At 36.5% G+C, this 72,089-nt stretch overlaps 1 protein-coding gene across 1 annotated transcript; it reads left to right on the top strand.

Moving 5' to 3' along the window:
- Positions 1-21,182: 21,182 nt before the first annotated feature.
- On the top strand, positions 21,183-69,039 carry LOC139709215 (uncharacterized). Its single transcript, XM_071621164.1, has 26 exons — positions 21,183-21,231; positions 24,222-24,394; positions 28,453-28,548; positions 33,703-33,840; positions 35,029-35,203; positions 36,821-36,861; positions 40,562-40,744; positions 41,339-41,404; positions 42,783-42,954; positions 44,532-44,699; positions 44,961-45,051; positions 49,421-49,541; positions 50,135-50,208; positions 50,671-50,788; positions 51,263-51,366; positions 52,231-52,339; positions 52,683-52,784; positions 53,646-53,764; positions 55,646-55,712; positions 56,356-56,441; positions 56,830-56,998; positions 57,448-57,531; positions 59,729-59,777; positions 60,697-60,755; positions 64,818-64,931; positions 68,500-69,039. The coding sequence occupies exons 2-26, from the start codon at positions 24,254-24,256 to the stop codon at positions 68,596-68,598; spliced, it is 2,745 nt and encodes a 914-aa protein (XP_071477265.1). The 5' UTR covers positions 21,183-21,231; positions 24,222-24,253; the 3' UTR covers positions 68,599-69,039.
- Positions 69,040-72,089: the final 3,050 nt, after the last annotated feature.

The following is a 72,089-nucleotide window of genomic DNA, read 5'->3' as shown; positions in this document are numbered from 1 at the left end:
GTTGCATATAATAACTATCAAAACAAAAAGGAAGAAAATGAATAAACCAAGATATGGTGTGACTTATAAAGTTCCAATGAATTATTGCTTCATACTTTCTCGTTTACCTACTCTATATACGAAAAGTTATTGGGAAAAGTGTACTGTCATTTCAAAGTGTTTAAGCGTTCAAATAATACTGGAAGATCCACCATTTCTTCCAAACTAACAAGCAAAGGTATTTCTATCAGGATAAAGGGATCATTTCATTCTTATTCAAGCTGTTTTTGTCTGTGAGAAAGGCAAAATTTGCCTCTTTATGTTTACAGACTCTTTAAGGTATTGTTTGTTTTATGGTCACAGGGAACCTTTCTTATTTGGTTCCATAATAGCTAAAATAAGATAATAAATGTCCGATTAACCGATGAATTAATTAGGTTAGGGTCCTGAAACTTTCGGAAAATCAATAATTAATTTGGGGTGATTTATCAGCAATTTTTAATCATTGGTCCTTCGATTACAAAAAAAAAATGGTAATTCATAATATCTGGTTTCTTTTGATGAAGTCAACAATGGGAGGAAATCAGTGTGTAGACGTATTGTGAGCCAATATTATTAGTATTATTTTTTAAGTACCCAATTAAACCGCCGCATGTTCACATCTTTTTTTTTCCTTCAGAATTTTCTTGAAAGTTTGCAATTTGTAGGACGAAGAAACGAGGATCTTCTACGTAAGAGGTTTATGCTTTTCGGATAAAGTATGCTGCTCTTCAGGGGGTTTTACCTCATAGGTTTTCTTGGAATTGACGGTATAATTTCCTGGAGGTCAAACATGGCTCATTTTCTAACAGGATATTGGAAGAGAAAGAGATGAGCTTTCGGGTTAGTCGTGCATTTGTTTTTGTATTTTGTTTTGTTTTCTTCCCCAATTGAATTGGAAGGGTTATTGTCCAGTGGGACTGGAAATGCGCACTCTTTGGTTAATTGGATTGAGTCAGGAATAGGTTGATGGCGCATCTGGGCAACGATGAATTATTGTCCATGCTCAGCTGATATAAAGACATGGGCCAGAAATAATGTTATTATGAACGTTGAAGAGAGCACCCCAGTTTGAACTTGGAAGACGCCTGAGTTGTTCATATCTGGTAGAAACCTTTAGTTTTGGTTTAATCTTAGCGAAGGCTGTAGGTCAAAGCCTAACTGAACCAGTAGTAACAATGTATGGTAGCAGTGATATTTGTTGTCTACCCGAATAGCTCCAAAAACTTTTTTTTTTCAATGTAATAACAATTATGCAAATGTTTAAAGGGATAGTACAGTATTGGTGGGGATGAGAATTGGGCTTTTAACTTTTTGCGAGATACTAAGAAAACCCTTGAAATAGTACAGAGCATACTGTTTTAAGAGGAATTCAAAGTTTATTTGATGAAAATCGGGTTTGGAATGACTGAAACATCCAAAAACAAAGTAAAACAAGGAGATCGTAATAAAATGTGGGTCCCACACTTACTAGAATCGCTCTGTTTTGGATATCTCAGCCATTTCAAAACCAATTTTCATCAAATAAACATTGAATTCCTCATGGAATTGCATGCTCTTTCATATTTCGTTACAGGTTTCTCATCATCTTACCAAAAAATGTTAGAAACCTGAAATTAGGTCTCAACTAAAACCATACGACTCCTTTAACTTAGCCTAATGATCGATCAACTAACTCAACCACCGGCAGTGCTTGTGTTTAGAGTATTAGGTACTACGTGAAAAACACATAACTTCTGAGTGGGTAATGTAGATGGATGAAATAGTTTATTCGTATCCTACATTCCACTCAAAGCAGTGCACCACCTTCCTCTTTCTTCCTTAGTTTCTCCTCTTCTTCTCTCTAAACACATCATGTAGTTCCTGTAACCATGATCTGAAGTACTAGTATCTGATTTCAAAACGAGTTAACTCCCTCAGTATTAAATAATTTTTGATATTTGCGGTTATATGACTACTTGAAAAATACAAGAAAATATGAGATACTATTATCATGTCTTTAAACATATTCTTTATTATGCAGCAAGTGAACTATCATTGGAAAGCTTTGTTTTGCTTGCTGATTGACTTACTTTAAAATGTTTAAAATGGCGCTTACCATACAATAAAACTCTTCATATATTTTGTTACAAAAGGCTGCAACAACAAGATGTTTTTCTGAAAATGTAGATTTATTATTTTTGTTAAAGCCACTGCTCACCTTTGGAAGTAGTGCTTAGAAAAAAAAATGTTTGAATTACCACATATAAGGCATAATTGTATATATATATATATATATATATGTATATATATATATATATATATATATATATATAATTCTAAACTGTAGACTGTTAATTCTAGAAACTATGTTAATAAAACTATTGTTCACATTTGTTTTATTATTAATTAACGATTAAAGGGACTCTACAGTACTTGTTTGGGTGGGGATTCAGGTCTATAACATTCATAAGTGAGAAAATAAAAAACCTCCTATGAAATATGAAAGAGCGTATATTTTTAAGAAAGATTCAACATTTATTTGATGAAAATTGGTTTTCAAAATGGCTGAGATATCCAAAAAGTGAAAATAATGAAAGGCGACAGGCCACGCCTTTTATTGGGATCTCTTTGTTCCACCTTGTTTTTTAATATCACAGCCATTTCAAAACCGATTTTGATCAAATAAAGTTTTGATACCCCTTAGAATTGCATGCTCTTTGACATCCCATGTAGAGTGGTTTCTGAATACCTCGCAAAATGTTAAAAGATAAATCCTCACCTCAACCAGAACTGTACACACTATCTAACATTGATTATACTGTTTAATGATTTTGCGCTGGTTGTTTTTATCCCTAACTCACATTTTAAAACTATTTTGAAGCACTGGAGCTGTAGATAGTGGCTTTATAGCGTATCGCTAGTAATGATCTCGCACTATGAATTATTGCATGGCATATTTCTCCTTAATAACGTGTATGGCAATGAATGGCAAGAAACTGCTGAATGAAATGAAAGCAAATCAAATTCAAAGTGGTGTTGCAGTTGGTGCTACACATGCACCCCCCCCCCCCGGGAGAAATTAAGCCTTAAGAGACATTCTTACTGGTAACTAATCAGAATGGCAAAATTTTGATACGGTGACATCATTGCCAATTGCCACTCCTGCAATTTGAGAATTCGAGATTGTTTTATTTCTTTTTTAACGCTCAATTTGGTTCAGTGTCTATAAATGTTTTGCACAAATGTTATTCTGTATTGCTACAGTCTATTTGGGCAAAAATTGGAAATTCATTGTAAAAATATTATGTACAGAAAATGGGGAGGGGGGGGCGTGATTGGTTTACGTCAGATGTCTGCTTTAAAGGGATAGTTAGTTGTGTTTGAGATGGGGATTCCACTTTTAACGTTTTCGCGGGATTATTAGGAACTATACTTGTATGAAATATTAAGGAGCATGCAATTCTATGATGAACATCATTTATAATTGCAATTACTTGATGAAAATCGTTTTTTTAAGTGGCTGAGATACCTAAAAACAAAGTAAAAGAAAGTGGTCCCAATAGAAAGTGGGCCCACCTCTTAAAAAGACCTCTTTGTTTTTGGATGTCTCCGCCTTTCTCCGCCTTACCTTATAATTGTACGCTCTTTAAATCCCCCCCCAAAAAAAGAAGAACAGCTTCTAATTATCCCACAAAAAGTTAAAATCTGAATCACTATCTCGAAGTAATTTTTTAGTACTATGCCTTTAAGTTTGTTGTCTCATGTTCGAATCTTTTTTTTTCTTTTTTGTAAGGGATGACAGGTTTTTCCATTAACATTAGAACAAAACAATAAGGCAGGCAATTAACCGCACGTCAGAGAAGTGACAAGGCCCGTGTGATGACGCGATATTATCAAAATTAATGCATCTTATTCATACTCTGAAATCGAAATATTACCTTAAAAAGAACGTACGCGAACATCAACATAATGAGATAACGTTGATACACATCACCACCCACGTACATATTGGGACGAACGACGATGCGCAGTGTGCACAACTGGATATTTAATGGCTTATGTAGGAATACCAGTCGAAAGTTGTCATTATTTCAATTCTCATTCATTCAAACATAGTATGGTTTATGTGAAAATGTCCGAATTTCACATAATTCAGATTCTATTTCTCTCTCTCTCTCCTGTTCTTTCTCACATCTTTCATTATCGCTACCCCCTTCTTCTTTGTTTTTCTTTCTTTAATAGCATCACCTGTGTACATAACCGTGTATGTTTTGTTGTGTGAAATAGTTTGTTTTTGTTGTAGTTAAGTAAGCCGATAGTCGGTTAAAACTGTTTATTCATTTCCTTGTGCATGAGGCCCCAATATTAAGCCCGGCTTAATGGGGATCCTCCTGTACGGTACCTTGACTTTTTTTATTATCATTATGTCTCAGTTCTTTATCACAATGATTTGCTTACCTGTTATGTGCAAAATCAGCCATGAATTATTATGAACCATGTGTTTATTTCTGAAAGTGATCATAGTGATCATATGTTTTGTCGAAAAATGAAATAAACTTTGAATTGAATTGATTTGAATATAGTTGATTACAGACACCACTAACGACACCTCAAGACTTTAGATTTGGTTTGTAGCTTGCAAACAAGGTTTAATGGAGATAATTTCGAATGCCGTTATAGACAGTACAACACGTCATTAGTTCACATATACATTGTACCATCACCATAGCCATATCAATGCAACAAATCAGGTAACATATACCATAGCAATAAACAAATCAGTACCACCCATTGTAAGGTTACATATACCATAGTCATAGACATATCACTGCAACACACTACCAGGTTGCATAATACCATAGTAATAGACATATCAGCAAACACATCATATTACAAATACCACGGCAATACTCTTGTCATTGGTAGAATTATTTCAAAATTGGATATGTGTTTTGATCACAACTCATGTCATGATGGTACTGTACACGTACTACCTTAGCATCACTTCTGGAAGGACCCGGGATTTTCGTGTCACATTCATTCTTTCTCATCGTATACATGCATCCATCCGCACTGAGCATGGCCATCCATGCCAACTCACCGATGCTTTCTGCATAAGGGCCACCTACAGACAAGCACCCTCCGAATCCCCCCTTGCCTGCTAAGGGTGTATATGAAGACCCCGCTGCATAGAACAGGCGAGCCCCCAACGACACCCCCCAAGCTAAGGAAGGGATCCCAATAAGCCCCCCTGCATCCAATGACGCGCGGCGCCATTCACAGGCGGGACGCGTACGTGACCCTTCCCGCTATACATAATGATTCACAATAGTGTAAGATGCAAAATCTGGCCAATATTTCATTTCAAATTTATTCAAACAAGTTCCAAACATGAAACCTTCCCATGAGCTGCGCTAAAGCAGTACATTAAATCACAAATTGTTAACGGGGTACATAGGCACAGCGGCTCCTACAATGATCAATTGCCGCCATTCTTTCTCGTCGTATACATGCATCCATCCGCACTGAGCATGGCCATCCATGCCAACTCACCGATGCTTTCTGCATAAGGGCCACCTACAGACAAGCACCCTCCGAATCCCCCCTTGCCTGCTAAGGGTGTATATGAAGACCCCGCTGCATAGAACAGGCGAGCCCCCAACGACACCCCCCAAGCTAAGGAAGGGATCCCAATAAGCCCCCCTGCATCCAATGACGCGCGGCGCCATTCACAGGCGGGACGCGTACGTGACCCTTCCCGCTATACATAATGATTTACAATAGTGCAAGATGCAAAATCTGGCCAATATTTCACTTCAAATTTATTCAAACAAGTTCCAAATATGACTTCCCCAGCATAAATTTGATCCCCAGGAATGGGTGAAAAACTGCCCCAAAAACCGTTCCGTGACGGAAAACGGGCAGAAAAGCCCCAAACTACCAAGCTATGCTTCGGCAACAAGTTACACTTGTCTGGGGACCAGATCAACTTCCATGTTTATAGGCACTAACTACCTCAATTAGCCCCACGTGTGTAGCTCTGACATAGACCTTCTCACATGTCTGCATAGTACCTACAATAACGGCTATAAAAACAATCCGTCTTAGCTGACCACTCTCGTGCTAAATATGTGATCCAATGATTACTTAAATCGCTATATCACCCCTTGATACTTCGATCCACATATATATTATACAATTAAACGCATCGAATCATAACGTCAAAAGTAAATTATTGGGAGGGAAGAAAATAGGGGTGGGGAATGAAATTATGCAGAACCAAGAGCTACAATGAACCGATCGCCATTAAAACCAAGTGCATAATGAAGGGGGTATGCATTTCCCTTCCCAACCGCTACGCTTAACTCGAGTGCGCGCCACCCCGAATCTATTTTTGATCATAACCGCAAAGCGGTCTGTTTGAAATTAACAACATTATAATACATTGTATGTGCGCGCTCCCACGCCTCACCAAGGTTGGCCACCTGCCGGCGGCTCCTGGGAAGTAAAAGGTTAGCTGCCGTCTGTAAACCAATTTTAACAACTATGGCTGTTAAAGGGAATTACAGACACCACTAACGACACCTCAAGACTTTAGATTTGGTTTGTAGCTTGCAAACAAGGTTTAATGGAGATAATTTCGAATGCCGTTATAGACAGTACAACACGTCATTAGTTCACATATACATTGTACCATCACCATAGCCATATCAATGCAACAAATCAGGTAACATATACCATAGCAATAAACAAATCAGTACCACCCATTGTAAGGTTACATATACCATAGTCATAGACATATCACTGCAACACACTACCAGGTTGCATAATTACATTGTACCATAGTAATAGACATATCAGCAAACACATGATATACAAATACCACGGCAATACTCTTGTCATTGGTAGAATTATTTCAAAATTGGATATGTGTTTTGATCACAACTCATGTCATGATGGTACTGTACACGTACTACCTTAGCATCACTTCTGGAAGGACCCGGGATTTTCGTGTCACATTCATTCTTTCTCATCGTATACATGCATCCATCCGCACTGAGCATGGCCATCCATGCCAACTCACCGATGCTTTCTGCATAAGGGCCACCTACAGACAAGCACCCTCCGAATCCCCCCTTGCCTGCTAAGGGTGTATATGAAGACCCCGCTGCATAGAACAGGCGAGCCCTTAACGACACCCCCCAAGCGAAGGAAGGGATCCCAATAAGCCCCCTGCATCCAATGACGCGCGGCGCCATTCACAGGCGGGACGCGTACGTGACCCTTCCCGCTATACATAATGATTCACAATAGTGTAAGATGCAAAATCTGGCCAATATTTCATTTCAAATTTATTCAAACAAGTTCCAAACATGAAACCTTCCCATGAGCTCCGCTAAAGCAGTACATTAAATCACAAATTGTTAACGGGGTACACAGGCACAGCGGCTCCTACAATTATCAATTGCCGCCACACGGGCACCGCCGCCGCCACTGTGCAGGTGGACCACGCGCGTAACGTGGAACGAAAATTTCCTCATGATCCGTCTTTGGGATAGCTGGGTTCGGTGTAAAAATGGCAGAGGTAAAAATGGCAGGGGTAAAAATGGCAGAGGTAAAAATGGCAGAGGTAAAAATGGCAGGGGTAAAAATGGCAGGGGTAAAAATGGCAGAGGTAAAAATGGCAGGGTAAAAATGGCAGAGGTAAAAATGGCAGAGTAAAAATGGCAGAGGTAAAAATGGCAGAGGTAAAAATGGCAGGGGTAAAAAATGGCAGGGGTAAAAATGGCAGAGGTAAATAATTATGTCAGTGGTAAAAATGTCAGAGTTAAAGTTGTCAGTGGTCTAAATGTCAGTGGTCAAAATGCTAGAGATAAAATTACCATTGATAAAAATTTAGTTGTTTAGGACGAGGTAAAAGTGACATTTTTTTTTTTTCTTCATGTTTCTGACACCTTTCTCGCAATATACGCGCTTTTCGTGCCTTCTGTAATAAAGCACGGGGGGAGACCGGGGAGAAATGGGACACGGGGGAGAAATATGGGGCACTCAAGTAACTTGAAAAATGCTTGCATATCAGTAAAAAGATGAGCCTCGGTACACCTGAAAATGGATATATATAACCACTATACAGCTCTACAGGTATAGTCAGTAAAATATCAAACTTACTATAGATCTGGTAGGTCCTATACTATGTTAATAGGCATTTTAATAAGTGTGCAAACTTTTGAAAATAAAATTGCTTGATAACAGACACGCAGGTATGAAAAATTGGCAGGGATCTTTTACTGTTTCTGTTACCACTGGGAGCCATTTAATAGGGCAGTGTTACATTTCTCCCCGCGACATGTAAATCCTACTTTGGTCATGATGGTTATCCAATTTCTCTCTAGGTTGTCTCATTTCTCCCCGCTTGATGTCCCAATCCCCCAAAATTAGGGGTTAAACAAATCATTAATTACACGAAAATGTTTTATATATAAAGGGGTATCACTAGATACTCTTAGTGGGGCAGCTAAGGAAACCTATCGTGCATTTTGTGATACAAGCACCAAATTTGGCACAAATGTACATTAACATATTGCAAACATTTTCCGATGTTGGGCCACTTGGAATTCTCTCTTTATGTCCGCCATATTGGATTTCAAAATGGTCGCCATTTGAAATCTACAATTGCGAATATCTCTGGGTCTCATGGTGCTATTGACCTGATTCTGATGTGTTCCTGGATTTACGCCCATGCTTTGGGGCCACAGCTAAGTTTGAAAGGCATCAAACATTTACATTTACAGATTCGTTCAACAATGATTGAAAGAAATCCCATGGCAAACTATCGGTTTTTACTCTCACAGAACAGTCTATTGCTAAAGTTCGTCTCCAGTCTTAATAGGCATAAGTTTGTAAAGTGACCACAAAGTGTTCATTAAACTTCGAGATATTTGTTTTTGCGCCATGTGATACTTGAACAATGTAATAAAATATTTCGCAAGAGCTTACTTATGTCTGCCGATACATCTGCTGTAGTTTTTTTTTTTTGCGTTTTGTAATGTTACTTCTACATTATGTCGTGATCAGGCCTTGTGAGATAAATAGGCTCCTAGGAAACCTGAATGTTTTCGTAGGAAAACCCGTTGACTGTAACGTAAGCCAGATATAAGTAATTTTTAAGTCCAGAATTATTTAGCATGTAACAAACCTAGCGGATTTTATACAATTCTGATATTCACCATGCATTATGATGATGGCATGTAACCATCACGAGGTAAACTATAATCATCAAGAAGGCGAGAGAACCTCTTTGATATAACAGGCAAACTCCACAACACCATGCTGAAGGGCATAATGCTTATGAATATATCGTAGTGCAAAATGAACTTATATTTATTACTCATGAAACTTTATGATACCACAGTTTCCGGGTTTCACCCCGAGAACAACATGATAACAACATGGTATACAATCCGATAAAGTAACACTAGCTGCCCTAGATTTTCAATCCTTCATTGTGTGATGATAATTAAAGATGTTCATTAATAGCATGATTAAAGGAGAAATATCTATATTTCCAAAGAAACATAATAGTACGTTATCCGTTAAGACAGATTGAAATATGTCGTGCCCCACACTGCGCATCATTATTTTTTTAATTAAAGATGTTCAATGTAAATGCAATTTTACTAATAGCTGGGCTCAAAAGTTATATCATCTCTGATTACATATTTGCTAAACCAGGTACTTCACGTATTGCTTTCCAATATGTGATCTTCAACCATACAGACAAGAAAAAGTCCACGCCCCGCATTAAAAAAGAGAAGAAAAATGCATGTCTTTCCAACAGTATGGTTTTACGGGACGTAATTTGCCAGTGGTATCATATTCACTTTTCCCCATTTTCTGTGTATCAATAAGAATGATCTGTATTCCCTCCTGCGTTCACATTGCTGAGCAACCATTAAAAACTGTTCACTATCAGAAGTCATAAGACAATTCACTGTGTACCTGCTTCTGATGTATCATCAGAATGTCATGCTGTATCAAACTCAGAATAATGATAGTGCTCTAATCTTTTTAAAACATAATTCAATAAACATTCTTCAAATCTGCAGTTTGGATTTGATAATTCGATGAATACAGTTTGCTCTGGCTAAGTTATCATTCAAAACCTCTTCATACGTTTATCTCCGACGAAATTGCTCTCATTACTTCTAACATTTTACCTCTGACATTTTCACCTCTGCCATTTTTACCTCTGCCATTTTTATCCCTGCCATTTCTGCCTCTGCCAATTTTACCTCTGCCATTTTTACCTCTGCCATTTTTACCTCTGCCATTTTTAACTCTGCCATTTTTACCTCTGCCATTTTTACCTCTGCCATTTTTACCTCTGCCATTTTTACCTCTGCCATTTTTACCCCTGCCATTTTTACCTCTGCCATTTTTACCTCTGCCATTTTTACCTGGCACCGATAGGGTATAGTACTACTAGTATTCGAAATCAATTTCCATATGCATATGGCATATCCTTCTTATACTAAATGTAAGCTATAGGTACTGTACACATTGTTCCCAACAAGTACTATATTCTGCTCGATGGTCATAAAGTTCAAACCTGCGTAACTCTTGCAGAGAAAGCGTTACGACATATCAATCATAATTGAATACAAATAAGGTATATGTACTTTACATTTATTTCTCATTATACCAAACTGATAACTACAAGCGCCATGTTATCTTCAATAGTCGCAAAGTTCATACATGCATATCCCTCTTCACAGGTAACTTTATACCACCATTCATACCCCGACAAACATTCAAATAATGAAGCCGTTCGCGAGGAGATCCTCCATACGTACTAAAATCTGCCAATGACCAAACTAATTATAACCAACTCAAACGAGCCACATTACCAAGTACTTCAAGCAATACTATGCATGTACACAACAACAAACCATGCCCATAACCTGCCAAAATTATCCCATTCATGTCACACTGTGCAGCTTAGGCCACCGAACAATGGGCTATTAACTGCTACGAACCAGGTACTTTACATTATACCAAACTAACAACTACTATATTATACTCATTGGCCTATTGAAATATTCCATTCATGTTACCTGTGGACGTTGCTTTATAATGCGTTAAAATCAAGGGTTAACACCCAAACTGATAGTTCCTCTAAAACAATGTGAGTGTGACATCAGATGACTGCAAATGATATACATATCCACAGCATTATAAACACAAATGATATTAAATCGAAGGTGATGCTCCGGTGCTCTACTGAGAGCCTACTCAATAACCCGCTAGAAATGGACAGACCCCACTTCCCCCCGAATACAAGACTACCCTACGAGGCTTGCTTGAGGCTGCGCAGGAATACTTCAATACCTATTGCCGAAAAGTGTAGGCCTGCCCCATTGACTCTAGAAAGATGTTTCTTCTCGTACTACATTATGGAGTGAAGTACTATAAAATCTCCGGTGCGGTCGCACACCGCCTGCGCCCATTTGTTCATGGTATTAAAGCCGCCCTCGTTCTAGCTTTGGCTGTTCTTTGGTCATAAAGCCCCAATGCTCCCTCCTTGGTAATATTTCTAACCACATTAACTGGGTGTGGGGAGGATAATGCATGAATCTGTTGAAAAATGTCCTCTACTAGCTTGCGCAACTCAAGCTGGGTGAAGGGTCTTGTCTCTTCGGAGGAGACCATGAACTACGTCCGGCACGTAACGCAGGTTGAGCCCTCTACAGCCTTCCCAGGCCACGCTGGCTCCAAGGCCCATGTCCGGCTCCCCTCCGATGCTGCCTGTCTTCGGCCCAAAACACCATGGAGTCACCAACGATCAACACAGCTGGTACCGCCCGATCTAAAGTGAAAAGCAAAAACAAAACTTCCGGCAGCACATATATTCTTACAAATTTAGAAATAATGCCCCTCATTACTGTTTTTGTGTTTTAAAACCTAAATTCCCCATTAAGTCCAACGACTCTAGCTGAAATTCGTCCATAAATGGCTCGGGGGAGGCGTTGGGTACATATCTGAATCCGTTGCAATTTGCCAGAAACAAGAAAGAGCCTCAACGATCTTATTTTTTGCACGCCTAGAAAATAACACGCCCTAGATTGTATGTTATAACAAAAACAAATGACTACACCAGCTCCCTCAACAATTGCATATTTAAACGAAGGCCAGGGACATTTGGATGCCTGTGAATAATATCACTGCAACCATGGTCTGATTATCCGACGAAACACACTCACTTATTAGCCAAGTGAGATACCCATAAAAATGTATTCCAACAACAATGGGGGAAATTTTAAAAGGGGCGATGGAATATCTCAGAATGCCGACACCTTCCAGCCATCTGCCCTGCGACCACAAGCCGTAGACATAGGCACCAAATCCAATGCCCCAAAATGTGTCTAGGCCAATAGGAAAATGGAATACTTTGCGCTCCAGATGCGATCCTGCACCACAAAACGAACAAAAAAAAAAAAGGGGGGGGGGGGGGGGCAGACACGAATCTTTAGTTAAGGACAGATTCTAAAAAACAGACTCTAAGCTCTAAAATGATGTATAATTCAATTCACTTGGACGCCCCTAACCCTCCAAAATATTAAAAAGAAAGCCACGCTCTTGAAAAATGTGAACTGAAAAAAAGAGGCTGTGAAGTCCACGGTCTATTCCAGCGTTTAATCTTTTCGAGCCATGCTAGCTGTGCCATGAAAAAGGCAAAACACAGGTACATAAACCACCAGAGCAACAACAATGAAAGGATTCTCAGATTAAGTTGAAATTAACCATGTTCTATTAACGCATTCTGACCATGATTACTGCTGACTTTCAAAGCAGAGGCGTCATCCTTCCAAAAGTTATTAGACTTGAAAGTGAAGAGTGTACAAAAGATTTCAGGACATAAAAACCGGCCTCTAAAACCTACCTAATCATAATACCCGTCCCCCAAAAAGGGGTTTTAGAAAAACTACCAAAAATACACTTTCACATTCATATTAAGATACCAAACTGAAAAATAATATAAAAGGATAGGTCTTTCAAAAAAAATATACAAAACTTAAGATTGACTTGATTGAACCATTTCACTTAAAATGACTCCGATCAGTTCTAATAAAAAGGACCCCTTAATCTTGAGGCACTCTCACCTGACCTATTACAAAATCTATCTCAAAGCCTATTGAATAAATTGATAGTTGTTACCAACCCTTCCATCTTCACCTGAGAAATAGATAGCTAGATCTAGGGAGACTTCCAAGGCGTTCGCACGTGGACTGAAAAATATACATTAGGTGCCCATATTCAACGGCAGACGTCCCCACGAAAAAGACGCCGTCCAGTCAATGCAACACGTCCCTGAACCTGCGGCCTCCTTCAGTTCAAGAAACGTGTTGAACTTTCCAAAGGTTAAACAAACGATCGAACAGCCCATGGGCATGTACCTGTCATAATAAAACTTGCTAACAATGCACATTCCTAACAATTCAAAATCCCCAAAATGGACTAGCAACAGACGAAAGACTGATTTCACCTCAACACTTAACATACATACACCAATGACTATCCAATGACTAAATCATGAATCATTCGATACTCGCCCGGGGTCTTCTTTGGGACCAACCCCACAGCCTGAACACCAAAATTATGAAATGGCGGAGTTTTGAAAGGCCCTACGCTGGGGAACAATGCAATTTCTTTTACAGTTCATTATACCATACACTTTATACAACCATACCCCGATTTCAAGTTCCTCGACATAAGTATAACTCTTTGTCCTTTTTTTTAAGGGGCCTAGGCCTAGCCTAGACCTATACCCATTTAAAAGCTTTACTAACAACCTTCCCATAATGACTGAGCATCCTGCGCGTTTGAATAACGAGTAAGAAGTCTCCATCCTGGGTTCGTGTTGATGGAGGCGGCGGCATCAGTTCGGGAAACCCACTCACAAGGGGGGCCCCTCCTTATAAGTAACCCGTCCCCCTTATAAGTAACCCCGTCCCCCTTATAAGTAACCCCCGGGGCACCCCTTATAAGGAGTCTCCACGCTTTTTTGCAATGCAACGCGAAAATGAAAGGACTGCGGCAATTCGCTTTATTATGTCCATAAAGCTTCACAAGTTTCCTAGTTACTCACGAAATTTGAGCAAAATCGGTTTGAGGCATCAAATCTAAAATCATGGATTTAAATGCGATGTCAAACGACCCATGCGAATGCTGAAATGCGAGCGATTACTGGCGTGAGTGTCGCCAGGCGCGGCGGCGCGGCAATGCTTGAGTGCAGACGTGGCGACTGAGTACGAAAGTCTCCGTATTTTTGATCATAACCGCAAAGCGGTCTGTTTGAAATTAACAACATTATAATACATTGTATGTGCGCGCTCCCACGCCTCACCAAGGTTGGCCACCTGCCGGCGGCTCCTGGGAAGTAAAAGGTTAGCTGCCGTCTGTAAACCCATTTTAACAACTATGGCTGTTAAAGGGAATTATACCATACAGAAACAATAAAATGAAATGAAATATGAAATTCAGACATTTTCACATAAACCACACCGTGTAAACCTGAGTTTGTTCCGTATCACGGTAATCCTTAACCATTTCTATTCCATAAAGTAAAATGATAATAATAGTAATAATAATAATGATAATAATTATTGCATTTATAAGGCGCTTAATACTGGTGTTTCTAAGCGCACGGAAATGTGCACAAATTTTACAAACATCCCTGTATGGGCCAAAAAAAAAAAAATGGCGTGACATGCACAAAATTTATCAACTGAATTCCTGTGTGGAATCGTGCTAGCTATGTTGTTCAATGAATAGTTTATATATTCACATATATTATAGATATATATATATATATATATATATATATATATATATATATGGGTCAGAATTTTGAACGATGTACAATTGAGCCAAAACAGGCAAAATTTAAAAAGTAGGAAATTCTCCAAATTATTCATCTTACCTGAAAGAGTATAACTCAAGCTTTAATATGAACCCAATTATACTAGGATTTTCCCAGAGGAACAAGTTTTTATTCACCGCTAAAGTTTACCATGTCCAGAGCAGCGAACGTCCGTGAGGAATAGTACAGCACATACACTTGAATACCATTTAACATAGTTTGCAAAGATCTGATTCAGTTCAAAATCCTGACAAAATATCTTAAGGGACATGTTTACGTGCTAGCCAAATATTAAGCTTGTACTCTTAACCTGTACGTAATGGTAGACAACTGATGATTTAACTGAATTCGTCGTTTCTGTTGAAATATTGCTCTTCCGCTAAACACTTTCTCCACTTTACGCGCATTTTACAGAAACTCAATATTTTGACCTCTTATTTCACTATCCCATACTTCAATCCCCACTCCCAAATAATAACATACTTTTTTAAGATGTATCTGATCTAGGCAGTCTCTATAACCCAACGAACATAACATAGTTTTCAACACGGAGGTTCGCATGTAGCTCACGGACGTTCGGAACAAACAAGATGCAGCTCTCTTGAGTTGGAAACGCGTTCTACTCAAAACAAACAGCAATTTCATGTCGAGAACAAACTCCTCTACAAAATCCTGAACAGATATTACCAATTCTCAATCATATAAGCTTGTTTATCTTCTCATACTGAGGAATCAAAGGAAACAATTTTTCCATCTCTCGTAAATGAACGTACAAACGTACGTGTAATCTCAGTGACGTAGTCCATCCTTGAGAACGAATATATTTATCAAAATTTCGTTATCATGAAGTAAAGATTCAGGTCCTAAATTTGTTATCTAAAGTCTACAATGCAAAATTTGCTTATAACGAACATGGTCACATCTAAAATTATGACAAAGAATTAACATAGAAAGACAACAGAAATGTGCTCCGTTATAGAAATACGAAGTTTAGCTGGAGAGAGCAAACGAATACGTTGAGAAGAAACCCCTCTATGTTTGCTCCTTATGTTACACACAGTTACCGAGGAGAATTTGTATTATTATATTAGTCAGAAATTATAATAGGTTCGATACTGCGAAGTTTCGTCATAACAAGACACAATAAGTCCATATTACTTGGATGGATGTTTGTGACTTCGATATTATACAATATGGTTTGTTATAACAAACATTTTGTAGCGCGTCATTTCGGAGGCTCGTTATCCATGCAGTTCGTCAATACGAAAATTGATAGAGTTCGTATAATTATGAAGCCTTTTTTTTTCGGTAAATGATAGGAATCTCCGAAGGTTAATCGAAAGGTTTATTAATTGGAACATGAAAAATCATGTTCGCTTATCCAAATGTGGAGAAACAAGTTAACAACTAAAATCCTCCAAATTTCAAAAACCTTATAATAACCGTTTTCACCTAAACGAATATCAGGCCTTTTCCACTTTTAGAAGAACGGACCTAAAATAATGATCCTTAATATTTATCTTTCGGACTAACAAACTTTCGGAATAAGAAAATTTTTAATAACAAACCGCCTAAACTTTTTGTTTTCATTTTCGGAATAACAAACCTTTGGACATCGGAGTAACGAATCTTAGGAAGAGCGAACGTATCAAAGTGCAACCTTAAACCTATTCTTAATCATTACTTCTTTAACATGTGTTTTCAAAGTAAGCACAAAAGCACAAACAAATTGACGATCTCTCTGTCTCTTAAATGTAAAATGAAAACAAAAAATCCTGGAAAGAATTGCAAATGAACATTGCTTTTCATTGATGAGTATAAAACAACACCATGTGATGATAAGCGGAGGATTTGTTTGTTTTCATCAGACAATAATTGTATACTGCATTATTTTTGTTCGCCTGTGACGGCATTTCGATGAATAAAAAAAACATAAACAAACAAACAAAAACTTCCCCAGAGGTGGTACAACGGGAGTGCACTGCCAATTCTTTTTTCTATGTGTTGGAGCTCGATCCCTTCTCTGTTTCTCAGTCATTTTTATTCAACTGCTTCCACGTCCTTTTTAAACTTTTCCATTTTTTATTCAACACATGCCCAATACAGACTTCTTCCGTCATTATCCTGCATGTGATTACGTAGCACTTTTCGGATTTGTTTTGGTTTGTTTTGCTTTGTTTCTGTTTTCTGTTTGGTCGCAACATGTCCAGGCTATTGAGGGAATGAGAGAAAAATCGTCATGAAGAGAAAAATAAGAATGAATTAAGGCATTTAATATCATGACAATTACAGCGAACGTCCGTTATGGAGGCCCAAACTGGATGTGTTCTGTTTGAGACGGCAGCTACCATACTCAAAAGATAAACACTTGGCGCACCTGTCACTAAAAAGTGGCACTGATCCTCTTTCTCCTACTATGTAATCCATTGACTTATTCTACAAACGAACATCCGTGACCAAAACGTTTTCCTTTTGTTATTACAAGTAAATTCAGTGCTGAACATTATTCACTTTTGGTTATGAGCGGCTCGGTGATTTGGTAATATTTTCAACTAACATTAACTTTATGTGCAGTGATATATTTGTAATTATCAGCAATTTCCTTTCTCGGACAGAACGTCCGTGAGAGAAACTTTCAGAACCTGTAGCAGTACAAATTGTCTCCAGATCCTCATTAGAAAGAAATTTAAATGCACAGAAATTACAGATTACGCAAAATTCCATTTTCCTATAACTTTGTTTTCAGTGTTTAGCTGTTTTTGAATAATTAGATGGAAAACAAGCGTAAAATTATGAGTAAATTTTCAGCTGTTTCTTCATCATGATCACATAACGCCTTAAAAATTCTGAAACTACTGCCCTAAACTCATTATTTACTTTGTAAAACTTTATTTGTGGCTATTAAAGCTACAAGTTTTAAAGAATACAGGACACTTTCGGGACAAGTTATCCCTATCGAAGGGATTGCATACGTCACGGACGTTCGCTGGAATTGTCACGGACGTTCGTTCTACAGATAGGGTCATGTTCCCGGACGGATAACTAATCGGCAGAGAGTACCTAGCTTTCCTAACTCTTTCAAAAATTTGAAAAGGTATTGTCAATGCAAATTATAAGAAATTTGACATCCTTACAACATATGTATTGCTCAGAGGGGGATCACGAGGTGAATTTTCAGAGAAAATATTAATTATTTGCTTGGTTTTCGGTGAATTGCAAGGTCCAAAAACTGCGGAAAAGCCTCAGTCCGCTCCAAAAATAACATACAGCTCCTCGGCTAGAGAGCCAAAGGTAAAATACACCTTCGTCATCAAAGCAAGATGGTGTCCCACTCGAAAACGTTTTCATCATCACGGACGTTCTTTTTTTCTCGGAGGTTCGTCTAAAAATATAATTTCGGTTCCTATTTGACAAAGGATGGACAGAAACTCAAAACAAACATATTATCGTGTGGCTAGATCTTAGTTGATTACGACTCAGAACAATATCACCAATAGCGTTTAATGGGATACGATCTTTATTAGAAAATAGCAAAAGCACGTCCGTGACGAAAACTGAGTATAATTTTGCATAAAAGAATATTACATCCCATGTACAGCCAGCAGACGTACAATTTTTGCAGGATATGTTCATTAGGTGGAACACCAAATTTTCGTATACATTACAGTAGGGACAACAAAGTAGAATTTACAGCAGCGATAGAAATAAAAACACCACGGACGTTCGTCTGTTTAGGAATTTGATATTTCAATTGTTCTCTGTGATTTTATACGTGCTCATAAAGTTCTTATAATTTTGTGGTTCATACCCATGATATGTCAGATCCAGAACATAGTCAGATATTAGATGCCACGTACGCTTAAAAATGCACATCATTAGTTTGAAAAACAAAAATTATTGTGAAAATAGCGTTTTTACCGTATTTTTACGCTTTAAGTCCTTGTCAAATGAAAAATATCAGGCAAAAGTCAACCAAACCATATATTTCCTGAAAGGAAATTTACCAATCTTTGAGATGACATGAAAAAATCTGGTTTCTTAGATCATCCTGGCGTGTTCTAAGGGAAAGAATGTCATAAGGTGCGAAAATTGGCAATTGTACATCGTTCAAAATTCTCACCCATATATATATATATATATAATGTGAGAAATAGTTCCCTGGGTCCCGAACGTACGAGGTGCCGCATTGTTGGATGCATATAGTTGAAAGAAATCCAACCTCAGTTCAATTTCTTTCAACTATATATATATATATATATATATATATATATATATATATATATGTATTTATATATAGGCTTATTTCATTAACACACATCCCGAAGTCTAAAATTTGACATAACTTTTTATGTGTCTGCACTGTCTCAACGATCCAGACTACAGACTATGGATGTTTGAGTTCACCACTGACTGTAATTTTGATATATATATATATATATATATATATACAAATAATTTTTTTTTTTAATTAATTAATTTATTTATTTATTTATTTTTTTTTTGGTTAAAGGGGATGGCTAGTAACTGATCAGTGGGAATCAGTGGGAATGCTTGGGGATTATTGTTCCAGTCCTTGTGGGATTCATTTAAGAGTACATTATATATCTGTTGTTGTGTGAAAATTATTTGCTTCAGAATGGTCTCATATTCAAGTAATGTGCAGTTTAATGTTTCCAGGTTAGCATGCCTGTACAGTGACGAGGCCTCAAACTGCACATTACTTGAATATGAGACTATTCTGAAGCAAATAAATTTCACACACCAATAGATATATACTGTACTCTTAAAGGAATCCCACAAGGATTGGAACAATCATCCCCCAGCATTCCCACTGATTCCCACTGATCAGTTACTAGCCATGCCCTTTGATATTATGATATGAGTGCAAAATATAGTTACATGTAAACTGACAATTGTTGTAAGTAATTAGTGAAATGGTAGGTTTTATAATCATGCGTGAAACAATACACTTTATTCATAATTATGTCTCGCTTTGGTTTTTCGTCTCTGAGCTTCAAAAAGGGAATAAGGAAAGAGAAAGATTGAAAATGAGAGAGAGAGAGCAATAGAGAGAGAGAGAGAGAGAGAGAGGGAGAGAGCCAGACAGACAAACAAACAAACAGAGAAAAGGTAGATCAAGCAGTATCATTCGATCTGTTCGATCATTTTGCAGTTTCTAGCAGTGATAGATTTCTGATAAGGATAATCCTATGTATAAGTGTGTATCTTTGATTTTATCGAGGTTAAATATTTGGTGTAATTATGTCTCCTGTCACTTCGTCTTCACCAGCAGTCAATTGTCAATTTCCTACTTTCACTGCTCTTAAGTAATCAGTCTGATGGAAAGGGTAACCAAATCAAATGCAAGGCCTCTCTGATTAGGCCAACTGCTTTCGTAATGTGCATTTAGCAGAGTCATTACCTTATTTGTAAACACAATTGGCAAACTCACACAACCAACCATCCATTCCCCCGCAAACAAAAAGCAAAAGAAACAGAAATGCACACACACACACACACACACACACACACACACAAACAAACAGACAAATAAACAAATCCCACGAGGTCACTCAAAGAAATCATTTGTTTCACTTTTGATTATATTACTAATTAGCGAAACCAAAGCTGACGAATACATGTATCGTTGTTGCAAAGGTGTCGAGGAGCATTATTATGCAGACACGCCACAAACACAAGCACGCACGCATGTGACACTAAAACACAGACACACACATAATGATATGCATTTATCTGGAGTAATTTTAGTGACACTGAAAAAGAGAGAAGAAAAAAAAAACAAACATGCTCACTACTTTGATTGTTTTATGTCATTTCTAAACTTGTATGGCGTAGCTTTCAGACCTAGAATAGAACATCCATACACAAATATAGTTTTGGCATGTGGTAAGTATCTTCATCTTGAGTAGCCTTGTAATCGAGCTACATAAAAGAAACACAAATACTCCACATCCTTAGCAGCAATTGGCACAACACTGGTGCATCGTGTTGATATGCATTGCACTCATATCAAAATTATACAACGCTTTATTATAATCCAGCAAAAAATATGCCTGATGTTTGATAATAATCATACGATCAAGTTTTTAATACTCAATGAATTGACGTAAAGTAATCTAACCTAAATTATCAACGGGAATAAATGTACGAAGGAGACTCTTTTTTTTTACAGAGACCACTGACGACTATTCATGATATTCATACGTTTTTTTTTTTTTTTTTATGGCATTTGCAGGTCGTGCTGCTTCTCATTTGCGGATTCAGCTTGAAGACTGCACTGGCACAGTCGTGTAAGTACCACGCATTTCCACACATATGAATATCGTAATTTATTCTATAAATGAGTATTATATATTGGGTTTTTTTTCGGTCAATTCAATTTTCACTATCAGCCAAAGTACGTGGCCATTGGAGTGAAAGTCGGTCAAACAGATTTTATACAATAGTTTAGTATACATCTACGACTTGGGCATGTGCAGATCTGAGGATAAGCCTGTAGTAATAGTCATGCAACTAATTACGCAAATGACTTTTTCAAAGCATTGGAGCAGAACTATTGAAAACAAGCTGCGGAACTGGCGATCCATTAGCGGCTGTTCAGCAAATTAAGTTGTATCTGTCTAAGTGATTTCTCTCACTTTCGTGCACTTTCTTTGCCTTTGGGTGATTTAAAATATTTACTCGAAAACGGATGTTGTCCGGGCAGTCTCCCAAAAGGGGAAAAAAATCAATATATCCCATTTTGGACTGATAAAGGGCATTATAGCAGTCCCTTTGACAAAGCAGTTTGCAAGCATTATATGAAAAAATGTCACACAAAAATTGTGTGTTTGTTAATGCGAGTGTGTTTGTGCCTGTTATGCAAGACCAATGCTAGCAGATTTTACCAATCATCCAAATGAAATAATAAAGCAACGGTCTGTGAGATGTCACGTTTTTAAATTTCATTCTGAAATCGGTATACTCTAGCCATTCAAAAAGCACCTAGGCGTATCCCGTCGAGGGGCGGGGGTGGTGAGGAGTGGGTGGGGGAGGGAGCAATCTCATGGTAGGTTATTTCCCCCCCTTTTTTTGTACCCTGTTTGTCTTGAATGATTGAAAAAAGGGGAAAAAAACACCGCTAAGGCCACTACACCGGTAGAATGTTGCATCTAAATAATCTCAGGGCTTACGCGGCAACCATTAAAAATTTTTGACGAAACCCTACGGAGAGAAGTATAAGTTCACGTATGATAAGACCCGCCCCCCCCCCCCCCCAAAAAAAAATAGATCCATAAAGGCTCTAGTCTTGCCTGAATGAGACATGAGAATCTAAAATGTCAATCTAAATATCGCAGTTCCACTTTGCGCATGAGCAGAAGAAAGGTCATTCATTTGTACCAACATGCTTTTGAAATTCACTGGGGTAAATATCTGTGACGGGCCGTAAACGATCGCCCCGTCACTGTACAGGCATACTAACCTGGAAACATTAAACTGCACATTACTTGAATATGAGACCATTCTGAAGCAAATAATTTTCACACAACAATAGATACATATAATGTACTCTTAAATGAATCCCACTAGGATTGGAACAATCATCCCCCAGCATTCTCACTGATTCCCAATGATCAGTTACAAGCCATCCCCTTTAAATACAATTGGAGAGGCCTGAAGAAAAGACTAGAATTATTCCGATGCTCTCGCGTGTGCTCGCAATTTCATTGTTATTTGCAAGTCGCCGAGAAGATTCTGTGATCTACAATGGCTGTAGATAAAGGTTGCCGTGGCGCTTAATTCACCCACCGTATCGTCTGACACACAAGACTGCTGCCATTCTAACCGTTAATTATACAGAGGACCGATTGTGTTTGCCACGCGCTTGATAACACAAGGTCATATAGATGATGCAACTGAATGGCTTTCTCATTAAGTTTGCTTCGCAAATGGCGCCCTTTTTCCCTCAACCTTAGCAAGGATATCACCAACGTTAAATATTCAGTGATATGGGTCTCCAAGAGGTACGGTGGTAAGGGGTTGGCCTTGTCATGTATGTAAGCGAAACAGAAAATATGATAGTCTTGTTGTTTTGCCCTTACGAGAATCTATTTTTTTTTAATCTCCTCTTAAGAACAATCAGACCTAAAGGTAGCTCATTATAGTATAGTATTCACTTGTTCCTTGAGCTTAGAGAAGAGATAACAAGCAAAATACACATCATGATTATTTATGTAAAACGAATATAATTATATGCATGATCTATTTTTTTTTACATTAAACATAACTTCAGTAGTTTAGGTCATATCTGAAAAAAGACCACCGAAATTATTAAATATCATTGTGTCTATCACGCCAACAATACAATGTCATACCGTTATGTTTGCCTGTTATGCCGTTACGCTGATAAAGTGATGTTTTTTTTTTGTTTTTTTTTTATTAAGAAGACTGGCCGACAAATAGTGAAATTCGTAATAATGGTTAAAGGGAACTCAAACCCAAAGAACAATGTGGAATGAGTGAAAGCAATAACATTAGTAGAACACATCAGTGAAAGTTTGAGGAAAAGTTTGGGCAATTGATGCAAAAGTTATGAATTTTTTTAAATTTTGGTGGTGGAACCACTGGATGAGGAGATGATGCTCTTTGGGTTTATGTTCACTTTAACATTACTACTTAGAATACTCCCTTTGATGGTATTTAAGATTTTGTTCTTTCACGGGGCTTAGATTTGAACTTTAGAAGGACTATACAGTATTTGTTGAGGTAAAGATTCTGATTGTAACGTTTTGCGAGATATTCAGAAACCATTCAATGAAATATTAAATTAAAGAGCATACAATTCTAAAGGGAATCAAAACTTTATTAAATTGATCAAAAATCTGTTTTGAAAGGACCGAGATAATAATGATCCAAAACAAGGTAGTTAAAGAGAACCTACATGTAATAAAAGTTATGGCTTGTCAAATTCAATGGGATCGTGTTTTTTTTCTTAATATCGTAGCTATCTCAAGGTCAATTTTTATCTTTGATGAACACTTAATCATTTGTTAAGTTACAAGCTCTTAAGAGCTTTCTCATTATCTCACAAAAAAAATTTTATAAGCCTGAATCCTCATGTCAACCAGCACTTTCCAGTCCCTTTAATAGGTAAGTCCAAATCCAGAGCCATGTCTTTCGACTGTCACGCCGTTACGGTGGCTTTCATTTGCATGTAAATGATTTTATAAATGGGTAGAATCTGATTGATACATCTACAACTAGACATAAACAAGGTAATTACAATCCATTTATGTGACAGGTGCGGTGGAGAGCAGTGATTGTAAGTGTACGATGCCTAAACTCTATGACTGCCCAACCGTGGACCTAACCCTTGTCCCCGACCCCGACGGATGTCATCTCCTGAAGAGGGAGCTGAGCACCAGGGAATTCTCAAACATTACCTGCGGGAACGACACGTCCTTGTCCAATGGGGTAAGATACTTGTTGTCCCATAGGTTTATATATATATATATATATATATATATATATATATATATATATATATATATAAATTATGTGTGTGTGTGTTCGCGTGTATGCATGTGATGTATTATTTGGCTTTTAACTAGGTACATATTATATGAATGTTACTCGCCTTAAATTTCCTGTCTACCTTTGGGAATAGTAATTTTAAATAAATTTCAAGATATGACATTCAATGCATATGTTTAGGTCTTTTGTATCACAAAACATCCTATCATATGAGATTATCGAGATAAAGCGTAAAATATAAGGAGATATCTGGGTTTTTTTCTCAATAAACGTTAACTGTAGATGGTTTAGTATGGAAACATTTGTATTGCAACTATTGTTCACATTGTTCACGTCGATTTTGCCAATCTAAATATTTACAGTGGTTGTTTCTGCCCCTACCTCACAATTTAGAACAATTTTAAAGCACTAATAGTGGGTTTTTGTTCCATCTGCGAATGGTCAGTTATGCCTTCAACCATTTCAGTATTTTCTTTAGCAGTACGAAACTTTTGGGAGGGGGAGGGCTATTTGATTGACAATATCTGCCACATAAGTTGATGATCCATTAATAGGAAAGTCAAGTCTGATAAAAAAAGAGCAAAACGGTAAGATTTAGATCGATATCTGATGGAAAATAGGGAGGTTATGACATTTTGAAGTTTCGCTATTTTTTTTTTTTTTTTGAGGAAACAATTCGTGAACAGTCTATGTTTATTTGACCATGCATCACAAAACAAGCAAAAAGTCGCATCCCTTGACTTTACGTGAGAACTTTAAAAAAATGTAAAACAGGTCAACAAGGTTTTCTTTTTTTTTTCATTTTTTTTTCTTTGGGGCCATAAAATAAATGGGAAAGTGTGTTTCTAGCAGTCATTCTACAGCCACTCTTTATGGAGTAGTGTGATCAAGTATGTCTTCCAGACCCCTTTTCATTGCTTGAAAAAAGCCTTTGCATACTCTTCACTTTCAACTCTAATTACTATTAAAATGATCACTCTACTCCTTTGAAAGATGGCACTAACTACAGGCAGAATGCGTTCATAGAGCTCGCTCAATTTCAGCCCAATTTATGATAATGCCTTTATTGCCATTGGTTACAACATGCTTTTGTCCCATTCAACTCACGGCTAGCACGTCTTGGTAAAGATTAAGCGCTTGAATAGACCTCGTACTCCAGAGCCTCTTTTCTCTGTTCACACTTTCCAGGGTCTGTGATTTCTTTCCAATGTCTAGATTCAGGATAGGAAAGTCCATTTGAGTCCATGACCAAAATCCATGTCTGGCGACTTTTTTGTTGGTTTTGTGATGCAGGGTCACATATGAATATTCAAATAGCAAAGTCACCATGTCATCCACACACAACTTGACATAGAAATGTAATAGTCCGTACAAAAAAGAAGAAGGAAATTTCAAGTTTGTTCAGTCCAACGCAATTATGCTAAAGACTCAAATCCTGACATATCTAACTGATCAGTATTCTGAAGTTCTTCAACCAGGACATATGATCAGTGGAAAATTATGAGGTTGTGATATGGTGAACTCATTCATTTGCATATTGATATCCACTGTACAAGAACTGTTTTGCAGAAATTAGCAACACTTCAGAATTTCATAACTTCCTTATATTTCATCCGATTTCAGTCATTTTTTTTTTTAACCGTTGAACTCGTAAGATTGTTTTCTTTTTCATCACACTAAATCATCTTTTGGATTGGATTTCCCCTTTAAACTGTATCCCGTGGAATTGTCTAGGAGAGGTATCATTGGCACCTAACACTGTTCGTCTGGCTATTTTACTTCACCTCTCATGCACAACAATAACATATATTCATTCACACAAACACACACACACACACACACACACACACACACACACACACTCACAGTATCATCACCATTTATCGCGCAAACACAAAACCTAATGAGCAATAAAGAAAAATAAAATAAACGAGTATACAAATACCTCACCCGAATACATTTTTTTTTTGGTCGTAAATTCAAGCGTTTGATTGTTTTCACGCACAAACACACACAATGCTTAATTGTGTTTTTCAAATTTTTTGGGGGTCTCTACAGAATTTAATTAGCAGTTCATTGTCTTTCAGAGTCATTTCCCCCGAAAAAAAAACAAACAAACAAACTATGACAGCGATAGGACCACGATTGACTTTTGTATCAGCAGCGCCGTGTGTAGGTGGTTGAGAGGCAAAACCATTAGATCGTTAAAATATCACACTGACGAAAAAAAGATCAATGAAAGCACGTTTGTTCTTTTACCTACAAAACTGCTCATTAATTCCACTATTAGGCAGGCCCATGACTGGCCCTTATCCATTGCAATCAGTCGACGTAAACAAAAAGAAAACAGACAAACGATTTTCCTCCAATTTTGATAACTGCCTAAAAAGGGAATTAAGGGCGGCCATACATTCTTCTGTACATTCCAAAATAGGGTCGCAGTTCAAAGAGACTTCCAGATGATGTTTAGACTTTTAAATTTGAACAGTTATAAATTTTGAATTCAAATTCAAATTCAAACTTTATTTTCACTCTTTTTCCAACAGAATGTACAAAAAACAATATGATACACTTGGCATGCGAGTCGTTGATAATATGCATAGTCAGACAGGGATAACAACATGTTCATGTCTTTATGTTTACTACAAAAAGAAACATACACTCTATTCATACACTCTGTGAAAAAGAGTGGAGGTACCCACTCAAAAGACTATGCTTGTAACATGTGGGCACCTCTGAGGGAAAAGTGGGAAAGAGGGGAAGTAAAGGGGGTGAAAAACTTACAACTACAAAGAGAGCGGGAAACTGGGAAAGTCGGGAATAGAAAAAAAGAAAGAAAGAAAGAAGAAAAAGAAAGCAAAAGTGTGAAAATAGGGAACAGAAAATGGGGAGAAGAGGAAGAGAGAGAGAGAGAGAGAGAAAACCTAACTTATTTTGATGCATACACCAAGGGGCGAAGCCCACAGAGACAAATAGCCACGCGTTTTCGAGAGTGAAACAGTGTTGAGCTGCTTTCCAGCGGAACACACTGTAACCGTGAGGGCACGTGAGGAATACACAAATACTAAACGCGGTAAAAAATGGTCGATGCTTCAAGAGAACGCTGCCTATAGTGAAAGAAGATACATTACAGAATTATATTTATTCGGTTGCATTATAAGACTTCAAAAGAAAACTCTTCAATCTCTTTTTAAAAGAATTCAATTTTTTATGTCCATGGGAAGGGAGTTCCAGAATCTTGGACCTACATAAATGAAAGTCTGTTGAGCAAGCACGGTTCTTAATAAAGGTAAATGAAATTCATTTGACTGTCTGGTTGGATATCCATGATATGTCCGGTTGCTCATGAACATGGAGTTAAAAATAGACGGAAGACAGTTATTATTATAAGTATACATGAATCGCCCGAGTTGAAACAAAAACAAATCTTTAATTTTCAGAATCTTATTATGAAAAAAACAAAACAAATTAGTTATACCGAGTACAGAGTTTCAGAATTTATAGTGATCGGGATGTGGAATAAGAATGTTTTCAAAATACGTAGCAAATTCTATTGAACAAGGATGATGACATGGCAGCCTCACCATTGATAAGAATGCATGGGTTGGGTCTCGAGGAAGCAGAACAAAAGAAGAAGGCATGCACAGATTATACACAGGTGAACTTGTTAAGCAAACGGTACTGTCATGGAATTACACTGTCAGATTTCTGAAATATGTGAAGCTTTTATGTCATCAACACTGTTCAGTGTAATTTATTTAAGATCTTTAGAGTATTAATTTTTCTGTTCAAGAACCAGAGTAAATTCGACAAATCTATACATGAAGCTGTCGATATACGTTTTACGTGATGTGAAATGTTGAAAATCGCCTGGAATACCCCTTTAAATATCCTGGTCCTTATGGTCGCATCATAAGTATTATAGTGAAACCGTATGAAGCACCTGTGATGTTCTTTTTTTATTATGATTCAATCATTTCCAATCTGCTGTCGAACAGGTTACGTTCGAAGACGCAGGAAGCTCGCTTGTGTTCACCAACGTGGACTGCATGACTGACTTCTACTTTGTCGTCTTTTTGGATGGCGGTCAGCTGGTAAGTGAACATGGAACTATACAATCATCGTTACAATACAGCAGTATGTAATATAGTTATATACCTATTATATCAGGAGTGGCTATATAGCGTAAAGGTTCACCAGTCCTGTGGACTATTATGACCTTCAAATTAGAAAAATAAATGAACATAATTATAATGTAAATACATATATAACATAACATATAAAGAAGAAAGAGTCTCAAGTATGCCATGGATCCAACTATTACAATTGTTTTTATTACAAAATTTTCGGTCTGCCTCAGACCTTCGTCAGTGCAAAGACAATGATGGACAATGATAAACATGAATCATAACAACAATGCTATGCGATTCATGATTCATGAATTTATGATCCGTGTTTATCATTGTTAGAAGCCCAATTCTCATCTCCACCAATACTGTACTATCCCTTTAAAAGTAGCTGTTGGATGTTTTGTTTTTCTCCAAATCATATCATTCGGAATAGTTTTAATGCCTGTACAATTGTTATTGAAACCAGTCATTATTATCCTCTTTCAAATTTGCCTTTAAGGGAATGTATATTTTTCGGTGGACTTCACCAACTGCAGGTTTCTAATATTTTTTGGAGAGATAATGAGAAACCTTCATGGAAATGATGTAAAAGAGCATGTAATTCCAAGAAGGATTACAACGTTTATTTGAATGAAATTTTATCTAGAATGGCTAAGATATTAAAAAAGAGCACTCCTAATGAAACACTGGACACATCTTTTATTAGGATTGCTTTGTTTTACTTTGTTTTTGGATGTCTCAGCGATTCCAAAACCGATTTCCATCTAATAACCTTTGAATTCCTCTTAAAGTGGCATGCTCTGTACTGTATAAGTTTCTTTTCTTGATATCTCGCAAAAAGTTAAAAACCCTATTCTCATATCCTCCAATATTATACAACCCCTTTGCTAAAATCTGATCCTTTCACAAAGCTGGGATTTTGACTAATGTATTCGTATCTATAGTCTATCTTAATTTGTTTGCAAATATGAATGCATGTGCATTGGTGTGCCTGTGTTTTGGTGCGTTATGCTCAATGGTGCATGACGTCAGTGCACGATGTAGGATACCTAAACTCTCCTGACGGTCTTATGTGTATAATTGTAGTAGTTTAGTGTAACTGATCAAATGGAGTGTGAGTGTGTGCGAACGTGTATGTGTGTTATGTTTGTGAGTGCGCGCATGCGTTTGTTTGCCTTCACCTGTATGTATCCAGTGATGTACATGTGTCATAAATGGCGTGACGCGAAGTGTTATCCTTTGGAATACGTGCGTGTGTGTGTGTGTGTGGGTGTGCAAAAGTTACATAAAAATGCAATCCCTCGGAAAGGACGGGCTTCACGTCTTCTCATTTTTTGTTTTGTTGTTGATCGATAAATATGATGAATTGTAATGAATAATAAATTTGTTATGACGTATGCGTTTATTGTATTGTGAGTATCGAATTATGCTTCTATGATTGTGTATATATTGAAAATTGTATTTATTTATATGTGTACATGTACCTGAATCTACGTATGTATACATGTATGTATATGCAGATATTCTACGTATGTGTATACGCCCACATGCCAACAAGAAGAATTTCCTAAATGGACAATAAATGAATTTGACTCTCTGAATCTCTGAATGTATACCTGCATTTCTATTTTAAAAAAAAAAGAAAGAACAGAAATACCGAGGTGGAGTGTCATTTACGCCTTCATTTGTTTTCTTCACTGCTTGCGTGCAGGTGCGTGTGCGCGCCGGTTCCGTGTGCATGTGTTTGTATCTATAGTGATTATGCACACAAGGCTATTCAAAATGATAAGAGATTGCTAAGGGTGTAATGACTGTTTCACGCAATCGCGTTCTGCCTTTAACAACATTCAGCATCAACTTGTAGTAATTTGTGTGATGGAATATTCGGCCTTCGGGATTCACTGATCCGTCCCGTCGCAATGCCTGTTGCTTTCGCAATTGATTATGTTGCCGTTACAATATGTGCAATTGTGACCCTGCACCTCAAAACAAACAAAAAGCCGCCAGACATGAATTTTTAGTTAAGACCATATTCTGAGAGAGCAGACTTAAGCTTTAAAATGATGTATAACTGAAATCAAATGGTCTCTCTTAACCTATCTAAATATTGGAAAGAAAGCACAAACTCAGGAAAAGTGTGAACTGAGAAAAGAGGTTCTAAAGTACAGTGTCTATTCAAGCGCTTAATCTTTACCAAACCGTGCTGGCTGTGCGATGAATGGGACAAAAAAACAGGAAGGAAACCACCAGAGTAACAAGAATGAAGGGATTATTAGATTAAACTGAAATTAAGCATGCCTAATTAACACATTCTGTCCATAATTAATGCTAACTTTCAAAGCAGTAGCACTATCCTTTCAAAAGTTATTAGAGTTAAAAGTGAAGAGTGGGGACAAGGTTTTTCAGAAATGAAAAAGGGATTCTAAAGACACAACTTATCACACTCATCTACCAAAAATGTTCGAGATAAACTGCTAAAAAAACACACTTTCCTGCCCGTTTTATGATACCAAATTTTAGCATAATGTAAAAGAAGACCCGCTCTTTCAGAAAATATGAAAAAGTCAAGTTCGGCTAGGTTGACCCATTTCACTTATGTTCAGTCCTCACGCAAAATCAGTGTGTGCGACTTTATGTTCGTTTTGAGGTGCACGGTCACAATTTACCCGTTGTCAAGAGCAAGTACAAAGTGTTGAGAGAATTACAACACGAATTTGATCATAATCGTGTATATAGACGTTGTTCTTCAATACCGTTACTCTTATGTAAATTGTCAATGATTTTGATTAAAAAGGTTACACATCACTCTGTGGGTCAGACAAGATGACCTGTCTTGATTGATCCTGGTGGAAAGAACACAGTGTCCCACAGTGTCAGAAGCATGCACACTGTGAAAACAGTGTAAAATCTCTTCAAAATTCGAGCGTTTTAACACTGTGAACACAATGAGAGTCATTTTACAGTGTGAAACAAAGCATTACTATGTGAACTCTCTGTGTAAACTACCCCACAATGTGGAATTGTCTTTTTTATCTTCACACTGTTAAATTCGTGCGTTTTCACATAGTCGGCTATGATTTTATTTAACACACTGTGAACACACTGTGGGACACTGTGTTCTTTCCAGCACGGGAGATGCACTCCACCATGCTTCTACCGCGAAAGCCGGATGCTTTCCGTGCATAGTTATATCTATTATATCGTTTTCTATTTTGTCTAAGAGATTCATTAATCGGAAGCCTTTCTAATACTGATGTTAGCTACTATAGATGCTAGCTACAGAAATCATCTTCTCTATGGTCACAGTACAAGCGAACGATGGGATGAGAACAAACAATTCATTTTCAATTTTTATTTTTATTCATTCATTTTCATTCTTCTTTTTCCAACAAAACATAACACAGAATAAATTAGGTATTATATCATAAACAAACATTCGACTTTGCAAAGGATAAATGATACAGATAAACATAAGAATGCACACAGGCAAATGTATAAAGTTATGCTTCAGTTGAGAAAAAAAAAGAATTGAGAGGTCCACTAAAAAGCAAGTTTGTATAATATTGTGAACCACTCGAAAACAAAGAAAGATGGCGCTAACTTAGTGTAATCCCCAAATTCAAAACTCGAATTAAAGTTTACTTTGTTTCAATCAAATAAACAATAACAAATAGTACAATGTATATTAAAGCAGAACATAGTAATGAGTGCAAACACGTAAATTAACAAAATGCATGTGATAATGAGTAGAAAAATGAAGAAAGTACTTCTGCATATGAATGTTTGTTACTCTTCAAATCGTGTCCATGGTAGAGATAGATGATAGAAGGAAGTAGCAATGGATTACTTGAGAGACCAATGCAGAAAGAGACGATGACTTGACTTTCGCATACGGTTATCGATTAAACTTTGCATAATTGAGCGTCAGCAGATGCTGATACTTTCAGCTTTATAGTTCGCTTTTTTAAGTATTTCGTTTCTCACTGTGGCAAAGCCAAAATATAAGTTAATTTCTACATTTCTTTTGTTTATGTCGCGGTCAATCTTGGAATTTAAGGCATTTACTTTTGTATTTTCATTTGTACTTTTGAAGATTTTAATTAAGTACGATATTAATTTTTTTTTTTCAAAAGTCCCTAATCGTTTTATGATATTGGGAAAATAAAAAGCGTTTAGCTGAATATCATTCGGTTGCAATTTCTACGGTTATGCTTATAAAATCTTAGTGCTGTAAGTTTTCAATTACTTGATGAACTTCAACTACTCTAATATAATAATTAATAGTGGTGTGATGGAGTTTTTGTGAATGTTTGTTTTTTTACACCAGCTGAGGTATGGTTGAGGGAAAAGAAAAGGTGAAAAACGAAGACAGTTCATTTCATATTTGAAGAGTTTGATTCCAATAGGCGCTAAATCCATTGAAAAATGATGGAATCATGTACATCATGGGTGTATATTCATCAGTTTTAGATTCGTCATCCATTTTTGTAGTGTTTGATAATGGTCATCTTTATACTCACAAAGACATCATACTTCTCAGTATGTTTTATACTGAAAACAGATCTGTATACAATAACCCTAGCAATAGCATCCACAACAGCATCTGCATGAAAGGGAGTTTGAAAGTTATCTATCTTACGAAGAAATTTCCCAATCTTTTATAATTCTTGTAGAAATAATAATATTCGGGTACGCGAGGGTTAAAGGGATAGTACAGTATTGGTGGAGGTGAGAATTGGGCTTCTAACTTTTTGCGAGATACCAAGAAAACACTTGTGATATAGAACAGATCATACCATTTAAAGATGAATTCAAAGTTTATTTGATGAAAATTCGGTCTGGAATGACTGAAACATTCAAAAACAAAGTAAAACAAAGCGATCGTAATAAAGTGTGGGTCCCACACTTCATTAGAATCACTCTTTTTTGGATATCTCAGCCATTTAAAAACCAATTTGCATCAAATAAACATTGAATTCCTCATAGAATTACATGCTCTTTCATGTTTCATAAGAGGTTTCTCATTATCTCACCCAAAAATGTTAGTAACCTGAAATTAGGTCTTAACCAAAACTATATGATCCCTTTAAATGTTGCTGCATTCGACAACATCAACAGGTGAAGACCTTGACTCTCGAAGCAGGCACAAACACAGACTCCACAGGGGTGAACTTTGAAGTGGCCTACGGCTACACCGTACCATGCAATGACCAGCCCACCGTGAACACCCTTCTCTGGCAGTACATCACCCCAGGGGTAAGCGTAAATCTATGTGTACCCTTTGTAACGTTCTTGTTGTTTCCTCTCTTTCTCTACCCTCTCTCTCTCTCTCTCTCTCTCTCTCTATGTCTATGTCTCACTTTTGTTTACGCTACTACCGATATTTCTGTGCATACAGTTTTTTTTTATCACCATCATCTTAATCATCACCAATATCTTTATCATCTTTATTATTACAATTTTCTCACATCATTATCCTACCGTCATCAAAATTAACCGTACCAAAATTGACCATAGTCTTAAGTATCTATGTACTTGAATATAAGGCTCATGCAATAAACGTTTATGTATACTTTCCGTATTCTATACATACATTCTCTGGGCTGTCACGTTTTCAAAGAACCGTTTATCAATAATAGCAGTCCTTCTTCTGTATGCTGCTTATCATTTGTGAGAAATATATAAATTTTGTTCATGGAATCAAAATACGCATTTTTCATTCAAATCAAATGCACTGTAAACCTTACATTGGTGTTTTGTCCAAAATTACCATGTTAAAGACGGTCAAATCAAACAACTGTTTGCTCTGTTAATTTTATGGAGTAACGATCTAATAGTGCGAAAAGAGCAATCAGTTCTTCTTATGATTAAAACAAAGACATTGTTCTATGTAGTATGCGTTTATCATTTCAAGAAAATGATACAATTGAAACACGGTAAAACAATGGATAGATAGATTGATAGAAAAGGGAGAGAGTATTGACGTGAGGATGGAAGAGTAAAAGTCGACATGCCTAAACTGATAAATAATGTTATCGTCTGTTAAAGCTTGAGTGGACAGGAACGCGATTGCTTTTTTTTTTTTAATCCATGTAATTGTTGAAGCGGCGCTCACACTGGCAAAAGATCGCGAAGTTTATAAGATCGCGATATTTAAGATCTTGATCTTAAAGATTGCCAAGATTATAAGATCGCGATATTTTTTCAGCGGGTGACTATAGACTTCCCGCAAAACTTCTCGTGAAACCTCCCACTCAAACAAATGGTTATAAGAAATGTTGTATTTTGTTTTAATAAGGTGCCACAATAATTCTTGAGGGCTAATGGAACAATATCGAAACGAGAAACGTGACATAATTACATATTTAAACATATACAAGCATAAATGAATATGCATTTTGATATAAAAGTAAGAAGTATACATGATATTAACCCCTGCTCTAGTACTATGCCCCGAACGCAGACATCGCCCTGGTTTGGAACGAGCTCAACTTCACCGACGGCACGTTCAGACACGTGGAGGAGACCTACTTCAAGGCTTCATACCTCTTCGTTCACTTTGGCAATGTGTCTACCGGTAGCTCCTTCAAACTGCAGATTACAGGCTGCAATGAGATCGGTAAGAAGGAAAGTTCTTTGACTCATTTTATTTTGTTTCATATCATTCCATTCCATTTTATTTCTGACAAAATTAAAGAGTACAATAGTGACATTTGCATAAAACTATGAAATTGATAGCTGGACAGCCATGTACTTTTTGTATCTAGTCAGTTTAATGATTTTATCAATTTTATTTTAAGCATGTATGCATCTTTGTAAAACACCATTCTTTTTTTTTTACGAAAAATCTCTTAATCAAGCTGCCATTATTCGTTTAAGTTTTTAGTTAGGCAATTTTTGTATCGTTTTCCAGATTAGTAGTGGTAAATTTTCATCATAAGTAGAGTGTGTTTTTTCTTTTCTTTCACAGAAAGACAATAAAGACATAGATAGACGGGACATAAACATTATATACACACACATAAACACACCGGCGTGTCCCGTATACACCAGACTTCAAGAAAACTTTTTGTAAGATGATGATAATTGTGTTGGCGTTTATTATGAATTATTACCTACATGTATATGAGGTAGTTTTTGCGGGGCAATTGTAGTTGGTATTTTTGATCGGTCGTCGACGTCAGCGGGGCGATATTAGTTGGTATCACCCTACATCCGGGGCTCGCCCACTCACTTTACGTGAAAAACATTTCCGGTCAATCACAAAGAGGCAGGAGGACATTCACAAAATCCGCGGGAAAACACGCCACCGCAGAAGAAACGCCAATAAAATCAAACTCATACAAGGTCGGACCACTTTTTCCAGCAGCACTACGCGTCAAAACAATGGACTAGTCCCATTTTGTGCTCAGTAAACTGCACAGTAAACCATCAGTTATTACAAACTCTCCGAATTATAAGCAAAACACAATGTCTAAAATATGTTTCAGATGTCTGAAGTTCACCTATTGCAACAAACATTTTGTGTCTTGGAAGTTTGGAGTTAAATGATATACATTGATGAGGCAATTTTTGCAATTATTCGACATGTTGGTGATTATCTATCGGTAATCAAAATTTTTGGATGTGACCGACCGTAGGCTAGGACATGCCGATTTTCCGAATGCAGAAGGGCTACTTGATAAAACTATGTGTTTTTTCTTGTGAGGTCTGTGTTTGTGAGTGCATGTTTTCGTGTTTCATCACACTTGTCCCATCCAGAAAGCTACACATCAAAATTTAGGGGCCTATGTAAAATATTCGTTTCGCCAGTTTCACCTGTTTTTTATACATGTGTGTGTATGTGTATGTGTGTGTGTGCGTGTGTGTGTGTGTTGTGTGTGTGTGTACATAGCTAATTATCGTTTATTGCTATAAGATTACACATTGCCCACTTGTGTCCTCCAGTAGAAAAATAATATTTTTTTTTCTTATTTTCTCATATCAAGGATATTTTGCTGCTGAGTTTTTCTGCTGTTTCTTTCTATACGCATGACTGCCCCTTGGAATCAATTACTTTAAAACGTATCTGTTAAAGGTCGGTACTATGGCAACTCCTTTGTTGCAGTTACTGTATCCATATTGACATCGTAGATTTTTTTCATTATGTAACTGACAATGAACAACAGACACAACTATACTAAAGAGGTACTCAAGTCGGCCTTCTCACTGTTCACCCCCTCTCTCTACCATCCAGCCAAGGATATCGACCCTGCACTCTCCTACTTGAACAACTTGGTAACTGATGGTGCATCCCCCCTCTTGTTTTGCGTTTCAACTCTTTGCGGGAGATGGACTGCAAAGCACCGCTTGTGTTTACATTGTCCATGGCTACCACTCGATAGGACAGTTTCTGTTTGTGTGTTTGTTTGTGTGTGTGTGCGTGTACTTGTTTGTTTGTTTGTTTTTTGATGTTGTTGCTTTTGTCTTCACGCAAGCCATATACACTTCTTATATTGGCAATATACGGGCGATCTCATAAAAGTTGCATTGCAAATAACTGCATGTCCTTGTCAGTTTGTACCTCTTTTGTATCTGCATGTGTTTCTGCTAATAAATGCCTACTTGTTTCCGATTTCAGCTTTGTTCCTATGGCCAACTGCATAGAGATAATGTATGTCTGCCTACATCAGTATATACACATCGTTTTACATGATTGCACATTTGTTGTTGTTGTTGTTGTTGTTCTGATAGCTTTGATATTCTGCTGACTCAATTGATACGAGCGAACACTATCGATTAAAATATCTACCCACTTGCTTTTTTTATCCGGCATGATTTTGCTAAACTTTTCATGACATTCTTTCAGATGGCATGTACCGTCAATAATTCTACTTCCAGCGCCCATATGGCCTCTTACCTCTTTCTTAATACTACATTATGTGCTGTTTAATAAGATGTCATGTATCTTTTTTTGTTTTCATCCGAGATTCCAACTGTATTATTTGAAAACCCTTTGAAACATTTTAATCAGCGCATTTACTGCCAACACGATATTGTACAGCACTGTACCTGCTCAAGTGCAATAGCGCTTTACTGCATGACTTTCCAGTGACACTAATTTAGTTAGAACAAGAAGAACATTATCATCATCTTTGTTTCTGTGTAAAAAAAAAATCTTCTCTCCTAAAATTGACATTGTTCAATAGCACCATACCGTAGAGTGTCTATACCTATCATCCAGGACAGACAGTAGTAAACTTCAAATGTATTTTACAGAGCTTTCTCTGGCAGAAAATGCAGTTTACGCGCCTGTTTTGTTTTTGTTTTTTGGTTGTGTGTGTGTGTGTGTGTGTGTGTGTGTCTGTGTCTGTGTGTGATTATGTGTGTGTGTTGCTTCAAAATACATTCATTTCTGATTCAATTATAGAAATGTTTAAATTTCCATAAATGATGTTTTAATTGAATCTAAGAAATGACAGACTATAACATTAGCTTTTGATTATATTTCATGATTACTTTGGAGTCGATTGAAAACCCTTAGAAGTTAGTTCTTATTTCGTCTGTCTACTTAAATCTTCATGAGATTGTGAGTTGTTATGGGAGAGAAGGCTAGAGGGGGAGAAAATGAAACATTTGCATCAGTGGAGCTATTCTCTTGTTTTTGTTCCTTTTTTTCTTTCTTTTTTATTCTTATTAGAAATTTAGAACTACAGTGAAACTAAATAACAACAACAAGAAAGAGAGAGAGAAAAAAAGCAACTGAAATGCAGAAAGGCATGATCTTGCAAAGAAGAAAACAAACAATCAAACAAAATCACATTACAAAATGATCGAACGCTTCAATGGAAACACAAGGGAGGGGAAAGAAACAAAACGGGTTTTAATGCCTACAAAATCCTTGAATCGAGGTTACTCTCATCAGCCTGGCGTGAAGGGAGAGGAAGTGGTATACATAATGTATATGACCAGTCAAGGCGAGCGAACGCTATATGCCATTAAGTCAATTAGTTTGCAACGATGGCTTCCAGGGTGGAATAGACTAAAACGAAGTGGTATTAATGAATTAACAATATGCCTTCACAATCAACCTCGGCTAGAGTCTCGATCACCATTCCATTCAGCAGCTAATAAGCACGGTCTCCATTCTCGTCAGGCCGCTTCAATCTTGTCAGGAAACAAAGAAATAATAATAGTACCAATAACAGAAGTGAAAAAAGATATACCAATGGCATAAAACGGCCTGCAAATTCTTTTTGCGTCGATTAGAAAATGATATGGTAAAGAGCAAATGAATAAAAGATAAAGGAAAAAATGCAGGTCAACGAATATTTGAACGTGACCAGATCAGAAAATGACAGTTTGATTTGTTTGTGTGAGTGTTTGTGCTGGGGGGGGGGGGGTGGTTCTTCAATAAAACTCTCGAGAGTAAACCTATATCTTCATTGCCTATGAGAAGGTTACCAGCAACGCTAGGGAAAACTGTAGTGCGATGTAACGCAAATTTCAAATGCGTTGTAATAACAAAAGTAAATTCAACAAGCAAGTTTGTGCATGCCCTTAACATCAAATTTGGGTATTTGAGCAAATATTGGGTGTAAAGGTGAAAGTGTTTCGAAGACGGCGCATGGCAGAAATAGCTCATCAAACATGAGGGGCTGTGATGACTTCAATAATTTTGTTGACAGTATACACGAAAGGTTTAAAAACACACACACACAAGCACAGAAGTAAAATTTGTTGTGTATTCCTATCAAGTAAGCACAACTCTCTTATCTCTGAAAGTATTATTGCTTAATTGTTAAACATTGTAGTACACTACTAAAAAAAAACAAACAAACAGGATATTCAAATGTATGATTATTTCAGGAGTTGTGTGCCTACATGTAATAATAGAAATAAGACATACGATTCATTTACTTAGATTATAGCAGTAGCATGAATGCAAAGAAAAAAAAGACCCAAGAAATGATTATGATCAAACACGACTCACTTTAACACAAATTTCTAAAGTTACACATAAGTCATAGGTCAATCTACGTCATTCCACCATGTGAATCTCATTTGAGACTACTAAAGCAGAAAAACAGTGTCTACGTTAACCTAAAGACTTTCCTTGCCCTGAACAACAATGATAAACCAAGAAAATAGTCAGGGGCGGGTCTAGGAATTCCGCAAATGGAGGGGAAGAGGGGGGGGGAGGGGGCTGGCGCCCTTACGAACCTAAAGTGGGCGGACGCGCACCTCTATTTTTTCTTCTTTATTTCTTTAACCAATGATAAATACTAGTGGATAAACTAGACTAAAAAAGGATTGCAATATTACTTTTCAGGGGAAATTTATGACACTATACATTTTCATATAGAAATAATACGTGTATAGTAAGTATACAAACTTTCAATTCCTTAATTCCTCCCCTCGGCTTACTGTTATAAAAGTCAACTTGGAAACTCTGTGCACCAGAATTTTCAATGGCAGATTTTTTATCATCCAGCATCATTACGGCTCAAACCAAAGCTAAATAGAACAAAGATTTAAGCGAAAAGCAAACAAACACTGAAATTCCGTCCTGTAGCGACGGTAGGTTTATTTTGTTTCTCTTTGGGTTTATTTGTTTCTGTTTGCTGCCGTTTTTACACTCATAATCAAAACTGACACTAGATGAAATATCAAAAGTAGGCCTATCTACATATCGCAGTCTCTATCTCCTTTAAAGACAATTTCGTTTATGCTGAACAATATCAACCTTATTTTGTTATTCGTATAATAGGTTATCAGTTTACATGTTTTCATGTCTGTAGGTATGTTGTTTGTTTTTGATGTGTATTTGATGCTCATCTTATTCGTTTTGTTTTGGTTTTGTCCTGCTTGAGCTTGTTACATGGTGTAAATAGGTCATAGATGACTTCTGCCTATAGTCTTCTTTCAGCCGCCTATACAGAAGGCTTCCGTGTCTTTCCTCTAGTTTCTCTTTATTATCGTTTTTGTAAACTCGCAGCTCTCCGCCACCAACAATACGTTGAATATAGCCGAAGGCATAGCTTTGTCTATAGATGCCCTCGATGACACCCACGAGCTCACCCAAGATGAAACCGTTCTCTTTCTCGACGCCCTCACCATAGTCGGCAACGGAACTTTGGACCTGTCCGATCAACCAGAGCTGGCCCAGAACCTGACAGAGGTTGGTATTTTTTTTTAACGATTTCGCATGAGTGGGGAATCCATAGTTTTTATCTATGCAATCAACATTTTTCACAAATAGTGTATGAGGGTTTTGTGTGTGTGTGTGTGTGTGTGTGTGTGTTGTTTTACATCAATGTAATCAATTCAATTCAATTCAAAGTGATTTCATGTTCGTATAAGGTAATAGAAAGTAATATAGTAACGGTGACATGAGGACATGATATTTACAGGAACAACAGCATTAACGGAACAGATAGAAAATAAAACCAAAGATAGGCATGACAAACAAATGGGCTGAAACGAATCTTTATAAAATGAAATCAATAAAGATGTTAACTTGTGACAGGTGCATGCTGCATAAACTATCAATGTACTGCATTTGACCTCATTATAAAGTATTGTAAGTGAGGCCGATACTGATTTCATACACTATCGATGAAAAAAAAAATCAGCAACATTATGGCAATGTAAGGTTTGTTCATGATAGTGACACTATACAGACCAATCGCAGAGTTGAATTCTGTAAGAGATGTCATTTTATATGAGAATTTAGAATCGTAGAGAACTTTAATTTTCACCTATGTTTATCCAGGCCCTAGCCGAAGTAGCCACAAAAGTTTGGGAAACGGTGACCACTCGCTTGCTGACTGTTACAGCGGTGAGTAATTGAATTTACAGAGTTCTTTTTTTTTTATTCTTCTTCCTTTTTCTTTGTTCAGAGTATATGTTTTATGGTTCGTCTTATGGTAATCGGCATGACTTTCAGCGGAATTGAAGGAGCTAATAAACATTACAGGCATAATTTGCCATTTGCAGAAGAAACAAAAACCCAGATCTAGAACTTCAAAATAGTTCTAAAGTGTGATTTAGGGATAAAAACAACCAATGTAAAATTTCAACCAGTATAATCGATGTTAAGTATTGTTAGATATACAAAATGTGAACAGTAGTTACAAAAAAATGTGTCCACACAAAACTGCTCTACAGTTGTGTTTTAATGAGAAAAAATTGTGATATCTCCATACATTTTAGGCTTCATTGCAAAAATTTTATATGGAAGGATGTTTTGTGATACAACTGACCCACACATTTGTGTCAAATGTGATATCTTGAACATTTTTCAAATCGCTGCTGCCAAAGATAAACTGGGCCTTTACATTGTATTGCATCATTGGCAGAGTCGCAATCATTATTACAATTCATCCCATCAACATGGCCAAGCTATGAGACCCCGAGTTTCTCGAATCATATTTTTTTTTTGTATTTGTATTTTCTCATTATGGATAGGTGTGCGTGAGACTGAGTGTGTGTGTGTGTGTGTGTGTGTGTGTGTGTGTGTGTGTGTGTGTGTGTTTGTGTTGGTGAGGGCCCGTGTGTATGTGTATATTTATTGTGTATGTTTGAGGAGGACAGGGCTGGGTAAAGCGTATTGAGACGGGGTGGGGATTGGTGGTTAGCGTGGAATAGGGAACATAGATGTGGATCACTTGGTTAATGCCGCAAGATTATTATTTGATTATTTTCTTTCGTTTTTTAACAGATATAAAGGGCTGAAGGGTTATCATTTTAACGTAAAATATACCGATATCGATCGTTCACTGAAATGAATTATGCTATACGAGTTTACAAAAGGCTTTCGTGTCATGTCGTCCTTTCATTATTTATTTTGAAAGACTTAGCAAATGCTTATGAGCTTAAAAAAGTTGCTCGAGATGAATTTTGTACTCTATATCTAAATATGTATTGCAACTCTGTTTGATACATATTCGTAGGTTTTGTTTTTTGTTGTTTGTTTTTTTTTTCTTTTTGGGAGGTTGTTTGTATGGATCTACATGGAAGCATTGTTTGTATTTGTGTCATTGTAAAAACAATTTTGATATTAAACAGAATTCGAATTAAAAAAAACATTAAAAGTGTATTTTTTGTGCCTGTCTGTCTGTCTGTGTGTTGTCTTGTGCGAGGTGTTCAAACAAAACAGGACAAAAAAAAAATCAAAACAACAATGTCATAATGTTATTTTCTTCTCTTCGAAACAGACGGTAGCTCCGGGACTCACCACCCCGGCAAATCGTTACGCGTCTACTGAGCAGGAGAACAAGAGATTGGCTAATCAGCAGGCATCGGCAATTCTCATCATCGAAAGCGCCATCGGGACGGTGACGGCAGAAGCCGGCGATAAAACTATCGTTGCTACCACACCCTCAATTGGTTAGTCTATCTTGCATAGTTTAATAAATCATTGCTGCAAATTTAACATACTTTCTTCTTTTCCTCGTTTGCTTGTTTGTTTTTTATTTCAAATGTGATATGATATTGTGAAAATGCATTATGACATCAAGGCTAGGAATTTTCTTTTAAATTGCACGAATAGGTATGTTGTTTATTTTGTGGTGAAACTATCATAATTTCGCTAATGTGTCTGTCTCGTGTAATATGTACATAATATTTGAAATTGTATAAATTTAATCATTCAATCATGTTCTTCCATTTCCATTCGCAAAAATGAAAATACATTTCATGTAACATAGCACTGTAGAATAATTTCATTGTTAATCTATTCACTTTTTATTATCTTATTCATTTAAATCGGATAAATGAAAAATGAGGAGCTGCTAAAAGTGGAATTTGCATTATGCAGTCCCCTATAGGGTAAACTTCATTTCATTTCATTTCAATTCAATTCAATTGATTTCATTTCCGAGCAAAGTATATAATATGACGTTTGCATATTCAAATGAGATTAAAAGGAACGTCATTAGTTAACAATGAGAGAAAATAGTTTAGATGAAGAAATGCATGGGCAAACTGTAACTGAATCGAAATACAGAAAAAAGTCGGAAATGGAGGGGACTGCTAAAAAGCCTAGCTTGTAGAATGCAGTCCCCCCGTGAGTAGCATATAGGTTGTAGTAATGTATCAAACGAAACGATAAGACATATTCCTCGTGAAAGAGAACATAGAACAATACTTTAGTACATCTATGAAAAAGTTTACACATAAAGCGTTTGTTCGCAAAAACCGATAAGTCCATTTTTGAAGATTTTGAAATACGGTCTCTGTCATGAAAGTAAAAATAATACTTTTTAAATGATATATTGTCACTACATATATAGGTAGATTTTTTTAAGTTATGGCCAAAAGAAGCAGAAAAGTTCTTGTTTACAATAGTCTCCTTCTTTTTCTTGGCCATTAATCGCAAATATCTCCATTTGGTAAATATGGACTTATGGTTTTTTTGCGAAAAAAAAATCTTCATTTATATATAATATGATAAAAAACAAAACTATAACAAAGTTTATGCTGTATTCTCCGACGGTTTCAAGTGTTGATAGACTTGGGAAAGAGAGAGTTTCTCGAAAATGTGTGTGCAGAAATAAATCGTTGGTGAATACAGCATGAACTTTGCTCCAGTTTTGTTTTTTAATCTTATTATCTTGCCAACACATGGACAACCTACTGAATTATGATATTATGTATGAATATATATTATATAATATTATATATATATATATATATATATATATACATGGTTTTTTTTATCTTATTATCTTGCCAACACATGGACAACCTACTGAATTATATGATATTATGTATGAATACATATTGTATATTGTATATATATATATATATATATATATATATATACTTATATATAACATCATGTCATAGCGTTGCTCTGCATTTATGACGTGTTGAGCACTCGGCAGAGTGCATTTGGTGCAATAAAGTAATATCATTATTGTTATCATTGCTAAACTTGTATAATATGTCAATGTCAATTTCAGTGATTGTGTCTTCACCTGTCGAGATCAATGAGAACGATGGCATACTGGACATCAATCTCGAAACTCTCGTCCCTGACGGCGACGAGGAAGTCTCGGAGGAGCAGCTGGTGTCTGTGCATGCTGAAATGAATCTCCGAGACCTTCTCGGGAAAAACATCAACAGTTCTGGTAAGAACAAGCATTGAGTCGGGGGGGGGGGGGTATATGCATTGTGTGTGTGTGTGTGTGTGTGTGTGTGTGTGTGTGTGTAAGTGTTGGGTTTTGTGCTGCTTTGTGTGTTTTCATAGCACGTTTCTTATTATGATATCAATTTCTATTCTCTCTCTCTCTTTATTTTGTCATTCTTTAAATGATATTCATTTGTATTTCTGTCATTGAAACGCTCTTTTTGTGTGGTATACTGACAGTTATCTACTTCTCTCTTTATAGAGGTCAGATTTACTGCTATACAGATCAAGGCAGATGATACTATCGAGACACCCCAGAACACTGAGTATAACACATCAGGATCCATCACAGGGTAAAAAATGAAATGTGCAGGAAAACTCTCTATCTCCCTCCCCCCCCCCTCTCTCTCTCTCTCTCTCTGTGTCTGTATGTCTGTCTGTCCCTTTTTCTCATATATATATATATATATATATATATATGTACATAATATAAAGGTATATGTACACTCATAAAAAAGTAACAACTTTTAAAGTTTATATTTCTCAAAGAATTTTTTTTTTTCATGTGAAAGGTGATTTAATTGGCTATCAACTGAGTATTTAAGGCAATAAAGAGAAAATTTTACGCCCGGTCGTGTGGGTGAACACCTTTGTTTTTCTCTCCCTAGGCACAAAAGAAAAAAATGCAGAAATGAACATTGTCATTAATGCGTAAATGTTGGTCCATGTAACAATAAGAACAAAAGACAAATTCAAGATGAAAAAAAATGTATTCAGTTGCAAAAATATACCTTTGACCTCTTTGATGTCTTTGAAGACCGAAGGCTCAATAAAGGCTCAAAATATTTGTGTTAAATGAAGAATGTACTGTCAAATCGAAATTCAAATGAAATGAGAGAAGAATCAGCATCAACAAATTCGGTATGATTTTGAATTGATTTCTCAAATGAGGAAAATTGCCAATTATTATGCTTCTTGACTTTGCCACATGATTTAATGAATTATCAAATTGAATGAATAAAATGAATATGTTTTGTTCATTTAACCATCTTTATACCCTTACTCCCCATGTTATTTGAAGTTTGGATTCTCAGAAAATTCTTATTTTTCCCCTCCTAAGTTTCCCACGTTGATATTGTTTGAAGTTTATATAGAGATGAACAGAACAAAACTTTTTTTTTTTCATTTATGTCTCTCATTGCTGATTGTGTTTAACTGGTCTTTTGTTATCAGTTTTTGAATATTTTCAAGGACATTTGCAATGAAAGACAATAACGTGACGGTGCACCACAAAACCAACAAAGAGTCGCATCCCTTGATTTCATGTCAGGAGTCAAAGTAGGTGAAATTGGTCAAGCAAGTCAGGTTTTAGTTTTCCATAATTATTTCCTAAAAGAATATTCTTCTCCTACATCATTTTTGAGGTTGGGATCATAAAATGAATGGGAAAGTGGGTTTTCAGCAGTTTTTCGACAACCCATTATTGATAGAGTAGAGTGTGATCAGGTACGTCTCAGAGGCCCCCTTTTTCTTTTCTTGAAAATCCTGTTCACACTCTTCACTTTCAACTCTAATAACTTTTCAAAAAATAATGCTACTGCTTTGCAAGTTGACATTAATCATGGACAGACTGTGTCAATAAAGCATGCTAAAGATCAGCTTAATCTGATGATCACTTAAGTGTGGTTGCTATGATGGTTTACATCTTCTTCTTTTTTTCCCGTTCATCGCACAGGTAGCACAGCTTAGTAACGATTTTTGCATTCATTTCAATAATCAGTATTTCTGAAGTAAGTCAGCGAGGAATAACGTCATGTTTCAGACTTCAATGACAGAAACATTGAATTTTTTGCCATGTTTTTGTATACGGTCAATGGAAAATTGTGAGGGTATGACATGGTAAGCACTCACAAACTCATTGGCAAATTCATATCCCTTGTACAAGAACTGTTTTGCGGAAATTAGCAAAATTCAAAATGTCATAACTTCCATTTCTTTCATCGAATTTCAGTCAAATTTTTACTGTTGAACTCATAAGGTTTTATAGTCTTTTTATCAGACTAACACATTTGGACTGGATTTCCTCTTTAACTAAAAATCCATTTCTGCCAACTTTTTGTTGGTTTTGTGGTGCAGGGTCTCATTGGTCAATTTTGAAAATTTTCACGTTTGTGCCTTGAAGGAAAAAAAAAACAACAAATGTGTTCACTCATGTGTAATATATTGAGCCGACTAGGTTGATAGCCAATTGAACTATCTTTGATATGTTATATATCATATTGATCTTCATCAAAATCTTTCATGAAAATTTTTGAAGTCGAAAAAGTGTTTACTTTCTTTTTTAGTTGAGTGTATACATCATTATTACACACATTTTCACCCTGAACAATAGACGAGGTGAGTGTGCCAACCCCAGCCCCCCCCCCCCCCCCCCCCCCGAAGACGAAGAAGTAAAATAAGAATGATAAAAGAAGAATAAGTTGAATAAGAATAAGAAAAATAGGTTGAAAAAAAATCGACATAAAATCCGAAGTGTGATAGCTCACCAATCACTCTGACTGCCATGATAGCCGAAATTTAAAATGTTTTCATAGTTCTAAATCAGATTTGCAAATATGAATGTACAATGTCCTATGGCGGGTTTGACTGCATATAGAAGTGACCGTGCATCACAAAACAAAGAAAACGTCGCACCCCTTGATTACATGTGAGGACTCAAAAAAAGGTGCAACAGGTCAACTGAGTCAGTTTTGTGTTTTCCCTATTTTCTGAAAGAGCTATTCTTCTTCTACATTATCCCTAAGTTTAGGATCATATAGTGAATGGGAAGGGGGGTTTTCAGCAGTTTTTCTACAAGCCCCTTTTTGGTAAAGTAGTGTGATCAGGTTTTTCTTAGAGCCCCCCTTTTAATTTCTTGAAAATCCTTTGCACACTCTTCACTTTCAACTCTAATAGCTTTTGAAGCAGTGATGCTACTGCTTTGAGAGTTGACATTAATTATGAAGCAGATGTGTTAATAAAGTATGTTTAATTTCGGCTAAATCTGATAATCCCTTCAGTTTTGTTGTAAGGGTTTACATCAAGGTTTTTGTCTCACTCATGGTACGGGTAGCACGGCATAGTAAAGATAAGGCATTTTAATAAAAAAATTGTACTTCACAGTTTCTTCTCTCAGTTCAAACTTTTCCAGAGTGTGCGCTTTCTTTCCAATATTCATATAGGTTTGGAGAATCCATTTGAATTGAGTTATACATCATTTTAAAGCTTAGAGTCTGTTCTTTCAGACTCTGCCTCTAACTAAAAATCACTGTCTGGCGACTTTTTGTGTGTTTTGTGGTTGTGGGTCACATATGATATTCAGACACAACTCCCTTAAAAAAAGAAAAAGAATATGTGTTAATGTATAATCCTTGACCCGTTTCCTCTCTTGCGTGAGATACATGTACATGTACCTTTTATTTTTTATAAGGTAAAACATCACAGACATCATAGGATATCGTGTGAAGCAGTCACTAACAACAACAACAACAACAACAATTGCTCATATAGGAGGTGATTTTATTAGAAATAGCTGGTAAGAGGAAGTCCAGGGACTAAGGAAAAAAAAAAGACTAAAACTTAGGAGGGGCAGTGTCTCTCTCAGAAATGAAAGATGGCATTTTTTTCTCTCTTTTTTTGAGCCAACCGGAGGTAAAAGGGAGACTAAAGGGATCGCTTGCGGCGTCTGTCCGTCCGTTGTCCGTCCGTAACGCTACAAATACTTGAATAACTCTTTACTGAAGACTTCAATTTCAATCAAACTTGGACGGAAGAGTGGTTATACAAAGTTACACATTCTACCAAACATAAAGGTCACCTCAAGGTCAAATGTCACAGGCAGGAGTCAATGAACTTTAGGGCCTAATGTTAAGTTTTTCCGGCGCGTTTCGATTATGGCTCATTTCGTTTGATGAATATGTCCGTGTTTGTGACCAAACTTGGATGGTAAATGTCCCTTGGGGAGTTGAAGGTCATCACAAGAAGAAAGGTCACAGACAGGGGTCAACGAACTTTTAGGGCTCAATATGTTAAGGTTTTACAGCGCGTTTAAGGGGATTACGGCTCATAACTTTTGATCCATATGTCCGTTTGTTGCCAAACTTGAGTGGTAAATGTCATTTGAGGAGTTGAAGGCCACCTCAATGTCAAAGGTCATAGGCGGAGTTAATGAACTTCAGGGGGTTAGAAAAATATTATTTTGTTCTACGCGAATGGGCGAATCACATTTACGCATTTGACTTGTTCTTCCTTCGTTGTTTCATTGCTTATCCAGTTTTGATCTGATACACGGTCTACAATAATTCCAAAAGAGGAGAATTGATCGACCTGGCTGTATAATAGCGTCATTGTTACCACCATCAATATCACCAATGTTACCAATTGTTAAATAGTATAGGAATCATTTGTAGCAACACTACAGGGGGTTTTTTTCTGTTGTCATTAAGCTTCGCTTACTGCAGTAAGACGGATAAGGTTGGCTTTATATATTGCTAGTGATCCTTCTCTCCGTTCAGTTTGAGCGAATTGTTGTGTGTAGTACTATGAGAAAGATGACACTAGCATCAATGAATTAAACAATCATGTTTCTCTTACTAAGTTTATTCATTTAAACTTGTTTAAACCGTGATAACTTGAGTTATGTTTCACTAATGTTTTTCAGCAATTTGTCTTGTCTCTTGACAGAACAAATGAGAGAGTCCTGAAACAAGAGTCTTTCATCAATACTGACGTCATGTCTCTTACGCTCTACTTGAGGGGAAATGTCAGAATTGTCCCTGTTGACTTGTCTTTCGTTAACATCAAAGTAAGTTCATAATGTTACATACTGTATACACACAGTTTTTATTGTATATTTACACATACAAAAACAGAAAAGAGCGGAGGGCTTGTGCGCTAAAATCTTTCTAGAAATTATTTGTGGAAAGATTACAGCGTTATGAGAATTATACATAAAAGAGGCTCACATCCTGATTCAAGACTTCTTTTATTTCTGCTGTTATCAGCTGTTATTCATTTATTCATTTTACAAAACTGGTCCGGTCGCGACAGCATTATGTAGCATATGCAAAAGTTACCAATACATTCTTTAGCAAAAACGCCCTACCTCACATATCGTATGAAGTAAATACACAATATATTACTCTAACAAAATTAATGTATATTCATGATTGATTTCTCTCCTTAACGATACTTTCAACCAATGTCAAAACATAGTATAGTTATACCACATTTATCTATAATCGCGAAGTAGAGTAATCGTTTGTGTTGTTGTCATGCCTTGAATTTGCTGTTCATCAACAAGTGATTGTGTATATTTTGTAGATATGAACTGCCAATTCAAAATTGAATGATATCAGCCATGTTGAAATAATTGCACTGTTCATATCTTTCCAACAGCAAGTCAAGCCGTATTCGAATGCAACCCTGCGAAGTGAAATGAACTCCACCTGTTCGTGGTTAACGGACAACAGGTTGGTGTCTTTACATAGGTGTACATTTAATATTAGGTACAGTCAAATCTGTCTTAGCGACCATAATAATGTCTGTACCGCTCACCAGCTGTATACGGCCACTAAAAACAATTTTCCTCCTAGATAAAAATCTTTTCAATGAACCTGTCTTATTATAACTGCTACTTTCATTTGTTTCCATATAGACTGATATGACAGTGAATTTGAATTCATAATTACACGTATATAACCGCAAATGTTGGCTGAAATAAAATACCAGTACCACAATTACATAAATATTATTGTCCATTGGAGTGTGGGAACTTTATGTCTTTCAATGTATAACTTTGTGTCACGTTGTAGGTTATTTGATTTTATACTTATCTTATTTATTGCTTTTCGAGGAAAACTGCAGAAATAGAACAAAAATATAAAACCAAGAACCAAGCAAATATAAACGAAAAATATGCATTATTTCTACAGAAAATGGAGCAACCGCGGATGTGTCACGGACTACAGTCAAAGTAATGAAAATAAGACGACGTGTGAATGCGGCCACACCACCAGCTTTGCGGTACTCATGCAGGTTGTTGAATTTGAGGTGCGTATTGTCATGTCTCCATTTGGGTTGAATTGCTTTCCAAAAGTTAACAACGATTAGATTTTTATCTTCTTTTTAAAGAAATTTCATTCAGTTTCAATTTTCATGTCTAGGAGATTAGTAACAGGTAGTAGAATATTCTAGATACCAATGGCGATCACACTGAAAATAGCCATTACAATGGGAATGATTATAATTATTAGAATCACAAGTACATCTATATTTACGATGTTAGAGATCTACCTCTTGTATATTTCAGAATTTGCAAATATAATGTAATTAATCTGGAGGTTTGATAGGGCAGTATGCAGACTAGAACAGTTTTGATATTTATCGATTTGCTTGTGATGTTTCTGTTGTTTTAAAGTGAGTGCCAAAGCAAGCTAAGTCCACTTCTTACCCCCCCCCCCCCCCCCCCCTCCCTTCTCTCACTATCTTTCTTTTTTCGACTTTCTGACAATGTTACAACCTCAGATTAGCAAATCAAACAAGATAGCTCTCGGTCTCTTCAGCTACCTCGGGATCGGTTTGTCTATCATGTGCCTCGTCATTGCCCTTTTCATCTTCTTCACCGTCGGGTACGTACAGACTCTACTCACCTTTATCATGGCTAAGACCAAGACCCCCCTGTGAGGAGGTCCACGGTCCAAGTCCCCTGGCAGCTCCACACCCCCTCTCCCTTCCCGTATGTTCCCCTGGGTCAGAGTCCAAGTTAGCACTGTCTATATGAACGTCGATCCCGTTGGTTGCTTATATCATGGACCATACTAGGGTCTATGCTTAGGCCCCCTATATATTCGAGCAGTTCATTGATTTCTGCTGTGGCAGCGTAGAACTAATTTGTTCTGCTCTCAACTCGGCTTTCAAGCCAACTGTCAGTGTTCTGTTTCTGCTATTATAATGTTGTCATTGAAACGTAGGTCCTGGGGGGCATTTCATCAACGAGTTCGTCGGAGTTTTCACCGACAAATTTGCTATCAGCCAATCAGACGCAAGGATTTCATTAACTTTTAACAGTTGTCAGTGTAAATCCTTGCGTCTGATTGGCTGATAGCAAATTTGTCGGTGAAAACCTCCGACGAATTCGTTGATGAAACGCCCCCCAGTCCGTACTTTTTCAAAGTACCGGTAGTCTGTCCTACTTGCTCAAAGTTGATAAATCGCTATGGTTTCCATGAAGTGATGTGTGGATAATGACAGAGAGGAAATTAATTAAAAGGGGATATTTCTTTCCATGAGGAAACGACAAGAACAAACCAGCAAAAACTTGTTGTTGTTGTTGTTGTGTGTGTGTGTGTCATAATTTCTCTGTATGATTGCTTGATTGTATACTTGTTTCCTTGTTTGCTTGTTTTAAGTACCTGTATGATTTTGCTCAGAAATACACGTATATCTAAATAAGGTACACGATTTTAATATTCATCTTCGCTATGTTTAAACAGAGCACTGAGGGCTTCAGAGAGGAATATGATCCATCGCAACCTGATGATCGCTCTTCTCCTTGCTTATATCACCTTTTTGGCGGGCATTAATCACGCGACAGATATACCTGTGAGTGCTGTTTTGCCATGCGTTTATATGAATGCGTCTGTAATAATGTAAGAACTACACCTGTAGAGATGTTTAAATTCGAAAAGTAAAGCAGGGAAGCAATGTTAAAGTGATTTGTTTTTCAAGGCTGTTTATATTAGAATGAATTACTTCTAAATGCATTGGGTAAGAACCATGATCGTGATTAAGGACATTCTACATAATTAACATTTATAAGACTGCATAATGAATGGCTATCACACACGTCCAATAGTCTTTGACTGTTATGAATCATAATGAATATCATAAGATTATACAAAATACATTCATCTTAAATATGTTTTTCCCACTTATGTGTGGATAGATTCTTTGTACAGCCGTGGCAGCCCTCATGCATTACCTGTACACTGCTGTCTTCTGTTGGATGTTGATCGAGGGAATACACCTCTATCTCATGTTGGTTAAGGTAAGCTGATCCACCTTCCTAGAAAGCACATACATTTCTAGTTGATTTGAAATAACAACAGTGTTAAAGGGAAAGTCCAGACGGTTCTAATAATTACACATCATATATAAATTACGTAAATCAACAGCTCCATGTTAAGATTTCTGGAGTTAAGTGTGGTCTTTGACCAGAGAAACTAATACTGAAACCGGAAGAATCACACTGAACGAGGATGATGACATGGCATTTTAACCATAGGAATGCATGAGTGTTTGTGTGTGTGTGTGTGTGTGTGTGTGTTCAGCATACAGCAAAATGTAATGTATGTTTCTTGTGGTTTTTTTTATTGTTTTTTTTTATTTTTTGCAAATCTTACCATGTAGGCCCTATATGAAAGATAACATAAACTTATGCATGTCTCTCAGTAAAAAAGCTATCTTGATCATCTTAATCAAGCCAGTCCATATTTGCTTCATACTCAAAATCGTGTGCTGCTGAATTACCTTCTTTTTTTTTCAACATACCTTATTTTTTTTTTTACAGAGCATACTTTATAACCAAAATTATATCAAATTCTGCATAACTCTTAGAGAAAAAAAAATCTTGATCAACTTGGTCAAATCTATCAACATCTGCTTCATTACATAAACTCCCTCACATACGCAATCACACACACACAAACATATGATAATATATATATATATATATATATATATATATACATATATATACATATAGTTAAAGTTATAGTTATTTACGTAAAAATTATATCAGTGCGTGTGTGTCTCTAAGAGGATGCAAACACAATCTAAGCTAATTATGCTAACATAATCCAAGATCTAAGTGACATATACCACAATGATTTTCATTTTGTCATAACAGGTGTTTGGATCGGAGGGTAGTAAGCGGGCCTACTACCTGGCGGTTGGTTGGGGAGCACCAATCATTATCGTCGCTATCTCTGTCGGAATAATGTATGACGACTATGGCACCGAAGAGAAGCAAGTTATTCCCTGATTTGTGTTTCTTTGTTTGTTTGTTTGTACGTTTTCACATCTTTATGTCTATGACGTGTTTGTGTGTGTGTGTGTGTGTGTGTGTGTGTGTGAAACCACGTGTTTCATTTGTCTTCTAATGTGTGTAAGTGAAATTATCACGTCCGCGGTTGAAGTCTCTTACAAAATAATTGTGTATGTGTATGCATGGGTGGGTGTTCGTGTGTGTGCATATATATATATATATATATATATATATATACACGTATATATATGTGACCGTGCACCTCAAAACGAACATAAAGTCGCACACACTGATTTTGCGTGAGGACTGAAAATAAGTGAAATGGGTCAACCTAGCCGAACTTGACTTTTTCATATTTTCTGAAAGAGCGGGTCTTCTTTTATATTATGCTAAAATTTGGTATCCTAAAACGGGCAGGAAAGTGTGTTTTTTTTTAGCAGTTTATCTCGAACATTTTTGGTAGAATAGTGTGATTAGGTGTGTCTTTAGAATCCCTTTTTCATTTCTGAAAAACCTTGTCCACACTCTTCACTTTCAACTCTAATAACTTTTGAAAGGATAGTGCTACTGCTTTGAAAGTTGGCATTGATTATGGACAGAATGTGTTAATGAGGCATGCTTAATTTCAATTTAATTTGACAATCTCTTCATTGTTGTTACTCTGGTGGTTTACTTCCTGTTTTTTGTCCCTTTTCATCGCACAGCCAGCAGGGTTTGGTAAAGATTAAGCGCTTGAATAGACACTGTACTTCAGAGCCTCTTTTCTCAGTTCACACTTTTCCTGAGTTTGTGCTTTCTTTCCAATATTTAGATAGATTAGGAGAGTCCATTTGATTTGAGTTATACATCATTTTAAAGCTTAAAGTCTGTTCTTTCAGAATATGGTATTAACTAAAAATTCATGTCTGGCGACTTTTTGTTTGTTTTGAGGTGCAGGGTCATATATATATATATATATATATATATATATATATACACGTATATATATACATGTGTCCATGGGTGTATATAATTATGTGCATTCCTGAAAAACACATCTATTTTCTGTTTTAATGTTTTTATTCACATTATAGAGAGAAGCAAGCGCCAGAAGAGTAATGATAATTATAATACAAACGTATTCACGTATCGTCTTTGACAAAATAAATAAACCGATAATTAACAAAATAACAAAGGGAAATGTACATGGATAGCAATGTGGCGGGCAGGCGGAGAGAGAGAGAGAGAGAGAGATCATTACAACTAAGAAAACACGCTGAGAACGGTAATGGCGTTAAGTTGCCACTAGTGTTCGACGCACCTTAATCGCCCTTCTCAGCCGACACATCGACGTTCGATTACTATAAAAAATATCGGTAGTTAACCTGTGGGAAACTGAGAAGTGATTAAGCTCACGTTCAAGTTCAAAATCATTCGTTTTTTCCACAATATATAAACATAAATCTCACTTTCTTGGGTCACAAAAAACAATGCATACAATTTGTACAGAGAAAACAACCATAATTAAAAAAACTCACAGTAGTGATACATTGCAATAGTTGTACTGTGTGAAAGAAAGGTTATTATCAACATTTTTTTCCATAATTTATTCAAAGATCGATATCTCTTCGAACGGAACACATATTCCATTGCTGAAGGATAACAGAAAGGAGGACTTATTCACTACTGCCGAACCTTGATTCACAGTTTTCATGTGACATCACATAAAATGACAAGCATCGTGAACCTCAAGTGAACCTTGCGAGTTTTGATTTAGCTCAAGCTTCAGGACAGCAGACACTCCTGTTATCCTTTAAATAAACCTTAAAATTAACTTGTCTTCTTTAATATGCTGTTCCCTCTTCTCTTCATACTCGTAACAGGTGCTGGATGCGGACCGGGTCTCCCGTCATCTGGGCATTCGTTGGCCCAGTCATAGCAGTGATTCTGGTAAGCTATAAGGATTAAAGGGACCCTATACTAAACAAAAAAAAAATGGTTGAGAACTAACTTCAGGATGCTAACAAGTTTTGATGAGGTAATGCGAAACACCTCATGAAATATTAAAGAAAATGTAATTCCAAGATGAATTCAACGCTTATTTGATGAAAATTAGTTTTGAAATGGTTGAGATACCCAAAACAGGGCAATCCAGACCTATAATATAAGGCGAGACTCAGACTCACCTGTCATTACGATTACAATGTTTTAATTTGCTTTTATGTCTCAGCCATTCCAAATAAACTTTCAATTTCTAATAGAATTATTGATATGCTTTTTTACTATTTCATAAATGGCTTCGTCGTATCTCGCAAAAGAGTAAAAAACCCAGTCGTCATCTCTACCAATAATGTATCATTCCTTTAAGGCAATGATTGTATTTTGTTGTTGTTTTTTGTCTTTCTGCCTTTCACCTGATCACAAGTCAAACACACACTGATTAATATAATGTCGTTTTGATGTACTAAGATATAGTTATGCAAAAAAAGAAGAAGTGAATTTAAACAATCAAGAGGGTTGCCATATACATGTATCATATATATAATCTTGATTTATATATCAACATTACTGTCTTTCTTTATTTACCACGTAGTTCAACATGTTTGTTTTGGTCATGGTCATGCGGATCATTTATCGCTCCTCTGCCATCAACGTCGATTGTCCGGTTGACCAAGTCAAGTAAGTACCTTTGTATTTTGCGTAATTGTTTGATCCATCTGTACTGTCATATATAAGAAAATGGATAGTATACTTATATATAAATGAAGATAACGAAAAGAAAACACAGCTCAACATTGAAAGCCATTACATAATGAAGGTAAAGCTTTCAAACAAAGGGAAACAGATGGGAATAAAATAAAGTCTGTTACTGTTTTAAGTAGAAAAAGAAAGGAAGAGAAAAAAAATAAAGCAAAGAGAGGAAAGTACTGAAATATAGCAAATCAACGAAATAAAGCAAACTAACAAAATAATGATAAAACACAGCAAACCATCAAAGTCTGCACCTCAGTAAGAATAGCGTTGCAAAATTCTATAATCATTATACTTCTTGCCTTCTCTCCGGCAGAGCTGCGGCTAAGGGCTCTCTGGCCTTGCTGCCCATTCTCGGCGTGACGTGGTGTCTGGGGATCTTCGCTGTTGGCAGTACCACCATCGTATTCCAGTACCTTTTCGTCATCTGTAACAGCACCCAAGGCATTCTGCTCTTTATTTTCCACTGCCTTCTCAACTCAGAGGCAAGTATGATCATCCGTTATCGCAATTACCCTCTGGACAATTACCCCTGACGCTTACCTTGACCCTAACCGTGTTTGGTAACCCTAATCCTGAACCCTAATAATAACCTTAACCCAAACTCTTAACCTAAACCTAATCTTTACTCTCACCTTATCATTAACCAGTATTTAGCAGGAAGTAATTTTCTGTGGAGGGGGGGGGGATTGACCTCATACGTTTTTGTTTTCTTAAATTCACATTGTTAATAATTGTTCTTTTCAATTTTCACTTTTACGCTAATGCATGATGCTTTCTGAACCATTTGAAGTTTGAAATACAAGTAGCAATAAATTACACAAACCATGATATACAGTTGAGTAGATCCACGGATATAGTCGTGTGCTTGTCTTCATTTTAACAAATGATGATGCTTTCAACCCAGAGTCTGTATTCTCTGCACCATTTCTAGGTTCGGAACGCCCTCAAGAGAGAGAAGGAAAAAATGGGCTGGTCCACTGCAGGTCCAGGGATCTCTACAACCCGGAAAATTAAGGTGAGATTCAGTAGAAAATCTTTTTTTTTTAAACAGTGATTAGTTTATTTAGTTTTCTGGTATCACCCAGATATATACATAATCCATATTTGTGACCCTGCACCTCAAAACAAACAAAAAGTCGCCATACACAAATTTTTAGTTAAGACCATATTCTGAAAGAACAGACTTTAAGCTTTAAAATGATGTATAACTCAAATCAAATGGACTCTCCTAACCTATCTAAATATTGGAAAGAAAGCACAAACTCAGGAAAAGTGTGAACTAAGAAAAGAGGCTCTGAAGTACAGTGTCTATTCAAGCGCTTAATCTTTACCAAACCGTGCTGGCTGTGCGATGAATGGGACAAAAAACAGGAAGTAAACCGCCAGAGTAACAGCAATGGAAGGATTATCAAATTAAATTGAAATTAAGCATGCCTCATTAACACATTATGTCCATAATTAATCCCAACTTTCAAAGCAGTAGCACAATCCTTTCAAAAGTTATTAGAGTTGAAAGTGAAGAGTGTGGACAAGGTTTTTCAAAAATGAAAAAGGGATTCTAAAGACACACCTAATCACACTATTCTATCAAAAATGTTCGAGATAAACTGCTAAAAAACACACTTTCCTGCCCGTTTTATGATCCCAAATTTTAGCATAATGTAAAAGAAGACCCACTCTTTTAGAAAATATGAAAAAGTCAAGTTCGGCTAGGTTGACCCACTTCACTTATTTTCAGTCCTCACGCAAAATCAGTGTGTGCGACTTTATGTTCGTTTTGAGGTGTACTGTCACATTTATCTGTCATACAGTATTGCATATCACATATACTATTAAAGTGTATTTACTTGTTAGTTCGCTATTTTGTTTTATCGTATTTCATTCAATGGCGGGATAGAAATGCTCTTGTCCAACGTGGCACCTGTATTGTGAATAAATGAACAAGATATTTCTTAAGGAATAATAAGTGTTTCCGAACAAAAGTGACAATATATCATCACCATTATTACAAAGGTTTCTAAATTAGGATTGTGATTACTTAACAAGAACAAAACTCCGCCAGACTGAAACAGTGTTGTTATGCAACTCTTTCTTGTAAATCCCGGATAATACATCTACAACTGAATATAAGAAATATCCCTTGTCATTTGCTGCAAGCATACTATAAATAGTGAGCCTGCATCACCAAACCACCACCACCATCACACACACAAAAAGAAACTCAATACAAGGATTTTAATTAAGGGCGGATTATAAACGAGCACACCCTAAGCTTCAACATGGCATCATATTAAGATTATTATAACTCAATACAAATTGACTTTTCAAACCCATCTTTTTAAAAGAATGGAAAGCATATTGCTGGTATATGACCAATATATTCTGGAAAAGTGTTTAGAGAGGATAACAACGGGGATTAAAGGAGATGGCTAGTAACTGATCAGTGGGAATCAGTGGGAATGCTGGGGGATGATTGTCTCAATCCTTGTGGGATTCATTTCAGAGTACATGTTATATCTATTGGTGTGTGAAAATTATTTCCTTCAGAATGGTCTCATATTCAAGAAATGTGCAGTTCGATCGCCCCGTCACTGTACAGGCATGCTAACCTGGAAATATTAAACTGCACATTACTTGAATATGAGACCATCCTGAAGCAAATACGTTTCACACAACAGTAGCTATATAATGCACTCTAAAATGAATCCCACAAGGATTGTAACAATCATCCCCCAGCATTGCCACTGATTCCCACTGATCAGTTACTAGCCATCCCGTTTAATGTCTTGCGTTTCGTCAAGTGCGTATTTTCACCCATCCGTGCTCACTGCATGAAAGGAACAATGAACAAGATATAAAATTCCGTGGCCACCATTATGAAGGGATTATCAAGCTATTAGAACTGAAAATTTTTACATCTTGAAGTACTTTCTATACATGACCGACACTAACTTCTTATGAAATATCATCATCCTTTCAAAAGTTATTAGAGACGAAAGTGGCATTGTTTGAAGTTGTTAGTCATCATTTGATTTTATTTGTCATCCTATACCATTATAGGTCAATTATTTGATACTTGGTTCGTAGTTATGATCGTTATGTTATTCATCGTGCACACTTGGCTATAAAATTTGAATCATGGTTTTGTGGTAAATCAGTGAAAACTGTGAAAACTCGCGCAATATGTTATGACTTTGCTACGAATTTGTCAGGTGCACCCATCCAGCGATGACCCCAGCAGCGGAAAGAATGACATGAAAGGTAATTGTACTTTGTTTGGTTTGTTTATTTCTGTGTGGTTCATTGTCCTTTTATCACAAAGATGTCATCATAGACATCCACGTGGAGACAATAATTTTTATCGTCAGGCGATTTACATGTGTATGTTCACGTTGTTGATAAAGGGTGGTCATCCCACGGGTTGAACAACTACTAAATTTCCGGCTAACGAGCTACACTCGAAGGCAAATAAAGCCCGTGAATGCGACACTAGGCAAGATAAGGTCCACAATCTCATGGGTTCACGTCACGAGACCGACACCCACAGGTCATACAGCTCACACGTCATACAGCCCATAAGTCATACAACCCATTAGTTCGACACTAAGCTAACAAGGCCGACGAGACCCACACATTAAGCCCCGTGGTGTATTTGTCGAACTAGTGGGCTGTTTTTACCTAGTGTCGAACTCATGGGCTTTATTTGCCTAGTGTCAAACTCATGGGCTGTATGACTCGTAAGCTGTATGACTCATGGACCTGTTTTTAATGTCGAACTCGTGGGCTTTGTGACTCGTGGGTGTCGGGGCTCGTGGGATGACCCCAATCTCACGACCAGGGCAAACAGGTCCACGAACTCGACACAATTAAGTCTGTGATTTATGATGAGTTCGTGTCGAGATCATGACATGAACCCCTACATCTTATTAGCAATATTGTTGTTGTTCTCAAGTTTATTCGTTCTCCTTCGTGTCTTTTCTTCCACTTTCCCCCTTCTGTGCGTCTCCACGCTGCCTATAACAATAAATCTGTTGCTCTTCAACTGTTCAGTGCATACTATTTTATTTCACTTCCAGGCAAGTATAATGTTCACTGATTTTAGTAACATATCGTTTTTTTTTTCTTTTTTCTTTCTCTTCACTCCCTCTCAAAAAAAAATCAAAAAAAAATATATATATAGATGGAAAGAGTGCTATAGACACTGAGGAGAAGTCAGTTGCAGTTCTTCGACCTGGAAAGGTATTACCGAAATTCGCTAGCAGGAAAATATTTATTTATTTATTTATTTATTTGTTTATATATTTTATTTATTCTATTCATTTGTTTTGTGTCAGTAGGGTAGCTCTGTCAGTGGCTAAACACTACTATTGATAATTGATTGATATAATCAATTATTTTGTTACCTATGATGTATCTCAATCAGTCTTGGTATTATCATTAAGTGTAATAGATTGTTGTTCAAAATAGCTTGACTCTAAGAAAGTTCTACATACGACATCTCTAGTACACAGTCCTTGCACTTACATTTACGCTGTTTCTGTACAGAGTGGAGAGGAACAATTCATCCTGTCATACTTTATAATCAAATGTTGACGATATTATTCTGTTTCTATTTGTATTGTAAGTATTAGTTTCATGTGCCTTGTGATGCATCCCTCTCTTCCTCTCCCTCTTAACTTCCTCCTCGTTCGATACTCTGTAGCCAAAGTCATGCTTTCGTTACATCTGTACTTCATACAAATGATCAACAATTTGATATAGATGGCAACTGTAGGTATTTTGTACCTCACGAATTTAATCATCAAATGTCAGATTATAGTGTATCTTCCAATTTAAGTTTATTACATGGTAATACTCGCAGCATAGTATAGGTTTTCCCCGGTCAATTTCATACTTTTGTCATTAAAGTTCCTATTCAGAGCATTCGATTTCACGCATTCCACGCTCGCAGCACTGAATCAGCAATCAAATTCAAAATCCGGTCATTCGAATTCACTATCCGAGCATTCAAATTCACTATCGGAGCATTCAAATTCACTATCGGAGCATTCAAATTCACTATCGGAACATTCAAATTCACTATCGGAGCATTCAAATTTAAGAGAGGAGCCACGCATTTCATCAATGAGCAGTCAAATTCATGTCAAGCTGGCGACGGAATCTCGTCGGTCATTCAAATTCGTGAATAGGCAACCATGTTCCAAATAACTGCATTCAATTTAAATGAAGTCCTGAATTTAGTTAGTTTGGGGTCGTGTATGCATGTGTTTCTCATTTGGTTTTGAATATATTGGGGATTTATGATGATTATTTATTTTGCAGTAGAGGTCCACCTGTTCATTGACAATTTTGAACTCGCGCTTAGCAAATAGGAATATACACGCACATGTCCCTCGGATTGGACATAAAAATGGAGGTCCCATGTGTAAGAGAGTCACAACTCATGCACGTAAAAGATCCCACTTCATTTATTCATCGCAAAGACCAGAACATCAAACTCGACCCCCATATTATGGAAGACCAGCATTTGCAGCTGAATATGGGTTATCCAAGCCATCTTCTTCGATGAAAAATGAAACAAACAAACAAAAATTAGGCACTGTATAGGCCTACAGACGAGCATAATACGGAGAGTTGTTTGACACTTTCGAGGAAAAAAAAAAACAATTTCGACTCTATTGAAACTGATACTTTTTATACGTGTTGTTTGTTGTGTATTGCTGTCTTATTGATTTACTTTTGCGGGACTATGTGAGACCATTGTGTGTCAGTTTGTCTTTAAATTGATGAATTGTGATTATCATGATTATGTGGTTGGTGTTGGGGGCGTTGCAGCATGCAGTATCACCAAGAAATATGATTACTAGTCGTTGTGTTGTTTGGATGCAACTGCTGATTGGACATTGCCAATTTGAAACTTATTGAGATGGAAAACAAAGAATACATGAACAGAGAACAATGTAGAAACCTGTAAACAATCATAATTACACTATATGCAAAGCCTTTATTGGTTGTGTTGGCCCCTTTTCTCTTTCTTAAAAGTCTACTCTCCATTTTCCTCCTCGTTAAATTGATTGTACGAAGTAGGAACTTGATCGCCTAAAAATGAATTTGAACGCTTCCAAACAAGCTCTTTGGGACTATCACGTGACTATCGCATGAATTTGAATGCACGAGTAGGAAAGTTGGTGCTTCGCATTTTGAAATTGAATGCCCAATCGTGAATTTGATTTCACGAAAACGAAATAGAATGCCCCATAAATGAAATTGATCGCTGGGATTCTGAATTTGAATGCCCCGAATATTATCGCGTGCGTGCGCTGCGTGAATTTGAATGCACATTAATGAATTTGAGTGACAAAAGTATGAAATTTACCGGGAAAACCTATAAAAAACTTTGATAATTTTTCTCATTTTCTGTCCTCCATACAGTTCTCTTTATCCAGTGCTAAAATACTCTCTATTCAAGTTGATGTGACAACTGGTAACTCTTCTTTTATCATGTAATGTGTAATTTACAGACCCCCCCCCCCCCCCCCCGCAAAAAAAAAAAAAAAATACAAATACAAATACAAATACAAACCTGGAATTATTTTTAGAGGACTTAGAAACCCTGCTTAGGAAAATTAACTCTTACAATAAGATGTGCTGTTTGATGGGTGATTTCAATATTGATCTAGCAACTGAGAAATAATTCGACTTCAACCTTTCTTAATATTTTATTATCACATTCATTTTCAATTATTGATAAACTGACAAGAGTTTGCACCTCAGTGAGCTTCTCTGATAGACAACATTTTTATCAATATGCAACGAGATACATTAAAGTCAGGTATATTTTATGCTGATATATCTGATCATCTTCCAATCTTTGTGATTTTTACCATTTTGATTTCAAAAAGATCTTTTCAGTCTACCAAATATGTTCAACGTAATATAACGTCTGATTAAATTAAATGATTAAAGAACAATTTGGCAGTAGAAACTTGGAGAGACGTTTCTGCATGCGAAGAATTTAATTCTGCCTATGATTGTTTTCTGAATAATTTTTTTTTATTATTTTGATAAGAATATGCCTTTAAAACAAATAAATGTTAAATAGAAGAAAAAACACCGGTGGATCACGAATGGTATACAAATTACATATAAATAATTGATTTGATTTAGAATGTTTTGATAGATAAAGACTAAATATTTCTTGGCATCACCTGTGTACATATCCGTGTATGTTTTGTTGTGTAACTGTTTTGTTGTGTAAAACTAGTTTGCTTTTGTTGTAGTTAAATAAGCCGATAGTTGGTTGAAACTGTTTGTTTATTTATTTATTTGTTCACGAGGCCCCAATATCAAGCTCGGCTTACTGAGGATCCTTCTGTATGGTACCTTGACTTTTTTTGTTTATCATCATTATGTCTCCGTTCTTTGTCACAATGATTTGATTACCTGTCATGTGCAAAATCAGCCATGAATTATAATGGATCAAGTGTTTATTTCAGAAAGTGATCAGCGTTGATCATATTGTACCATACAGAAACAATAAAATGAAATGAAATGAAATGAAATAAAAGGGAAAGAACAAAAACATGTCATATCTGTTATGTACTACTCTGATTAATGTTTATACGAGCTGGTATTATAATATAATACCAGCTCGATTAAAAAAAAAAAGGAGAAGGATATCATCCAGTGCGGAATAACGATTTTCAGATAACCTGACTACCAAGCTGTGAAGTCACTTCGAATCTTTTCTTTTCCATTCATCTCTTCTCTCATACCTTGTGTGTGTTTTTGATTGTCATTCTATGGGCAAATAAGTTCACTTTTCCATTGTCTTCAGTTATGAGATATTCTCTTCACCCTCTTTAAGGTCTAGTTTACCTTTGGGAGCAGTGATTTAAAAAATGCTCAAGATATCACATTTGATGCATACACGTATGTGTAGGTCAGTTGTATCACAAAACATCCTACCATACAAAAATTTGTGCAATAAACCCTAAAATATGAGGAGATACCAGCATTTTTCTCAATAAACCATAACTGTATACGGTTTTTATAGTGTGGAAGCATGTATATAACTATTATTCACATTTTGTGTATTTAACAATACTTAACATCGATTATATGGATTCAAATTTTTACAGTGGTTGTTTCTATCCCTAACTCATATTCTAGAACTATTTTAAAGCACTAATGTTACTATTAGGTATTTGTTTCATCTGCAAATGGTAAATTATGCCTTTAACAAGTACTTCGAATAACCGTGGTTCTTTGGTTCTTTGGTTCTTTCTCCTTGTATCAAAGGGATCTGGTAAAGCTGATAGTGAGGGAAACAAGAAGAGGGACGATGAAATTCCTCTCCCCGGACAGATTGGTGAAGAAGCAATGGAGGACACACCCCCTCGCACCATTCGACAGGTGAATCCTGGTCTAATCCCCTACCACCATCCCCGCCCCATACCGCTATAATCACCAAACTAATTCAGCATGTGCCCCATGCAACATCTTTCACAGTGTTTCGTGGCAACTTGTAGATAATTGACTACTACTTGGTTTGCCCTCTCTTGCAAGTCTCCAGATTCTTGTTTTCAAAGGTTCTGACCAGCAAGATCAAGATTTGGGGAAATGGATTTTACCTTCGGGTTGTTGTTGTTGTTTTTCAATTAATTGACTGCCATGATTTATTACACTTGTGGGCACTCGGATTAGCATTTTGGAGGTGAAATGCGGATTGTTTTCGGCTTTCACGACTGACATGTACGAATTAATACAAGGTTCCGATCTTACTCTGATGAAAATAAATGCAATTACAGTAAAGAAGTCATATACATGTACCGCAATATTCATGGGTTGTTTGTCGTTCTTGCTGATGTTTTTTTTTTCAGTCAATAAACTGTTATTTAACCTCTCTATGAATTCAGCTGGTCCATACCTACGTTAATACCTCAAACAGATCCCACAAGTCTTGCAAGTGGGGGCTACCTTGTTATACATGAGCCAGCAGCCATTTTGTACCCTTCCCATCATTCAGAATTTAATAGACTTTTGATGCAACAGACAATTCAATTAGGGTGAATTACCTTGCATGCTCCCCTTTTACATGTTTTATGTTGGGATTGTCCATAGTAAGTGTTGTCACAGTGAAATAATAATATACGGTATGGACGACATAACATGTACCCATTCTTCACTTTTGGCATTTAATGTACATTATAGAATTGTACGAAACCTGTAGTATGTGTGGAGTTGGTGTTTAGTGTGTGTGCGCAAGCGCCTATTGTTATAAAATGGAATATGATATTTGGAACTGCTAGATACAGTTTGTTATCTCTAAGGTGTGATATTTAAAGGGACTGTACAGTACTGGTTGAGGCGAGGATTCAGGTTTATAACATTGTTGATGAGATAATCGGAAACTCATGAATTGGAAAGAGCATGTAATTTCAAGAAAGATTCAATTGATTAATTTGATGACAATTGGGCTTGAAATGTATGAGATATCAAAAAAAGCGATCCTAATAAAGTCGACAGGCCACGACTTTGATTAGGGTCTCTTTGTTTTTCATTACTTTTAGATATCTCAGTCATTTCAAAACCAATTTGCATCAAGTAAACTTTTGATTCCCCTTAGAATTGTATTCTCTTTAACATTTCATAGAGCGGCTTCTAAATATGTCGCAAAATGTACAAGCTGAATCCTCACCTGAACCGGTACTGTACAGTCCCTTTAATGCAACTCTGGCTTCAATCTGCCCATAGAAAGAAGGCACACGATGATCGCTAGGGGAACTCAGTCTCAAACGTCACATTCTGAATGGAATTTTCTTGACTCTTTTTTCTTGGTACCTCTTTCTTTCTTGCATTTTGTTGATTCGGCAATCCCAGGTAGCCAAAGCTAGAAAATGGTTCTCCTATAACATTCAATTGCCTTGTCTCGCATTTCTTGAATATCAGATATATACAGTCATAAGATGTACCATTAAAAGGGTAAATTGTTAAAAAAAAAAAAGATGATGAACACCTGATAAATAAAGGGGTGGGATCAGTAATGGCTTGTTTAACTGTTATGTTTATCTTGGTTGTACTTCCGTCGTATACGTTTTCTATATACGTTGTATATAAATTCTTCAGTCCAACACATCGCAAAGATTATATTTTTTGTGTACACTATTCCTTTTTTACAGAAATGAGGCGAGGACATCAGCGTTTTTGTCGTTGTTGTACGAGCGGTGACTTTGATATAGAAGTTTTTATTTTTGCTTTGCTACAGAGAATTCTAGCTGAACAGACTCTCGGTCCCATACGTACCAAAAGACGTCAGTAAAAATGATAAGGAAAAAATATAAATATAACTGCACAACAAACAATGCGGCTATAGAGCAATGTACCCATCATTAAAAAAAAAAATAAGCAAAAAGTTGTAATGTCAAAAGTCTTACACATCAATTAATGTTTGAACCCTGTCGAAAAAAAAAAATGAAAAAAAATGAAGATGAATTACTGGTCGCAATATTTGTCAATACAGCATGAACACAATGTAGGGCAGAAAACCAACCTCTCAGTCATATTAGGCCCTACTTTTTTTTTTCGTTTTGTCTTCCGGCACTTCTCGGTCACGTGCATGTGTTTGTATATAAGAGAAATTTCCTTCGTTATCCCTCATCAAATTTTCAGAGTGATACATCACTGCACTTTTAAATTAGACACCTCTGGAAATTTCGTTGCTTTATTTTTTTTTTTTCGTTGATTGAGCAAAATGATAGTTTTCAACATTTTGTTTTTGTTCTTATCCAGACGGCTCTGACAATATTGGGCACTTGACAAATCAACCTAATTATTGTTGCTTTTCCAACAGAGATCGATTTTGCTCAAGACTCAATCGATTTGTGGTACAATTTGCCTATTCATTCAAATCTCGTCCTGGTACAAATTGCCCTATAGCCGCAAAATATTTGTGCGTATAAGATTCAGAACATGTCATCCGGTTTATAGCATGTTCATCATCTTTGCGGTGTGATGGTTGAATTAGATGTAAAATTCAGACAAGATGTCTTAGATATAGTTCTTCTAGAATTCTCTTTTCAGCAGTTTTGCTTGAGTTTGCTCTTTTTTTAACAAAGTGTGCACGTGGTATGGACTTGCAGTTGTTTTCTTCATTCTTGTCATTATCTTTCCTGCCGATGGGCTTGAGTGCTGATTTGATATAATTTAATGTTATCGTTTTCTTTATCATTATTCTCTGATGATTTGGTACCATTATTGACACTGCACCTGCACAGCATGTGAGCTTCGTGCGATTGTGTTTAAAAAAGCATTACATGTTGTATGCATGCTCTTTGGCTTCACCACTTTATATGACTGATTAAAAAAGACTGTGTTTTATTTGTTGTACAAGCTATACGTAATTTCCCAAATTTCTTCTCTGCTTGGCTGCAAGAGCCTTGCTCAGACTTATTTATTTCTGCTGAAAACAAAGCCTAACAGTATAAAAAATGTAGTATTATAGACACTATCATCGCTAAATCTTCAAAACCAGCTGCCAAAAATGTCAACGACGCTGTTGGCCATGTTGTGATAATAAATGATAACACATACAGAATGGATGAATATATTTGTATAAATACATAAATAAAGAAATAAAGAAATAAGTAGATAAATATATATATATATATATATATATATATATATATATATTTACTTATTTATCTATCAATCTATATAATCATCAAAATACTGTAAGGAAATGATTACATGAGTTTGATACTTCAGCATCAAACATGAGAAGAATTGAGAGAAGATATCTCACAAATGTATTTTTTCTCTCACCCTAGCTTCGTTTCTATGTCCTTGGTTACCACATTGAGACCTTGCTTCTATCTTAAGTTGTTCTCTTATCTCTTCCTTTTTTGCTTTGGCCCTTTTTCTAATTCACATGTGTATGTTTTTGTCCCATTTCATCTTTCTATCTTCACCTCTCCGTCTCCAGGAGGTGACCACCGAACGCGAGTTGAAGAAGGACGGATGGAAGATCAACGAGCAGCGGAAGGTCACGCGCACTTTTGTTCGAGTCGAGGCCGCCGAGTAATCGCAACCGAGAGATCTATCGAATCACACATTGTGATCGATAGTACCGGATGACACGCGGCTGATCGTCGCTGGAATTTTGACAATTTCGCACACCGTTTTGACGACTTATTGGCATTGAGTGCACTTGAATCCTCTTTCCTTGCGTGATCTATGGATGAATAATCATGAATTTTGGCTGTCGTATATCTAGTCCTAAGATTGAAGTAGGTATGATTATTAATCAACACTTTGGACAAAGAATATTTGAAATGTAAAACAAAGCGTTGTTTTAACGTAATGCACATTAATGATCTATGCGCGAGCGTACAAGCAACTGAAATCATTACAAAAGACCATGACAAGCGTATTCCACTTAAATTTCTGTAATTGATCACTCCTTTTGTCTTCAATCTTACACTGAAATAGCAATCATGTCCTCGTTTGCATGAGAACAAAAAAAAATCGGTCGTTTTTATCTAAGAGCAAACAAGCTTTGAGATTTTGCTGTATTTAGACCATAAGATGTTGGATTTTTTGCATACACTTAATTTTTGTTACACGATTTCTTAATTGAGACAAACTGATGACCTGATCCTTCACATGAACAAGAGAGAAAAAAAAAACAAAAAAAAAAGATGCATGAGTTATATTATTAGATATAGCATTGCTTATTAATCCTCTGGAAATGTAAGATCATTTGTAGCGTGTGTTAAAATTTATAGTTTGAGAGTACCATACTTTAAAAAGAAGGATTTGCTGACTTTCCTTCGTAATTTGAATGTTTATTATTCACTCTATAGCGGTTTGCACTTGTTTTATATTTCTAAATCCACGTCAATGCTATCTACATTCAATATTAAGCAGTATATAACGGTTATTTGGAAGAAACCGGTATTACCGCTGCACTCGTGAGCACAAAAATTGTGCATACTGGAACAAACGTTTTTGTACAACATTACGGGTTCACAAGTTGTTCAGCATCTATTAAGAGTGTCGAACATTCGAAATGAAATCGAGAATACCAGGTTATGTAATGTATGAGGAGTATCTTTGTTCACTGTTGGGCAAATCATAATTAAAAAGGAAGGAAGGAAAGACAATCCATATTCACATATTGTGGTATATATAGAGAAGAGAAAAACGCGCGGGAATGCGCGGGAAAATCGTTATGTATATATTTATTTATTCATTGATTGACAAATTAAATCACCAAGGAACGAAATGTTTAAATAATGTGTGTGCACAAATAATTCAGTCAAAATCAAGACGGTAAGGTATAAAGTAACAATTGGAAGAAAATGCAAGGGTAAAAGGGTGGTTTGTTGAAGACTGATACAAACGCAGCTCTGAAAAGATCAAACTTATGAATCAAATTATCATGTTGCTACCTTGAACACAAAATAATGAGTCGTTCTTAATTTTACCTGTGCATTAAGCTGCTGATTTGACATCGTCTTTCTTTGAATACAATAATGTGGCTTCTTGGTCTTCTGCATTTGATAGTGTACCCGCTATGTCTTTCATCTTTATCTATGTGTGTTTGTGACATCAGCATCGCATATTCCATTTATCAGAAATGTGTACCTTTATTTTTTTTTCATAATGGTGTCATATTCGAAATTTCTTAGAAAAAAAAAGACAGACTGCACAAAAATGTGGCCTATTATATCTCGAGTGCAAAACTCTCTAAATGATATATATGTTGAGCTTATAATGTATACTTTAGAGCTATTATAGTGGATGAACATGCACGCACAGATTATTCATGTCACATGCTGACTTAGGCCTATTAATTGCCTGCTTATGTCCATCACGATCCAGTACTGACGAGTTATCAGGCTATGCTCTGCTTTTATCTCAATATGTCCTTTTCAGAAAAGAAAAAATCTCCTGTACCTACGACTGATACACTGTATACACTGAGGTTTTCACTGTGAGGAAAGTCTTGAGTAGCACGGTCATGCTTACAAAGAGCTTTTTCATAATTATCTGGCATAAATGAAGCTTGGAAGAAGGGCTGTTAGAAATAAAAATCTGTCAGGACCAAGAGTTTTCATAAATATGTTCGCTTTCTCACATAATGTAGTAGTGATACTAGCAATGACAAAATAATTGTGATAATAATGATAATAATGGTAACAATGATTATCATTTACAATATTTAGTCACACTAAAAAAAATCTCTAGGCGCTCAGAAGAAAGAGGAAGAGGAAAGAAGAATGAACAGTTTAGTGCATATTATTTTCAGAATGAAGCAAAGTTTACATGGTTTAGTAGCATGATAACATTATTTTAAGTGCAATTTGTTTTTTAACATTTTCGGTGCCAGTGAGTCAAATACGCTCAAATTTTACATACGTACATAAGGAAGGATAAGAAAAATAGCACAGAGGGTTAAAGGTAACAAACGTTTGGATAGCTGATGGTATTTCCATCCACTTTATCTATGTATCAAAGCAAATCCCAACCAGCAATGTCTGAATTTCCACGTCTAATTTCTGTCCATCTATGGTAAAAAAAAAAAAAAGTGTCTTTAAGAAATATCGTTTCTAAGCATAGAGGCTTGCCACAATGTCAGAAAAAGGGGAAAAAAGGTGATAATAATACTAGTGTAAATGAATAGATAAATAACAGAAATTGAATATTAATTGCCATTGTTATATGTAGAGAAAATGTTGGTTGAGATGAAAGCAAATCATTTACCCATTTAAAGCTTAGAAAACTTGTGCAGAAAGCATTGGGAGGAAGACAAATTGTGTGATAAATAAGTTCGATTTAAATGAATGTATGTCGATTATTGCCGACCAATTTAACTATTTGCATAAAAGTTTGGCAAGAATCAGTGGCACCTTTGCTGAGACAATGCGATACCACAAAAATTAAATCGCAGATAGTGCTGAAATCAGACTGCCCACATAATCTAAAGTCTAGGTGCTCTCTGACCTTAGCAAATCTGTGAAGAGCGCTGTAAGTTGAAAGAGAAGGGGAAGAGACAAATGCAATGTGTCGATACCACAACCCAAGGGTGACGGGGGAAAAGGTGACCGTTATAGGCAGATGACCGCTATAGAGAAGATATAGGATGACTTTTCTCTCAAGGGAATTGCTTTAAGTGGCCTTATGCGGCAGGTGGGCACAATAGACAGGTGGCCACAAAGCCACGTTTTAATGTACATTTCTTTGTTATTCTCAGAAGAATGGAAGGGGGAAAAAAAGAAGAAGAAAACGGACGCAGTCATTCAAAAAGTGGGAAAAAAGGTAGCTATGATATTAAAAAGTTCCAAGTGCGCCTTACTGAAAATAGCCAAGTGCCTTTCTTGAGAAATGAAACTATCAACAGTTCCCACACCACCCGATCCTTGTTACAGACATTTCCTCTTGTTTCTATGTTGTTGTTAGTAATCATTTATTATCAGTCGTTTGACGTTTGCATAGAACAGCTACACAACCAGGTGTTGTATCATTGTCAGTTTGGGCTTATGAGCATATTGTATACTATTTGAATTGAAG

Source organism: Diadema antillarum, unplaced genomic scaffold (genome assembly GCF_040938485.1).
Source record: "Diadema antillarum isolate AM-2024a unplaced genomic scaffold, OU_Dant_1.0 seq00001413_RagTag, whole genome shotgun sequence".
In the NCBI taxonomy this organism is placed as follows: Eukaryota; Metazoa; Echinodermata; class Echinoidea; order Diadematoida; family Diadematidae; genus Diadema; species Diadema antillarum.
Note: the sequence above shows the minus strand (reverse complement) of the source record. Positions and strands in the feature narration are given on the sequence as shown.

Excerpts from the sequence above, each read along its gene's own strand:
- LOC139709215 (XM_071621164.1), top strand. The coding sequence starts at position 24,254 with ATGCCTAAACTCTATGACTGCCCAACCGTGGACCTAACCCTTGTCCCC. Across the intron at positions 49,542-50,134 it reads TGTCTTTCGTTAACATCAAA|CAAGTCAAGCCGTATTCGAA; the intron begins GTAAGTTCATAA and ends TCTTTCCAACAG. Across the intron at positions 50,789-51,262 it reads TGCAGGTTGTTGAATTTGAG|ATTAGCAAATCAAACAAGAT; the intron begins GTGCGTATTGTC and ends TTACAACCTCAG.